This window comes from Bufo gargarizans, chromosome 6 (genome assembly GCF_014858855.1).
Source record: "Bufo gargarizans isolate SCDJY-AF-19 chromosome 6, ASM1485885v1, whole genome shotgun sequence".
Taxonomy (NCBI): Eukaryota; Metazoa; Chordata; class Amphibia; order Anura; family Bufonidae; genus Bufo; species Bufo gargarizans.
Window position 1 is genome coordinate 1,126,601 of NC_058085.1, and position 72,089 is coordinate 1,198,689.

General features: G+C 43.2%; 1 protein-coding gene across 1 annotated transcript; it reads left to right on the top strand.

Annotated features, from left to right (window-relative positions):
• Window positions 1–12,753: 12,753 nt before the first annotated feature.
• On the top strand, window positions 12,754–26,546 carry LOC122940344 (perlwapin-like). Its single transcript, XM_044296968.1, has 6 exons — window positions 12,754–12,847; window positions 18,147–18,335; window positions 19,684–19,869; window positions 21,518–21,655; window positions 24,839–24,976; window positions 26,198–26,546. The coding sequence occupies exons 1-6, from the start codon at window positions 12,754–12,756 to the stop codon at window positions 26,254–26,256; spliced, it is 804 nt and encodes a 267-aa protein (XP_044152903.1). The 3' UTR covers window positions 26,257–26,546.
• The last annotated feature ends 45,543 nt before the right edge of the window (window positions 26,547–72,089 follow it).

Genomic DNA, 72,089 nt, shown 5'->3' on the forward strand with positions numbered 1-72,089 from the left:
TGGACTCTTTCTGCGCTGATTCTCCTTTTACCTTTTGTGAGGACAAAGCCCAAGTATCCAACCTGCATTTTACACCATTGCATTTCCTTAAGTGTCACTTTGTGACCACATCCTGACAATCATTATAACAGTGATAAACCATCCTGAATGCTGGTCTCCGCAGACATGCTACACAGTAACAAATCATTGACATATTGCAGCAGCACAGAACCTTGGGGGGGAGGTACCATGGTTTTAACATTGCTTGGAGGACCATGCTGTACACTACAGGTGAATCAGCATATATCTGGGGCATTCCGCACCAGGTCAGTTGACGTCTGTCAAAGGAAAAAGCAAAAAGTAGTCTGGTTATCTTATCAACTGGGATAGAAAAGAAAGCATTTTTCAGATCTATCACACTGAACCAAACAGCGTCTGCTGGAATGGCAGATAATAATTGAGTGACATCAGGTACAACAGGGGCTATTAGGCACAATGATGTTGTTGATGGCCCTTAAATCCTGTACAAAGCTGGTAGTACCATCTGCCTTTGTCACTGGATTCACGGGCGTGCTGTAGAGTGAAATCACCTATTCCAGGATTCCCTTTTGTAGGAATTCTTCTATCATTGGCCTAAGTCCATCAAGTTTCTCTTTTGACAGCAGGTATTGTTTCTGATATACTGAGATGACACCTGGTTTCACAGTAGCTGTGTAAAGTGTGCAATCTATGAATCCTGTGTCATATTCATTTGAGGACCATAATGCAGGATTAATGTTATTAAGTTCTGGGTGGTCCTGTATGTTTGCAAGAATCAGTGGCCCGGTGTAGAGATTGGAATGAGACCTGATTCTGTGCTGATACCTGCAAGTCAAGCTTAATGAACAAATCTCTCCCCAACAGACTGACTGGGCAATCTAGTATAATGCTAAATACATGATCTGTGATGTATTCCCTGTCCATGGTCTCGAGTGGTAGTGAGTCAGTTTTGAAAGGTTTTGTCAAAACCCCATTAATTCACATAGAAGGCTCAGATTTTCCTTCCTCCCACTCTTAGGCATCTTAAATCCACCCCTTTTAGTCGGACGCTGTGGTCCTCCTTCTGTCTGTCATTAGTATGCCAGCTGTCCATAAGAACAGAGCTCTGATGTTAAGCACAACACTTAACATATAACACATAACTCCAAACATTGAAACAAACAGATCGGACAATACAGACATGAACACACAAAGGGCCCATAAAAAACTTTTCATTGACTTCAATAAATAAAAATGTACAGCTTGATCAAGGCTGTTGGCACCAATAAAAACCAAAAATTTCCAAGAAAAATAAAATAAAATTCTCAATGCGTATGTTATTCACATTTTCATGTACTCATTTTCACAAACAGCTCATAACCTCGCCCTTACACATAAAAACTGAATTGCACACACAGCTCTGCTAAAACATCTCAGTCTTCGTACATTTTCAACTTCACTTACAATTCAAAGACACACTCATTCATATTCCACTGAATCATGTATCTTTCAATCCAGTCACACAATTTCTTTGTTACATTCCAAAACTTGTAGCACAGACAAACACAGCTTTCCTGGAAACAGATATCCACACCACACCCAGAATTGCTAATGGTCTGTCACTATTGAGTTACTTTTTCCAATATCTTCTGGTCTTCACTCTGTGATTAATCAACTCTTATAAGAAGACAATATACATGTTATAATCATACAGTACAGTAATTTTGTTAAAACCCAAATTATCTTATATGCCATGTGGTTTTAGTTTAGTGTTGCACACATCATCACTTACTCTATATAATTCCCCTTCCCCCATTTCCTTTGCCTTGCGTCTCTTATCTCAAGAATGTTTCTTTGTTTAAGGCAGGAGAAGTAAATCTGTCCATCACTGAACGTTCTACTTAAATATTATCTGAATAAGGACTTAGAATGGGTGCAACCTTAGATTGATAGGATTGAACATGGGCACTTTCTTAACTAGTGGATTTGCAAACATCATTGGATCTAATCCAAAGCTGGAGCCCTGCCTGTAAGATCTATAGATAACACAGGTTAGTATCTTCACAGTCTGCAGATGCATTACCAATTACCATTACCAATTTTTACTAAGTGTTGTCCTACTGTCAGAAAGGGAGCGATTACTTGGACTCCCTCTTTTGATTCTTCCTGTTCTGTTTCATCTTTCAGTCTACTTGTACTGCGTGTATTATAACTAGTATGCAGTGTGCCAATAATTAAACCGCGCTCTATTATGTTTCCAAATATTGGCGTGGGGGGTCGGTATTTTTCTTCTAGTTTTAATGGTATAACCGCTGTTACAGCATCTTCCTCAATCTGAGTCAGAACAGGGTACAGAGGTGCCGTGGGGGTGGATTTATTATAAGGTGGAGGGGATTTCTGACTTCTCTTCTTTGTGCCTACCTCCTGTTCTATTTCATGTAAAGTCCTATAATTTTTGGGACTTTTTAGATTCTTATTCTTCTTGCTATTACCTGCGTCATACCAGTGGGGGGCTATTTCCAGCCACTGTTCTCCTCCCCTGGACATGTACTCCATGTCCCAGGAAGGATCAGCATCAAAATGCGGCCAGGCTGTTTTATCACCTATACATAGTCCTTTGACCATATCCATATGATAAATACTATTATCACCGTTCCTGGGGAATGGATCTGCAGCATCCATTACCTCAGTCCAGCCTGCTAGATTATCTACCCATGGGTTGATCAGGTAATAGTTTGTTGGACTAACACGAGCTACATAGTCTCTCCTGGTTCTGGTTTAGGGAATTTAGTTTTAGACCCTTGTCCTCCCATGTTAGTATTTATAGTTCAAAGAATAAGTGAGACATTCGCTGTCAGGACTGGCTGTACTGCACTGAAATAGCGCCGACAAGACCTGTCAACTGATCAGCTGATTTATATCTTAATGTCTCTCTATACTCTTTGGACCCCTATCGACTATTGCTGTTTCGGACCACCACTTGCGTTCATATTTTCCGGGTCAGCAGATCACAGATCCTAGCCGAAAAAATGGGGCGTATAACGATCCTCCACAACACAAACAATTTTACGCATTAACAGTAGTCAACCCAAAATACATCAATTTGACAATAACAGTGGGATATGACTGTACACTTACCACCCGGTCAGTATCTCACACCAACAGATAATCTTATCACTTCTAAAATACTTATACTATATATATATATATATATATATATATATATATATATATATATATGTTAATCCAAGCTTGTAATCTTCTGTTCCCTGAACAGTATTTCTTCATAGTGCACTTTATTTATCTCTAATGATATGGACTCCCGGAGTCTCTTATAATCAACTTTAGCTCCCTGAGCTTAATTGCTTGTGCCCCGGACACAGCAATCTACCGAAATCATAAATAGATGGTTCAACTTACTTGGATGAGATTTTGATTAGTGCCCCCAGGTCCAAGGAGGACAAAAATTTATGTCTTTCACTGTAGACCTGAGGATGAACCTTCCAATCCCGAAAACACGAGCCCCCAAGCTGTAGGGCAATATCTGGACCCCTTTACCTCATTGTGTCCCTGTCAATGATCTCGGTAGTAAGCGTAGTAAGCTTGGATTAAGTCTTGTACTGGTACCAGGATGGTGAATAAGAATGAAGACCAGACATGTGCCTTGTTCCAATTCACTCTGGCTTATTTGCAGGGGGGCAACAGTTGATATAGGAGGGGTTGAACTTTCTTTACATCCAATCATATGTTAGCATTTATCTCAACCTATAGTATGTATACACATGAGGTCTGCATTAACATAATAGATGACTCATAGTAACAGCATTTGACCAATCAGGTATGGACACATAGGCTACCATGCATTAGAGCTATGATGACCCTATAAGATGAAACTGTTCATGGACAAGTGCTTTTAGCCAGGGACGCTACATTTTAGTGACAGCACACTGGGTGAACATTGTGGAGGCCGGGAGCGATTCATACCCTGGGATGGCACAGGTGCTACTGACGCCAAGGATTATGGGCCCTACTTCTATCAGGGTTACCGCCACCACCTACGTTAGTGGCTGTAACCCTCTCTTCTCCTCCTCCATCTCTGAATTATTATCTTGCAGCATCAGTCAGACATCAATCAGTAGCTGGAAGCAGTGTAGCACTGCAGTGGGGAAACAGCAACAGGCTGTGCTGAAACTGATATGCTTAGGTGACAAACAGCACACTGCCACAGAGCTCTCGCCACTCAACCTAGAACCAGGCGTGGTTGTGTCTGATAATGGCCGTAACTTGGTGGCGGCTTTGGAGCTCGACAAGCTCACACACATACCATGCCTATCCCACAGGTTCAACCTAGCGGTTCAGCGGTTTCTCAAACCTACCCCAATTTGCCTGAGCTATTAGTGAAGGTGCACCGTGTTTGTGCCCATTTCCGAAAGTCATCAAAAGCTTTCACCGGTCTGGCGACACTGCAGCAGCCCTTGCAGTTGCCAGCTCACCGACTGTTGTGCGACGTGAGCACACGCTGGAACTCAACGTTGCACATGTTGGCCAGGTTTTGTGAGCAGCAGAGGGCAGTAGTGGAATACCAGCTCCAACATGGTCATCGCCTTTCCAGTCAGCTTCCGCTCTTCACAAGCGACGAGTGGGCATTGATGTCTGACCTCTGTGAGGTTTTACGCAACTTTAAAGAATCAACACAGATGCTGAGCGGCGATAACGCTATTAACAGCGTAACCATCCTATTTCTGTGTCTACTCAAATGCTCGCTGCTCACAATTAAGGCGGACGTTTTGCATGTGGATGAGGTGGAAATGGAAGAAAGTACACAGGGTAATAGCCAGACTACCCTCAGTTCGTCTTCTCAGTGTGAATTGGATAATGATGAGGAGGAGCAGGAGACAGTTGCCTCCGCTACAGAGGGTAGTACCCACCGAAGTTTTATTCCATCTGTTCAGAGTGGATGGGTAGAAGAGAATGAGGAGATTGAGAGTCATTCTCCTGATGAGGACAGTGAAGTCTTGTCTGTTGGGACTCTGGCACACATGGCTGACTTTATGTTAGGCTGCCTTTCCTGTAATCCTCGCATTGTACACATTTTGGCCAACATCAATTACTGGTTGTTCACCCTTCTCGACCCCCGCTACAAAGAGAACTTCTCATCTCTCATTCCTGTGGTGGAGAGGACGAGCAAAATGATGCAATACCAGAAGATCCTTGTGGAAAAATTGCTCCAAAAATTTCCATCTGACAACGCTGGCGGCAGGGTACGTAGTTCCTTGGCCAACCGAGGAGGGGAGACAAGGGGAACACACAGCAGTTCCAACAGAGGCAGGGCAACACTCGCCAAGGCCTGGGACAGTTTCATGACACCCCGCCAGCACCCTCAACCTAGTGTCATAAGGAGGGAAAATTTTTGGAAGATGGTGAAGGATTATGTTGCAGACCATGTTAGCGTTCTCAGTGATCCCTGTGTGCTTTACAACTATTAATTGTCCAAGCTGGACACGTAGCACGAACTGGCGCTCCACGCCTTCAAGGTGCTTGCCTGCCCCGCTGCCAACGTTTTGTCAGAGCATGTATTTAGTGCTGCTGGGGGCAAAATAACTGAACATAAAGGCACTCCAATTGTGGCTTTTCTGGTGTTATAAATACACTGTATTCCCATGCACCCCTTCCACCACTAAAAAGGATATATGGTTCAATCTCCCTTTTCTCATCCTCATTATATCAACATGCTTATTAGGCTGCCCTCGCTCCAAATGTTTTAGAGGGTCAGCTCAGCAGCGGGCCCTCACACAATGTTTTAGAGGGTCACCAGCAGGCCCTCACCCATAATGTTTTTGAGGCTCACCAGCAGGCCTTCAACCATAATGTTTTAGAGGGTCAGCTCAGCAGCAGACACTCACCCATAATTTTTTAGATGGTCAGCTCGGCAGCAGGCCCTTGCTCACAATTTTTTTTAGATGGTCAGCTCGGCAGCAGGCCCTTGCCCACAATTTTTTTTAGATGGTCAGCTCGGCAGCAGGTCCTTGCTCACAATTTTTTTTAGATGGTCAGCTCGGCAGCAGGCCCTTGCCCACAATTTTTTTTAGATGGTCAGCTCGGCAGCAGGCCCTTGCCCACAATTTTTCTTAGATGGTCAGCTCGGCAGCAGGCCCCCGCCCATAATGTTTTAGATGGTCAGCTCAGCAGCAGGCCCTCGCCCACAAATCTTTTTAGATGGTCAGCTCGGCAGCAGGCACTCACCCCTAATGTTTTAGATGGTTAGATCAGCAGCAGGCCCTCACCCCTAATGTTTAAGAGGGTCACTAGCAGGCCCTTGCTCCTAATGTTTTTGAGTGTCAACAGCAGTCCAGCAATCATAATTTTTCAAGGGTGTGTTGATGACCTCCTTTATGTGTAATAAAGGGTGTTTTGGAGTGCCGGTTCCTTGTAATTTTTGGCAGCCCTTTCCCTTAGTGCATAGGCTTTATGAGTGTAGGAGTCCCACTACCTGAAAAATTGTACCACAATGTAAATGAGGCCCTCCTTTATGTGATCTACAGGTTGTATCGGAGTGCCTCTTCCCTGTAATTTTTGGCAGCACTTGCACTTTATATACAAGTAAATATACAGGAAAGAATGTTTCCTAACAATTTTTCCTCTAAAATTGATTTTATCTTTGGTTTTGTGCGTATTATTGTCAGTCTGTAAAAGTGGCGTACTTCTCGGACAACTACGTTCCCAGCAGCGACCTGGGAGCCAAGATGCATCCAGACATCCTTCCCATGCTGTTCCCAAACCATTTCAGTGGTGTTTCCATCAATTTCTGTCCTTTTACTATGAACCAGACACACTCCCCTCTTCAGAGCAGGGGGTGCCTGGTTTAATGTTCAGGTTCTCCCATCCTGAGGTGTTCTACTCGAGCACCTGAGCACTTTGGTGCTCAATCAACACTAATCATTGACCAAGCTCCACTGGAAGTTTATACTTTATCAATCTCAGCTCTATTGAGTTTTTCAGGGTTTCTTTTTTCATTTTCCCCTAATGCATATAATGGATGTGAATACGATTCTCATAAACAATGAAATCATTCGTCTATTGTTCTCAGCAAGCAGATGTCATCATGCCATGTGGCATCCACACCCTGCTGAAACTGTGTCACCAATGTCATATGCATATAACCTATTGTTAGCTGGTTTGACGTAATACAGCATAAACCATCACATGGACTAATCCAGCCATATAAACAAAAGTAGGCACCTGATGCTACTTAATACAGTGCATTCTTTTCAGTGTTCCCATTGATGTATATATTTACATTTATATGAGCTGTAGTAGGCTTGCATGCCGAAATGTCACTGTTTTACTTGTTTGAGCTCTGAAATAAAGCTTTGAATGACACTTTACATTGGCAGTGCTTGGAGTTTGCTGCAATCATCTGATGTCTCTGAATACACTGTAGAATGGTGTTCAAAAGAGGACAGTCCTCAGACCCCTCATTTTGCTGATCAGCGGAGATGCTGGTATTCTTACCCCCAATAATCAAATATTCATGGCCTTTTCTAAGAAAAGGGGTTGTGTCATGAGGTCTACTTATTTCCTATCCACAGAATAGGGAAAAAGCATCTTTCAGCCGCGATTCAACCACCTGGCCCCCAATGATCCTGGGAACGGGGGCGCTGTACCCTTAAAGAGAATGCAGTAGCTGATCAAGCATGCAAAATGTCGCTCTATTCATCATTATGAGACTTTTTGAGATAGCTGGGCTCGGCTATTCACAGCAGAGCATAGTAGACCAGCTGCTGCAATCATTTTGGGGATACCATTCACCAATTAAAAAGAACACTAGGGGTCTCAGCAACCCCCCCCCCCCCTTCCCCCTAATCAATCAATTAGTTAAAAGGGTATTCCCATGTAAACATTTGAGGCATATCGCTAGGATATGCCTCAAATGTCAAATAGGTGTGTGGGCCATCTCTGGGACCAATTCCTGTTTCAAGAACAGGGTCTCTGAAATGAAGAGAGAGCAGCCACGCATGTGTGGCCACGCTCCATCCACTGCTATAAGAGTTCTGAAAACAGCAGACTGGTTGCTCGGCTATTTCCAGAAGTCCCATTGAGGTTGAAAGGACCAGTGGCTGCACTTGCATGGCTTGCTCTCCCATTTACTGTTATGGGACAGAGGGCGCTCATTCAGCTATTTTTGAAAGTCTCATAGCAGTGAATAGAGAGCACTATTCTCGAGATACGAGCAGGTCTCAGTGGTAGGACCCACACCTATCTGACATTTGAGGCATTTGCCCATGCTATGTCTCAAATGTTTTAATGGGAAAATCCTTTTAACCCCTATCAGGGGGATACTTTGTAGTAACCAGAATGCCCCTTTAAGCTACTGTACTTTTAGTGGTATTGTAAGTAGAGGAGTGTTAAAATTTTTAAAATGCCCAACACACAGATGAGCCATAATATAGAAATCACTAGCTCAGCTGGTTGCATCTCTACAGTCATATGTCGAAGGTCTGATGACTCAAAAACAGAAATGGAAGCCAAAATAATTACTTACCTGCTGTTGTTCACGCTACATATTACAGCAAGTAGCCACGTGTTTTATTGACATGCCATTGATTATCAGCATTCCTTAATAGAAGCTAATCATTCCATTTATCTTTTTGAAAAAAGCTCTCCCCCTACATTTTTTCTAGAAAGAGCTGATTAATACAACAACCTCCAGAAATGGGAATGGTTTGACAGTCAATTTCTTCATTTACCCTTTGTCTTGTGTCTCCTCTGAATAATAATCACAGTGTTTTCAATGGTATCGTTAGGAATGGATTAGTATATAATCCCTGAAGTGTGTGCCGGCGAAGAGTCACAATAGTGAGGGGCAGCCTGTCAATCATTAGTGGGTGAGGGAAACTCATAAATAACTGTGACACTTCTTAGGAAGTGTGTGGCTTCTCTGGCAGGTTGATGATAAGTTCCCTTTGAGGTTTTTTTTCCAGGGGAGTAGCAGGGAGGTGTGTTTACGGCATGCACATGCCCGAGACGCTAAGGGCTGGAGTGTACCAACAAACCTCTTTGCCTTGGCAAGGGTTAGGGCAAAAATTTGAACCTCTGCCCTGGATTAAGGAAAGCCTACCAACAGCTCAGTGTTTTCAAAAATGCCCAACACACAGATGAGCCATAATATAGAAACCACTTGCTCAGCTGGTTGTATCTCTACAGTCATATGTCGAAGGTGTGATGACTCAAAAACAGAAACGGAAGCCAAAATAATTACTTACCTGCTGTTGTTCACACTACATATTACAGCAAGTAGCCACGTGTTTTATTGACATGCCATTGATTATTAGCATTCCTTAATAGAAGCTAATCATTCCATTTATCTTTTTGAAAAAAGCTCTCCCCCTACATTTTTTCTAGAAAGAGCTGATTAATACAACAACCTCCAGAAATGGGAATGGTTTGACAGTCAATTTCTTCATTTACCCTTTGTCTTGTGTCTCCTCTGAATAATAATCACAGTGTTTTCAATGGTATCATTAGGAATGGATTAGTATATAATCCCTGAAGTGTGTGCCGGAGAAGAGTCACATAAATGAGGGGCAGCCTGTCAATCATTAGTGGGTGAGGGAAACTAACAAATAACGGTGAAGTGTGTGGCTTCTCTGGCAGGTTGATGATAAGTTCCCTTTGAGTTTTTTTTTTCAGGGGAGTAGCAGGGAGGGGGGTGTATATGGCATGCACATGCCCGAGACGCTCGAGTGTACCAACAAACCTCTTTGCCTTGGGAAGGGTTAGGGCAAAAATTTTAACCACTGCCCTGGATTAAGGAAAGCCTACCAACAGCTCTGGGGGTTCCTTGGGCATTCAAGAGGTTGAGCTACAAAATCAATGTATCCCCTATCCACAGAATAGGGATTAAGCATCTCATTTATGTACTAGACTATCTCCAGCAATCCTAGAGATAATGAGTGTAGTGGCAACACCCAGGCTCAACCTGTATTCACACAGGAGAATGACCATTTTTGTGATCATGGGAAGCCCAGCAGCTGGACCACTATCGATCAGATGCTTTTTTCCCTATTCTGTGGTAAGCGGGATAAGCTGATTTTGTTGCAAAACTTCTTGAATGTCCCAGAAATCCCTTGAGCAATTGCCAGGCTTTCCTTCATCTAGGGCAAAGGTTCAATTTTCTGCCCTGTATGTAAATACCCTAGCCAAGACAAAGTCGTTTGTTGGCACCCACCACTGGAGAGTGTGCACCCGGTAGCTCCCACAACTACTCACCTGGAAAACCGCCTTCAAACGGAACCTGTCAGCAATCTGCCAGAGAAGACCCAAACCCACATGAGACCACCCACTTATTGCAGAGCTTATAAAAGCCCCATTTGAGCCTGGGAAAGCCATGGAAATTAGGGATGTTCCTGCAAATTTGAGACTGTTGATAGTGCTTCAAGGGGTTGTCCAATGTCAGATAGGTGCAGGTCCCACTTTTCAGACCCACACCTATCTAGTAACATAGTAACATAGTACATAAGGCTGAAAAAAGACATCTGTCCATCCAGTTCGGCCTGTCATCCTGCAAGTTGATCCAGAGGAAGGCAAAAAAAAAAAAAAACCCTGTGAGGTAGAAGCCAATTTTCCCCACTTTAGAGGAATAAATAATTCCTTCCCGACTTCAATCAGGAAATCAGAATAACTCCCTGGATCAACGACCCCTCTCTAGAAGCTATAGCCTGTAATATTATTACACTCCAGAAATACATCCAGGCCCCTCTTGAATTCCTTTATTGTACTCACCATCACTACCTCCTCAGGCAGAGAGTTCCATAGTCTCACTGCTCTTACCGTAAAGAATCCTCTTCTATGTTTGTGTACAAACCTTCTTTCCTCCAGACACAGAGGATGTCCCCTCGTCACAGTCACAGTCCTGGGGATAAATAGATGATGGGAGAGATCTCTGTACTGACCCCTGATATATTTATACATAGTAATTAGATCTCCCCTCAGTCGTCTTTTTTCTAAAGTGAATAACCCTAATTTTGATAATCCTTCAGGGTACTGTAGTTGCCCCATTCCAGTTATTACTTTAGTTGCCCTCCTCTGGACCCTCTCCAGCTCTGCTATGTCTGCCTTGTTTTCAGGAGCCCAGAACTGTACACAGTACTCCATGTGTGGTCTGACTAGTGATTTGTAAAGTGGTAGGACTATGGTTCTTATCATGGGCATCTATGCCCCTTTTGATGCAACCCATTATCTTATTGGCCTTGGCAGCAGCTGCCTGACACTGGTTTTTGCAGCTTAGTTTGCTGTTTATTAAAATTCCTAGATCCTTTTCCATGTCAGTCTTAGGGTCCATTCACACGTCCGTTGTTTCTTTCCTGATCTGTTCCCTTTTTTGCAGAACAGATCTGGACCAGTTCTGTACCCATTCATTTTCAATAGGTCCTGAAAAAAATAGGACAGCACAATGTCCGATTTTTTTTCAGGACCCATTGAAAATGAATGGGTACAGAACTGGTCCAGATCTGTTCCGCAAAAAAACTGAACAGATCAGGAAAGAAACAACGGACGTGTGAATGGACCCTGAGTGTTTTACCATTTAGTATGTACGGGTGACTTGCATTATTCCTTCCCATGTGCATAACTTTACATTTGTCAGTGTTAAACCTCATCTGCCACTTATCTGCCCAAGCCTCCAATCTATCCAGATCCCTCTGTTGCAGCATACTGTCTTCAGTGTTAATTACTTTACACAGTTTAGTGTCATCTGCGAAAATTGATATCTCCAGAACAAGCCCTCAAAAGTGAAGTAGTGTGTCCTGCGCATGCGTGGCGTCCTCTCCATTCACTCCTATGGAAGTTCCAAAAATAACCTCAGGTATTTTCAGAAGTCATATAGAAGTGAATGGAGAGCACACCACGCATGCATGGCCATCTCTATGGGACTTCTGGAAATAGACAAGCAAGAGCTCTGCTATTTTCCTAACTCCCATTGAAGCGAATGGAAAGTGGCCGTGCTTGCGCAGCCCGCTCTCTTTTGCATTCGGAGGCCCATTCTCGAGAAAGATGCACCTATCTGAAATCTAAAATTGGTGGCATTACCCTAGCAATATGCCACACATGTCTGAGATGAGACACCCCTTTAATAACTTGCTGCAGCCTATGGGATCAACTGATTGTTGGGGTTGCTGGAGGTTAAAATATAGAGACTGTGCTCTGTAAAAATGTATTTTGATATTCTGCATGAGCGTAACAAGTAACATTAGGGTCCAATATTGAAAATTAGAATAGGGAATAGGCTTATGATTAATTTGGCCTCCACTAATTTGGCCTCCTTTCCTCCAGAGATCTGCAGCCATTTCCCACTATCGCTTTCCATAATACACAGTTATCATTAACTACATAAATCTATGCCCTGCCCCAATAGTCTCCGTATGATCCTATTCTTTACTTGCTATGAACTATAATAAAAATTCTATATTACTCATTGTCATCCTTACTCTACACGTTTCTAAGAGTTATGTACTCTACTGCCCTTGTATTATCCCAACTGACCCAAAATGCAAAGTAGATGAGTCACCCGCCTTTAAATTACTTAGTATAATTAGCTTTAGGCAGGGTGACTACAACAGCTTATTTAGTTTTCAGAAGGAATCTAAAATAGTTCCTAAGAGATCCATTCCTCACACCCCAACATGCCACCACCCCCACTGTAAAAATGGTAGGATATATAATGGTCTGACAATGCTGTACAAGAAAGCATTCTCCACCATGACGAAGATGGGACACACCTCCGTTCTTCTGTTCTTGCTGCTTTCTCTTTGTTCCTTGGTCATCAGTACGTCAGTAAAGAACCATGATTCCGGTAGGTTGCAGAGGAAAAGCCTTTAATAATTTGCTATGTTAATATTTATGATGGCTGCTGTGATTTTCAGTCATGCTTTAATGATATACACAATAGTTCAGGTTCTTCTATACCTAGGGTTGATTCAATGGATATGTAATCAGGTTCCCACAGAAGTTCATGGACCTTTACTGTATGTCCATGAGTCTCAGATTTTTTTTCTTGATGCTACATGGAGCCCCTACAGCTCTCTATTACTCAACCTCTATTACTCTACCTACAGAATATAAGCTGTCAGGGGTCAGAAAGCTGTAGGTAGAGTAGAAAAAGAAAATGACCTATATCACACGTTTTGCATATTTTTTTAAAGAATTTTTGACAATGGTATGTTTAATTTTTAATATCTATATTTAAACAAAAAACATAAAACTTTGCAGTTTTCACACTGGCCTATAAGCCAAATTATGGGCGCCACTTCTTGCTCTGTACAGATCACTTTACTGTAGTTATCAGTCATTCTAATCCTGCCTGTAATGATATTGTAGAAATAAAGCGATGAATCCAGCATCAAAGTTAGAAAATATTGCGGGTTCCTTTATTCGGTGTAGTACAGATCCATACAGTGACAGCATCACCTCAGTGTTCCATATGAACGTCTACGCGTTTCGAACAAACATGTTCTTAGTCGTGACCGATCAGAAATCCAACTGGCCGTGTCTATATAGGCTAGTCGCAACCTCTCCTCCCACCTCCAGGTGATAACTAGAAGGAGCTGATTGCAGCACACCCAAGGCACAGCCAATAGGAGTAACTGAAATTAACATTGGTGCAAATTTAACATCTATAAAAGCCAAGCCAGGAATAGCAAAATAGGCCAGTCTCCCAAAAATGTAGTGATAAGTGACACATTGGGAAAAAAAATTGTATATATGAATTCCTGAAAAAAAAACGCATGGTCTGAATAGCGGTTTACAATGTTAAAAACTGAAAAAATGCAAATCAAGCATGGCGAAGGTATCCTCATAGCTGCTAGTCTGGATGGAACAACACAACGGGAATATATATGTAGGCACACCAGGAATGGACCAGATCCTAGTAAAGATACATGAGTTCCTTTTTTAGGTTCAAGCCATTCGGATATCTTGTTTTTAATCGTAGAATCCAAATGGCTTCCCTTTGTATTAATCGCCTTTGGAAATCGCCCCCTCGAATAGAGGGAAAAACTCGCTCGATTCCAAAGGCAGAAAAAGTTCGTAAGCTCCTACCATGCATCGAAACAAAGTGCCCGGCAGCATTCGAAATATTGACATAAGAAGAATTAGTGACATAATTCAAAGGTTCCAGGATTCTGTTCTTCAACCTTCTTATGGTGCTTCCCACATAAAGAAGGCCACACTGAGTACATCTGATAACATAAATTACTCCAGTGGTATTGCAGTTTATATAAGATTTAATGGGGAAGGTTGAAATATGTTCTGAATCCTCGAAGATTTTGGTGGGCACAACATAGCCGCAAGTTTTCCAGGGATGACTGCCGCACCGTGTGAACCCGGTATATTTAAGCCAAGTATTAGTCTGGGTTCTTTTCGAAGCTGATTTAAATAATGAAGGGGACAGGGATGAAGCCAGCGTGGGAGACCATCTGGCTGCCACTCTGTAGCCATCCTGCAGTAAACCATGTAAAATATCGTCATCATATAGAATCAATATACATTCCGATACTACCCGTTTAACCTCCTGAAATTGATTACTGCAGAAAGTGGGTGGATTAATGCGATTTTTCACACCTGCTGTGTGTCCTTCCTTACCTGCCCTATCATCTCTCCCAAAAAGTAATATCTTGCGATTTTTCATCCTGTGTGCCTACATATATATTCCCATTGTGTTGTTCCATCTAGACTAACAGCTATGAGGATAGTTTCGCCATGCTTAATTTGCATTTTTTTCTGTTTTTAACATTGTAAACTACTATTCAGACCATGCAGTTTTTTCAGGAATTTATATATACATCTTTTTTTCTAATGTATCGCTTATCACTAATTTTTTTGGAGACTGGCCTATTTTGCTATTCCTGATTTAGACCCAGGAGCCTGAATAGTATACATTTTATGTGCACACACTTGGCTTTTATAGATGTTAAATTTGCACCAATGTTAATTTCAGTTACTCCTATTGGCTGTGCCTTGGGTGTGCTGCAATCAGCTCCTTCTAGTTATCACCTAGAGGTGGGAGGAGAGGTTGCGACTAGCCTATATAGACATGGCCAGTTTGATTTCTGATCGGTCACGACTAGGAACATGTTTGTTCGAAACGCGTAGACGTTCATTTGGAACACTGAGGTGATGCTGTCACTGTATGGATCTGTACTACACCGAATAAAGGAACCCACAATATTTTCTAACTTTGATGCTGAATTCATCGCTTTATTTCATGGTTATACCAAGGTCTCTGTGCATCAGGGAAGTCGATACAAGGGATAGAGGCAGCAGGTGAGCTGGACATTGTTTACAACAAGAGTTGTAATGATATCACCTCTGTGTATAGATAAGACAGGATCACAGTAGGTGATTGTCAAAGTTTATCTATTCTTTCCTTGTACAATGACCTCTGCACAGGTCACAGAAAATGCCTAGAAAACTCTCCCATAGAAGTCAGTGAGGTCTCCTCCTGACCATTGTGTCTATGGACCATGTGGCTGCCGTAAAGCAATGTTTGTAATGCTTTCTAAAAGCTTTGAAGAACAGGAAACAGAATAAAAAAAATAAAAAAGGATTAGAAAAAAAGAGATGTGTCACTACCTGGTTTTAACTGACATGTAACATTTTTGGTGACACATTTCCTTTAAGGCTGGAGGAGCCAAGTCTAGGCATACATTTTAACTGAATGGCCGTCCATGTAATGCATTGACGAAAAGGCTTTAGGGTTGTTCTTCCATAGTTCTGGGTCAATTAAGCAGAGTACTAAAATCTGAATTGTCTTTATGATAGACACACTGTATTCTCTCGCGATCTTCATGTATATTTTGTATATAGCTATGCAGACAATATTTTTGCTGGAATCAATGAAAGCTACATGCACCTATCCACAAGGTAAGGGGGTTTGACCATTGGGAACCCCATTGATCATGACAGCAGAGGTTGACGAGTTCTCTGTGTTAGGCCTCATGCACACGACCGTTGTGTGCATCCGTGGCCGTTGTGCCGTTTTCCGTTTTTTTTTCCGCTGACCCATTGACTTTCAATGGGTCCGTGGAAAAATTTGAAAATGCACCGTTTTGCAGCCGAGACCATGATCCGTGTATCCTGTCCGTCAAAAAAATATGACCTGTTCTATTTTTTTGACGGACAACGGTTCACGGACCCATTCAAGTCAATGGGTCCGTGAAAGAACACGGATGCACACAAGATTGGCATCCGTGTCCGTGATCCGTGGCCGTAGGTTACTTTCATACAGACGGATCCGAAGATCTTCGTGAAAACTCAGATCCGACAGTATATTCTAACACAGAGTCGTTCCCATAGTGATGGGGACGCTTCAGGTTAGAATATACTAAAAGAACTGTGTACATGACTGGCCCCTGCTGCCTGGCAGGTGCTGCCAGGCAGCAGGGGGCAGACCCCCCCTCCCCCACTGTAGTTAACACATTGGTGGCCAGTGCGGCCGTCCCCCCCCCCTCCCTCCCCTGTAGTTAACTCATTGGTAGCCAGTGCCCCCCCCCTTTCTCCCCTGTAGTTAACTCATTGGTGGCCAGTGGGCCCCCCCTCCCTCCCCTGTAGTTAACTCATTGGTGGCCAGTGGGCCCTCTCCCCTCCCTCCCCCTCCTAATTAAAATCTCCCCCCCTATCATTGGTGGCAGTGGAGCGTACCGATCGGAGTCCCAGTTTAATCGCTGGTGCTCTGATCGGTAACCATGGCAACCGGGACGCTACTGCAGTCCCGGTTGCCATGGTTACTTAGCAATTTGTAGAAGCATCATACTTACCTGCGAGCTGCAATGTCTGTGACCGGCCGGGAGCTCCTCCTACTGGTAAGTGACAGGTCTGTGCGGTGCATTGCCTAATGATCTGTCACTTACCAGTAGGAGGAGCTCCCGGCCGGACACAGACATCGCAGCTCGCAGGTAAGTATGATGCTTCTACAAATTGCTAAGTAACCATGGCAACCGGGACTGCAGTAGCGTCCCGGTTGCCATGGTTACCGATCGGAGCCCCAGCGATTAAACTGGGACTCCGATCGGTACTCTCCACTGCCACCAATGATAGGAGGAGATTTTAATTAGGAGGGGGAGGGAGGGGAGATGGCCCATTGGCCACCAAAGAGTTAACTACAGGGGAGGGAGGGGGGGCCCACTGACCACCAACGAGTTAACTACAGGGGAGGGAGGGGGGGCCCACTGGCCACCAATGAGTTAACTACAGGGGGGAGGGGGGGGCGGCCGCACTGGCCACCAATGAGTTAAAAACAGGGGGGGAAGGCTGGCCTCCTGCTGCCTGGCAGCACCTGCCAGGCAGCAGGGGGCAGTCATGTACACAGTTTTTTAGTATATTCTAACCTGAAGCGTCCCCATCACCATGGGAACGCCTCTGTGTTAGAATATACTGTCGGATCTGAGATTCACGATGTAACTCATATCCGACAGTATATTCTAACATAGAGGCGTTCCCATGGTGATGGGGACGCTTCAAGTTAAAATATACCATCGGATTGGAGAAAACTCTGAACCGATGGTATAAAAGGGACTCCTGACTTTACATTGAAAGTCAATGGGGACGGATCCATTTGCAATTGCACCATATTGTGTCAACGTCAAACGGATCCGCCCCTATTGACTTGCATTGTAATTCAGGATGGATCCGTTTGGCTCCGCACGGCCAGGCAGACACCAAAACAAAAAAAAATTCATGTCCGTGGATCCTCCAAAAATCAAGGAAGACCCACGGACGAAAAAACGGTCACGGATCACGGACCTACGGACCCCGTTTTTGCGGACCGTGAAAAAATACTGTCGTGTGCATGAGGCCTTAATGGAATGGTGGTGTGCATGCATGACCACTGCTTCATTCATTTCTATGGGACTTCCAAGTACGGGACATGGCTATTTCCATCAGTCCCATACAAGTGAATTAAGCAATGGTCATGCATGTGCACCCCCACACATAGGAGACTCCCACTGTGTTCAGATCCCTAGCGATCACACATTTATCACTTATCCAGTTGGAAAGTCCCTTTAACTCTACATGCCTAAGCACTAATATAACAATATATATTTCTGTATTTAGTAATGGCTAACATATGACATTTGTTCAATGATTTTCCACAGGGTTGTATAATAAGATCATCAATATGTATCCAGGCAATACAAAGCCTGGAAGTTGCCCACCTCAGAGGTATTATATCAAGAGCGAAAATGAGATATGTCACAAGCTCTGCATGAGGGACGATGGCTGCATAGGGGACATGAAGTGCTGCCCCGATAACTGCCACTATATGTGCAAACCTCCAGCAAAGGGTAAGTGTTCACTGCCATACCCAGCACATGGCATCACCATCACAAGGGTATCGTGTTGGTATCAGCTTCTTAATAAACCTTCTGAATGCATGAAACTATTTACAGTAATTACATTTTGCTGATATTTTTTCTTACCAATGGAGATATGCATTTAGAGGGGGCGTCCACTTTCCAGCCAGCTACACAGATGAGAGCATCAGTCATCAGACATATCATACCCAACTGTTGGGGGTTCATTTTTGGGACTGCTACAATTGTTTAACTTGTTGAGGGGTAAAGATGCAACAGTCATTTAGTAGTAATTCTATAGCTAAGGGCTTCTTAACATCTGTGCTGAAAGCTTCGTTTGTAGATCCCACCCCCCAAAAAGCTGAAAAAAGTACTTTTTCTTTGATAAAAAAAAAAAGAAGTGGACACCCAAACAGAAACTGAATGGACCACGTTATAGTCAATGGGGTCTGTTTGGCTCCATGTTATGTGCAGGACAATGGAAATACCAGCGGATCAGAACAAGATAAAAAATACAATGTTTTTGTAAAGTTACTCAACTTTCTATAGGTATATTCTTCTATAGGTAAGATGGTGTTTAAAGAGGTACAAAGAGGCGCAGCCTCAACGAGTTCAAGCTCAGCTCTGCTACATCATTATACATATGAAATGGGGACACATGTTTTCATAAGGCTTAGGCCTCATGCACACGACCGTTGTTGTGTTCCGTTCCACAAAATGGGGTTCCGTTGTTCCGTTTCCGTGTGTCTTCCTTTATTTTTGGAGAATCACCAGACATAAAGGAAAGTAAAAAAAAAGTCTAAGTCAAGTTTGCCATGCAAATGATAGGGAAAAAAACGGACACGGACGCACGCACGCGGATGACAATCTTGTGTGCCTCTGCGTTTTTTCACAGTCCCATTGACTTGAATGGGTCCGAGAACCGTTTTCCGTGAAAGAAATAGGACAGGTTATATTTTTTTGACGGACTGGAACCATGGATCACGGATGCGGATGACAAATGGTGCATTAGCCGAATTTTCAACGGACCCATTAAAAGTCAATGGGTCTGCAGAAAATCCCAAAAAACGGAACAACGGACACGGAATGAAACAACGGTCGTGTGCATGAGGCCTTAATGAAACTCAAAATATTTGAAGTGTGGAGGATATCTTTCCATCAACCCTTCCACGTGTCTCACACAATTGACCCCTGTTCTTATATCGTCACAAATGCAGGTGGAAGCTAATACCTAATCCTTCACTTATTCCAACTATGTTATATAGCCTGTTATATGTAATACACGTTCCGTCTAGAAAAATAATAATTACCTGGAATTTCCTCCTATGTCCTTCCACAGTTAAGCCAGGCACATGCCCATCCTTTGAAACTGCTTTTTCTTCTACTGTGAGATGTAATGACAACTGCACGTCTGATTCTGAATGTCCTGGAACCTTTAAGTGCTGCAAAAAGGCTTGTGGAAATACTTGTGTGCCTACTCTAGCGGACATGAGCAAACCAAGCATGGGGTCCACTCCCACAGCAAGTAAGTCCATCTTTATTGCAGGGATAGGACTGTGAATGATTTCATCGCTAGATTCTCTCTTCACTCAGTATATATACTGTATATTTATGTGTATGCGCCTATGGGCAATTAACTGATAATAGTTTTTTTCTAAGGCTTCGTTCACATCACCGTTCAGCCTTTCCGTTCTCCTGCTCTGTTTAGGAGCAAGAAAACGGAAAGGACGGATTCAGGACCTAACTGAGCCGAACGGAACCTAAGCACCCCATAGACTATAATGTTTCCGCTCAGAAGAAGATTTTTGAAGCGGAGACAAAAGTCCTGCATGCACTATTCCGCTCCAAAATCTTCTGAGTAGAAACCTAACGGACCCCATTATAGTCTACGGGGTCCTTCGGTTCCGTTGAGCTCAGTTATGTCTCAAATCCGTCTTTTCAGTTTTTCTGCTCCTAAACAGAGCAGGAGAACAGAAAGGCTGAACGGTGATGTGACAAGCCTAACTGGTATTTTAGTTGTTTGAATTATTGGATTTCAGCACATCCTCGTGAGCTTGTGCTTATACAATGTAGTCAATCAGAACAAAGACCTCAACCTCCATCAGCCTCATCCCAGATTCCCATCAGATCCCTCCAACCTCAGATCTGAGCCCCATCAGTCTCAAATTAGAACTCCATCAGCCTCGGATTAGACCCCAACCTCCATCAGCCTCAGATCAGACCCCCCAGCCTCCATCTGACCACCATCAGCTTCAGATCAGACCCCCATCAGCCTCAGTTTAGACCCCCATAAGCCTCAGATTATAACCCCATTAGACCTCAGATCAGACATTAAACCCTTAGATACTGGAGGTTTTTTCATTATTCTTCCTTGTCTTTCCGAAGTCATAACTTTTAAATTTTTCCATTCACATAGCCATATAATGGCTTCTTTTTGTCGAGACAAGTTGTACCTTCTAATGGAACCATTTAATATAGCATACAATGTACTGTAGTATGAAGTGGGAAAAGAAAATCCAGATGGGGTGGAATTGGAAAAAACGATTCTGCCTCAGCTTTACGGGTTTTGTCCCTAACGGTGTTCCTTATGCAAAAAAACTGACAGCTGCCTTTCATTCTCTGGGTCATATTCTGACCCCATAACTTTTTAGTCTATTAAACTGTGTGTGGGCTCATTTTTTGTGGGATGATCTTTAGTTTTTATTGATACCATTCTGGAGTGTGTGTGACTTTTTGATCACATTTTATCAAATTGTTATAGGTTATATTTTAATAGTATGGACGTTTTTGGACGCAGCGATGCCCATGATGTTTATATTCTAGGGAAAGGGGGGCAGTAGTTTCAGAGAGAGCAGAGCCTCTAGGAGTAATGGCAATGCTATTGCTGATATTACAGCTTAATATCCCAACCCGACCACTTGTGTAATTACCTAATTACCAACATCAAAAAGGATCTAAAATGTTGATCGTTCAGGTCAGTAGACCTATGTTGGGCCCATTTACTCAGCCCAGAAGTGTGCCAATGTTGCACTCATGTGAAACTAGCCTAATCTGTCCTGCAGGCCCCGTAAAATGTATCCAACTGTCGAAGTAAAAAATAAAATCTGAAATTAGCCTTTCTGCAAAATGTGAAGTGACTCGCTATATGAGAACTTTCTTTCTTACTTTTCTAGGAAGTGGCTTCTGTCCTCAAGAGGCTTTTTCTACTTGTCTCATAAAAGAACGGCAATTCTGTGATGAGGCATCATGCATCGATGGCTACAAATGCTGCCCCAAAATCTGCAGATCAGAATGTCAGAAACCTCTTCAAGGTAACATGTGATTACAGAATTAAGAAACATTTTAAAAATTCCTATAAACAAAATTGATGGACAATGGCAAACTTTGTAATCCAGTGTATACATTGTAGATCAAGTCCACTGACCGAAGGAAGAAACAGGAAAAACCCAGAATAACACATTAGCTTTAACCTGTTAGAAGCAGCAGAATGCAGACCATCATAACAACTACCAATACTAAATGCAGATCCATAACATAGACACTTAGTAAGCCTTCAAAACCACCATAATGCACTAATGAAAAAGATATATCATGGACTACAAGTGCCACTCCAGAATACATCTCTACAACCATATTAGATGTCTTCTGAACACAACATACCTACAATTATCTAGACCTTTCACCTCCCTTCACTCTTTTGAGCAGAGTTTTTAATAAGCCATTGAGTATATTGTAGATATACAGCCAGAAACAGGGGCATAACAAGTAGGCAGGGGGACCCATACCAAAATTACAAGGACCAACTTTAGCAAGTAAGAAAATGAAAAGTGTATTATTTTAGTCTCACAACTGCACAGGGATAATTCACAAAGTGATGAAACAATAGAGAGATAATGCACACAGTGATGTCACAATACAGGAATAATAAACATAGTGATGTCACAGCAAGGGCTCTTTCACACGAGCGTATGCCGTGTGGGTAATCCGCTGCGTGAAAGAGAGCCAAGCCCCGCTCCGGAGAGCAGAGACACCGAGCAGTAACATGACTGATAATACTCTGTGCCTCTCTGTGATCTTTTTACTATAAGATAAAGTTGTCACCGTGATTTTGTAGCAAAAAGGTCACAGAGAGACATGGAGCATTATCAATTATGTTAATGTTCCCTGTCTCTGCTGTCCGGAACGGGGCTTGGCTCTCTTTCACGCAGCGGATTACCTGCACGCATCCGCTTGTGTGAAAGAGCCCTAAAGGGACAATTAACACAGTGATGTCACAGCACAGGGACAATAAACACAGTGATGTCACAGTACAGAGACAATAAACACAGTGATGTCACAGCACAGGTATAATAAACACAGTGATGTCACAGTACAGGGATAATAAACACTGTGATGTCACAGTACAGGGATAATAAACACTGTGATGTCACAGTACAGAGACAATAAACACAGTGATGTCACAGTACAGGGATAATAAACACTGTGATGTCACAGTACAGGGATAATAAACACTGTGATGTCACAGTACAGAGACAATAAACACAGTGATGTCATAGTACAGGGATAATATACAGTGATGTCACAGTACAGGGATAATAAACACTGTGATGTCACAGTACAGGGATAATAAACACTGTGATGTCACAGTACAGAGACAATAAACACAGTGATGTCACAGTACAGGGATAATAAACACTGTGATGTCACAGTACAGGGATAATAAACACAGTGATGTCACAGTACAGAGACAATAAACACAGTGATGTCACAGCACAGGGACAATAAGCACAGTGATGTCACAGCACAGAGACAATAAACACAGTGATGTCACAGTACAGAGACAATAAACACAGTGATGTCACAGCACAGGGACAATAAACACAGTGATGTCACAGTACAGAGACAATAAACACAGTGATGTCACAGCACAGGGACAATAAACACAGTGATGTCACAGTACAGAGACAATAAACACAGTGATGTCACAGCACAGGGACAATAAACACAGTGATGTCACAGTACAAGGACAATAAACACAGTGATGTCACAGCACAGAGACAATAAACACAGTGATGTCACAGTACAAGGACAATAAACACAGTGATGTCACAGTACAGAGACAATAAACACAGTGATGTCACAGCACAGGGACAATAAACACAGTGATGTCACAGTACAAGGACAACACAGTGATGTCACAGCACAGAGACAATAAACACAGTGATGTCACAGTACAGAGACAATAAACACAGTGATGTCACAGGACAGGGACAATAAACACAGTGATGTCACAGCACAGAGACAATAAACACAGTGATGTCACAGTACAGAGACAATAAACACAGTGATGTCACAGCACAGGGACAATAAACACAGTGATGTCACAGTACAAGGACAATAAACACAGTGATGTCACAGCACAGAGACAATAAACACAGTGATGTCACAGTACAGAGACAATAAACACAGTGATGTCACAGGACAGGGACAATAAACACAGTGATGTCACAGCACAGGGACAATAAACACAGTGATGTCACAGTACAGAGACAATAAACACAGTGATGTCACAGTACAGAGACAATAAACACAGTGATGTCACAGCACAGGGACAATAAACACAGTGATGTCACAGTACAAGGACAATAAACACAGTGATGTCACAGCACAGAGACAATAAACACAGTTATGTCACAGTACAGAGACAATAAACACAGTGATGTCACAGTACAGAGACAATAAACACAGTGATGTCACAACACATAAATAATAAACACAGTGATGTCACAGCAAAGGACAAATAAACACAGTGATGTCACAGTACAGAGACAATAAACACAACGATGTCACAGTACAGGAATTATAAACAAAATGATGCCATAGGCCAGAAACAACGCACATATTGATGTCCAGTACAGGGATAATCCACACCACAGCTTAGCACATGAAATATGTCACTAAGTACAATGTAACATCGCTGTATAGGAAACAATTACATAATAATCACAGATGCAGGTACAATATACACAAATGGGATAATGCAAAAATGAATCATCCATAGTCATCACTCACTGCACCTTACCTCGGTGTAGAGATGGGCCCCTGCGTTGCTGCTACGCCTGCTACCCTGGTAGTTACACACATGAATGGGGTTGTTCTCCTACACAATTCATGCTCAGTGTTGTGAAGAACATTAGGGCTGTTATTCATGCAGCGCAGAAACCTGTTCCCATAAAAATAGGAATTGACTCTACATACACGGTGAGATGATTATCTTCCTATTATTTCATCACATGTCATAGCTTGTCCCGTAATGCAGAAAGTAGAAGTAGCTTTATGGAACATCAGGATGTCTAGGTCACACGACTAAAAATAGAGGCAATACATTAAATTGAAAGGGACTGTCTGAATGGCGCATAAATGAGGCTTAGCTTCGCCAATTAACTCTTACATTTTTTTTTTCACTAACTGGTTTGTTGTGTGTGTTTTTTTAGTAAGGGCAGGTGAATGTCCCGAAAGCACCCAGTGTCCTTCCCAAACTGTCGGCAAGGCCTGCTCATCTGACTACGATTGCCCAACGTTATTCAAGTGCTGCTCAACTTGTGGAAACACATGCGTCAAGGCATTGAATGGTAAGAAATACAATTATTATTTCATAAAAATGTAGCTGTTTCAGTCCAGGCAGGAGCGCAACAAGCTCTGTTGGTGACCAGGCAGCACCTATGATGGCCAGAGTCACACAGACCCTCATCCATACTAATCCCTAGTGTTTAGATTCCGCCCACATCTGGACTGCAGCCATGTTTTTATAGTTCTAGACAACCCCTTCTCGGCATGTAAGACAGAAGTAGGGTCTTTAAAGATGGCGCTCACTTGCGAGCACAGTGGGTGCCATAGCCTCTGGGTTTCTGCTGTTTTAAACAGCAGATCCCCGTGGCTAGTGTCTGTGATTGGCAATAACGCCGATTGCAGACATTTAACTCCACATCATGGCAAAAACACCAATTGCAGACATTTAACCCTTCAGAAGCCATAGTAAATTTTTACCACGACATCTGAGGCAGCTCCCGGGGCCTGTACAGCCATGTAAAAAAAATGTGTTTATGTTTTTTAATATTTTGTTAAGCTTTTCTCACTTTTGTTCAGAATTTTTGATCGATTGATCACTTAAATAATACACCTTCTGTATTGTAGTGTATTGCACCTTTCAGTTTCACACTGATAGGCAGCCTATTAGGCTCTGCCTCTGGCAAGGCTTAATAAGTTTCCATAAATGGCAGAAACGGAGGTCATTGTCCCCCTGTCTAACAGTTTAGATGCCATAGTCGTTATAGACCACAGCATCTAAGATGTTTAATTGCCAGGACTGGAGTACTGAAACCCCGGCTATTGCAGCAGGAGCCTGGCTATATGTGCCAGCTGTGCTCCTTCTACAGTGACAGTACTGGCAAGATCAACATCTGTATATCTGTCATGGAGCACAAACTGGTCTTCGCTCATGATAAATATATACTTAATGGACGATAAAGAGGTTAAGAAAAAATAATGGCAGAAAAAAGGTCAGACAAATTTACAAGGATCATGAATGACCGCAAGGTGACTTCACAGATTTTTCTTTCAAATGAGAGCATGCAGTTTATTTTAGGGTTACCCCTTTTTATGAAAAGAAGTAATTCTAATTCTAACTTTATATAAAGAGCTTTTCTACTTATATAATCCCTAATACAATTTTATATATGTGGCGCTTACATACCTACCTAATATATATAAGTCTAACATAATGACCAAATAGGTTAAACTAGAAATGATTGGACCAGGGAAGATTAATGTAAATCTCTTGTCTTTTATTTCAGTTCCTTCATTCCTACATACTGGCAATGGTTCAATAGTCATCATTGGAGGAAAAAAATGAAGAGCGGTACATTGCATTGTGCATATAGCTGTTTATTTATATACCAGGTGCAATCACCATACAACCTCCATGTGTTATGATATGACGATTGCTTGCGTGTTTTCCTCCGGGTAATGCCCTATAATGCTTGTGCCCTCTTTAGCATTTGCCATCACTTTGCCTAGTTTTAACGGTTTTTACATCATTTCTTTAAACCATAGGTTGCACCGCATTATTTTTTGTTCCTCTACATTTTGGTTGCTGCTTATTTTTTATATATGTTACTGTATATTTTTGCAAAAGAATGAATAAATATTACTACACCAACCATTTGTAATCTGTTTCATCCAGCTCAGTCGCATCCATACATTTGAACCCTTTCATTATGGGCACCATGTGATTCCAGTCTGACCACCAGTCCAGAGCTTGCTCTCCTGTGTAGGCAGAATCTCAGTCTTTCTTGTGTACAGCACTATAAGATGACATCGGTATCTATAAGACCCCTCTTGACAGCTCTTCCTGTACCCACCAAGCTCAGTCCTTCTTGTTTTTCTGTATGTCCCTCCATGTATAGAGTATTGGTGAAGATATAATTTCTGCCTTACCTTAGAGACCAGGAGACTAGTGATATAGTAGGTGAGATTTTACAATATTGGGTACAGGGTTATAAAACTCTGCTGACTCACACTGCCTATCTGAGTGTGCTGTGTGCAGAATCACCGGTGTATTTCTATGAGATGCTGCTTCACACTGCTCTCCCCTGCCTCCTGCTCGTAAGAGCAACCAGAGAAACAAACAGGTGTCAGAATGCCGCCTTTATTATGTTATGGCTTTACACAGTGGCGTACCTGCAACGTAGGGAGACCATGCGACTGCTATGGGGCCTGGGGGAAGGGGGGCCCTGTACTGAACGTCTTCTTTTCCCATGTGAAAACACAGCATTTTCAAGCAGCTGCCACTAGGGGGATTTCAATGCAAAGAGATGATTACAGCTTCCATGGCAATGGCATAAATTCCTTTGCACTGAGCTCCCCCTAGTGGTGGCTGCAGGCAGCCAGCTTTGTAATAAAAGGGAAGCAGGAGATTTATCAATGTATTTTGCCAGATTTCTAGTGTAAATACATAGAGAAATATGGTGTTTATAATGAGCGCCATAATCTTGAAACACTTGTTCCACTTTTTCTGACATAAAGTGTAAAATCTGGGGCATTGTACTTTGTGTTCTATCATGACTGGGAGTGACTGATGCATGCATATGCTAAAACTGCGCAGGACAGTGGGGCCTATACTAAGTTTTGCTATGGGGCCCTATGATATCTGTGCATGCCCCTGGCTTTGTACCAAAGTTGTCATTTTTTTTCTTGAAACTGGACAACCCTTTTAAGTTTTCCTTCGTAACTAAAGGGAGTTAAAAGTACAGTTGACCTATGTAAGATGAAGAGAAGGAAATAGTTGTATTAGGTGTTGGTGGCTCCTTCCCCACTTTCCACTTCAGTTTCTGATACAGTCCAGTGCTATTTTGTCAGTACAGGTGAAGCATAGCCAATTCTAGGTGAAAGCAAATACTACATAAAAAGGTGAATAAAATGCAAATGAAAATATACCACTAAAAAGGACTGCTGAGTACAATGCTCAGATATCTCCATCATTCCCAGAGAAGTGAATGGATGCACCATGTTGTTTATGGGGAAACCTCAGCATGCCCACTATGAGTAGAAAATATATTGTCCAATATTAGATCGACCATTCTGTAGATTGCCCACAGCTGTTATGAGTTTTATTCAGCACTGACACAGACATGTCAGCTCAGCAGGAGAACTGAACGGTGCTTCTGACATCCCGCTGCATCCACCCCGGCAGTAGGAGTAGTCTGCAGCATCCTAATAACTGCATGAATTATTCAAGTCAGTTCACAATCTTCCAAGAAAGAAAAAATAGCCATCAGTAATGTAAACTGTTTAAAATCTTTCTTTCTCAAATTTTTATCTGCAAGAGGAAATATAGCACCTACTTAAAGGAACAGGTCCTATTAAAGAGGGTTTGTTTGACTAAAGGTACATTTACACAGCCCGATTTTTCTATGAACATTCGTTCCCGATAATCTGCCCGTCTAAAGGTGCAGCCGATCACCAGATTAACTTATGCTTGTTCATAGAAACATAGAAACATAGAATGTGTCGGCAGATAAGAACCATTTGGCCCATCTAGTCTGCCCAATATATCTGAATCCTATGAATAGTCCCTGGCCCTATCTTATATGAAGGATAGCCTTATGCCTATCCCATGCATGCTTAAACTCCTTCACTGTATTTGCCGCTACCACTCCTGCAGGAAGGCTATTCCATGCATCCACTACTCTCTCAGTAAAGTAATACTTCCTTATATTACTTTTAAACCTTTGCCCCTCTAATTTAAAACTGTGTCCTCTTGTGGTAGTTTTTCTTCTTTTAAATATGGCTCTCCTCCTTTACCGAGTTGATTCCCTTTATGTATTTAAAAGTTTCTATCATATCCCCTCGGTCTCTTCTTTCTTCCAAGCTATACATATTAAGGTCTTTTAACCTTTCCTGGTAAGTTTTATCCTGCAATCCATGGACCAGTTTAGTAGCTCTTCTCTGAACTCTCTCTAGAGTATCTATATCCTTCTGGAGATATGGCCTCCAGTACTGCGCACAATACTCCAAGTGAGGTCTCACCAGTGATCTGTACAGCGGCATAAGCACTTCACTCTTTCTACTGCTTATACCTCTCCCTATACATCCAAGCATTCTGCTGGCATTTCGTGCTGCTTTATTACATTGTCTTCCCACCTTTAAGTCTTCTGAAATAATTACTCCTAAATCCCTTTCCTCAGATACTGAGGTCAGGACTGTGTCAAATATTCTATATTCTGCCCTTGGGTTTTTACGCCCCAGGTGCATTATCTTGCACTTATCCACATTAAATTTCAGTTGCCAGAGTTCTGACCATTCTTCTAGTTTTCCTAAATCCTTTTCCATTTGGCGTTTCCCTCCAGGAACATCAACCCTGTTACATATCTTTGTGTCATCAGCAAAAAGACAAACCTTACCATCGAGGCCTTTTGCAATATCACTTATGAAGATATTAAACAAAATTGGTCCCAGTACAGATCCCTGTGGAATCCCACTGGTAACATGACCTTGTTTTGAATGTTCTCCATTGACTACAACCCTCTGTTGTCTGTCACTCAGCCACTGCCTAATCCACTCAACAATATGGGAGTCCATGCTCAATGACTGCAGTTTATTGATAAGTCTTCTATGTGGGACAGTGTCAAAAGCCTTACTAAAATCTAGATATGCGATGTCTACTGCACCTCCACCGTCTATTATTTTAGTCACCCAGTCAAAAAAATCTATAAGATTTGTTTGACATGATCTCCCTGAAGTAAACCCATGCTGTTTTTCATCTTGCAATCCATGGGATTTTAGATGTTCCACAATCCTATCCTTTAATAGGGTTTCCATTAATTTGCCTACTATTGATGTCAGACTCACTGGTCTATAGTTGCTCGATTCCTCCTTACTACCTTTCTTGTGAATGGGCACGACATTTGCCAATTTCCAATCTTCCGGGACGACTCCTGTTACTAATGATTGGTTAAATAAATCTGTTAACGGTTTTGCCAGCTCACCACTAAGCTCTTTTAATAATTTTGGGTGTATCTCATCAGGCCCCTGTGACTTATTTGTCTTCACTTTAGACAGCAAACTTAGAACATCTTCCTCTGTAAAGACACATGCATCAAACGATTTAATAGTCATCCTTTCTAGTGGAGGTCCTTCTCCTTCTTTTTCTTTTGTAAAAACTGAACAGAAGTATTCATTAAGGCAGTCGGCTAGCCCTTTATTCTCTTCTACATACCTTCCGTCCTTTATTTTTAATTTAGTTATTCCTTGTTTTAATTTCCTTTTTTCATTTATATATCTGAAGAATGTCTTATCCCCTTTTTTCATAGACTGAGCTAGTTTTTCTTCTGCCTGAGCTTTAGAAGTTCTTATAACTTGCTTGGCCTCTTTCTGCCTAATCTTGTAGATTTCCTTATCTTCATTGCTCTGGTTTTTTTTATAATTACAAAATGCTAGCTTTTTATTTTTAATGATTTGGGCCACTTCTGCTGAGTACCACAGTGGTCTCTTCCTTTTTTTGCTTTTACTGACAAGTCTAATGCAATTTTCTGTTGCCTTCAATAATGCACCTTTTAAGTAGTTCCATTTCTCCTGGACTCCATGTAATCCGTTCCAGTCTGATAAGGACTCATTTATGACTAATTTCATTTTTGAAAAGTCTGTTTTTCTAAAATCTAAAACTTTTGTTTTTGTGTGGTGGGACTCTTTCACAGTTCTTATATTAAACCACACTGACTGGTGATCACTAGATCCCAAGGTTTCGCCTACAATGACATCATATACCGAATCCCCATTTGTGAATATCAAATCCAAAATGGCCTCCCTCCGTGTTGGCTCCTCAACCATTTGTTGTAGGGATAACCCCAGTAGGGAATTTAGAATATCTGTACTCCTGGTAGAACTTGCTATTTTGGTTTTCCAGTTTATATCTGGAAGATTGAAATCTCCCATAATGATAACTTCTCCTTTCATTGTCATTTTAGCTATTTCTTCAACTAGTAGATCATCTAGTTCTTTAACTTGATCAGGTGGTCTATATATCACACCTACACGAGTTACTGCATGATTAGCAAACTGCAACGTAACCCAAACTGACTCTATGTTGGCCTCACCAACTTGTATTAGGTTAGATTTAATGCTATCTTTCACATACAGGGCCACTCCTCCTCCTTTCTTGCCTTCTCTGTCTCTTCTGTATAAAGAGTACTCTGGTATAGTTATGTCCCAGTCATTTCTTTCATTAAACCATGTCTCCGTAACAGCCACTAAATCTACATTCTCAGATGCCATTATTGACCCAAGTTCATTGATTTTTTTACCTAAACTGCGAGCATTTGTAGAGAGGACTCGGAGCTTATCATTTCTTACCCTCTGTGCTTCTGACCTGTTCTGGCATTGTTTCGGGGGGCAATTGGACTCTTTTATTTTCACTCTTTTGCCCCCCCTTCCTAGTTTAAATACTCTTTCGCAAATTCTTGGAGTTGTTCACTAAGTACATTTCATAGGGTGAAATGATCAGAGGTGCGGACACCGCGTTGCTCCTCAGATAGTGTAACTGTGCCTTTAGATATTTAGATATTTATGATCTATCCTAAGGATAGGTCATCGACATCAGATCTTCGGGGGTCGGACACTTGGCATCTCCACCGATCAGCTGTTTCAGGCAGTAGATGGAGCTAGAAGCAGAAGGCCTGTGTAGTGCCCGGGTACTGCAGCTTAGCTCTCTTTAAAGTTAATGGAAGATGACCTACAGTGTACCACCGCTAGAAACTACACAGTGGACGAGCCTTCTGCTTCTGACTCTGTCCACTGTATAGTTTCAGGTACAGGCGACTGGCCGAAACAACAGATTGGTGGCGATGCTAACCCTCAACAATCTGATATTGATGACCTATCCTGTGTATAGATCTTCAATATCCAAGTCCCACAAAACCCCCTTTAGCTACATTAATGCATGGATAGTACAGCTGACCCTGAGCTCAGTCATTTTTATCTCTATACTCATCCCAGCCATGTAATGCATATAGAGGATTCCTCCGAGAGTCCTCTTCATTATGTGTGCACGCTCAGGAGTCCAGGAGCTGAGCAGATTGATATATAGTTTTGGGGAGAAGATTCAGTATAACTTTATAAATGTATTTATTAAAATCCCTGCTGCTTCGATGCTTAGGAGTCCAGTGGGTGGTCCTATCAGTGACTTTGCATACAGAGATAGAAGTCAGTTACTGAGTAGGACTACCCATTGGACTCTTAATCATATAAACAGAGAGTGTTCAATAAATAAAATACAAGTTATACTAAATCTCTTTTGGCTATAGATCCCTCTTAATGACACTTGATCATCCTTAATGACAAAGTGAAGGCAGAATTTTAGAAATGTTTGCAAATTTATTAGCCCTTTGACAACCTCGTCATACACGTATGGGGGAAGTCATCACTTTACAGATGGTGTTTGCGAGCACAGCAGGCACCATAGCCTCTGGTTGAAACAGCAGAGGCCCGGGCAAATGTCTCTGATCGGCCATAAGGCCAATTGCAGACATTTAACCCCTCAGATATCATGGTCAAATGTGACCACAGCATCTGCGCAGTAAAGATGCGGGAGCCGCATACTTCTATTGCCATAACAGCCTATTGCAGTGATAGCCCAGAGCCTGCTTGAGGCTCCAATGCCTGGTATATTCCAATATAGGCCTGCAGGTAGCCTCACTGTATTGGAATATAGTGAATGCTGTGTTCTGTGATGGATAAATATCCATCACAGAATACAATTGGCAATCTAATGATTCCTAGTTATAGTCACCTAGGGTGACTGAAAAAAGTAAAACAAAAAAAGAAAAAAATTTAAAATATAAAAATTTGATTAACCGTTCAAATCACCCCCTTTCCCCAAAATTAAAATGAAAATAAACAATTAAAAAAAACATCATAGGCATTTCTTTGTCCAAAAACGCCTGTACTATTAAAATATAAAAATATTCATCCCATATAGCAAATGGAGTAAAGGAAAATAAAAATTTTAAATGGTCAATTTGCTTTTTGCTTCCCCTAAAAATTTCATAATAAATGATATCTCTGAAAACTACAGATCATCCTGCAAAAAATGAGACCACAAACAGCTCCAGCTCCAGAAAAGTTATAGGGGTTAGAATATGGCAATATGGCAGTTTTTTTTCCAGTATGACAACAGAAAAAATATACAAACGTGATATCCTAATTGAACTGACCTGAATAATTGATAGAACATCACATTTGGATTTTTGTTCTAGCTCCCCACTACATCATAAGCAATATGAACTGGTGTCATTAGAAAGTACAACTTGTCCCGCAAAAAACATGTGAATGGTACAATAAAAAAGTTATGGCTCTGGGAAGACAGGAAGTAAAAAATCTAAAAATTGTCAGGTCCTCTAGGGGTTAAAAAGGAAAAAATTTAAATTTTGCAAGGACATAAGTATTCAGACCCTTTGCTATGACAATTGAAATTTAGCACTGGGGGCCTCCAATTTCTTGTTCATCTTTGAGATGTTTGTACACCTTGACTTGAGGCCATCTGTAGTAAATTAGGTTTATTGGACATGGTTTGCAAAGACACAGCCCTGTCTGTATAAGGTCTCACAGACAAGATTATGTGGAGGCACAGATCTGGAGAAGGGGACAAAAATATTCTGCTGTACTGAAAGTTCCCAATAGCACAGTGGCCTCCGTAATTCTTAAATGTAAGTCATTTGGAACAACCAGTACTCTTCCTAGAGGTAGCCACCCCCCTAAACTAAGTAATCGGGGGAGAAGAGCCTGAGAGAGGTGACCAAGAACCCAATGGTCACTCTGATCCTGTGTGCAGATGGGAGAAACCTCCAGAAGGTCAACCGTCACTGCAGCACACCATTAATCCGAGCTTTATGGCAGAGTAGCCATGAAGAAGCCTCCCCTCAGTAAGGGTCTATTCACTTGACCGTATTTCAGGGTCCGCATCCGTTCCTCAATTTTGCGGAATGGGTGCATGTCCTATTCTTGTCCATAATCATGGACAAGAAAAGGCAATTCTATCATAGGCTGGCCACATACATTCCGCAAAATGTGTAACGCACACAGCTGGTACCCGTGTTTTGAGGATCTGCAATTTGCGGACCCTAAAACACACATAAAATCCTGTCTGGAGTTTTCAAAAAAGCACCCAAAGGACTTTCAGGCTATGAGAGACACGATTCTCTGGACTGATGAAACCAATATTTAACTTTATGGCCTCAATTCTAAGCAGCATGTCTGGAGGGAACCAGGCACTGCTCATCACCTAGCCAATACCATCCCTACACTGAAGCATGGTGGTGGCAGCTTCATGCTGTGGTGGTGTTATTCAGCACTGGGATAGTGAGACTGGTCAGGATTGAAGGAAACCTGAATGGAGCAAAGTACAGAGATCTTCTGAAAGGAAACCTGATCCAGAGTGCTCTGGAGCTCAGACTGGGCCAAAGGTTCCTCTCCAATAAGATAATGATTCTAAGCACACAGCCAAGACAACACAGGAGTGGCTTAGGGACAACTATGTATATGTCCTTGAGTGGCCCGGCCCGGCCCAGCCAGAGTCCACACAATCGAACATCTCTGAAGAGACCTGAAAATGTCTGGTCACCGACAGTCCCCATATGACCTGACAGAGGATCTGCAGAGAAGAATGGCAGAAAAGCCTTGTGGCATCATACCAGACTAGGGGCTGGAATCTCTGCCAAAGGGACTTCAACTACCGTATTTTTCACCCCATAAGACGCAATTTTGCCCCTGCATCTTATGGGGCGAATGCTGACAGTTTAACATCGCTGGCTGCGATGTATGCAAGAGCGGGGAGGGACTGGGAGGAGGAGCTGGGGGCCGGCAATTGCGGCGGGGCATTGCAGTCACTGTACTATAACCCCTCTGCTCCAGTGCTGCACAAATATAAAATGTCTTATTCAATTAAAAGTGATTACACATGCCCCCTCACTCCTATTAGTACCATACATCCTAACAGCTTCAGTAGAATGCCGGCAGGCAGGCCGGGCGGCAGCGTAATTCCCTGATGTCACGTGCCTGCGCCGCCTACTTTATGAATGAAGCAGGCGGTGATGGCAGGTGACGTCAGTGAGTGACGCGCCGGCCGTCCGGCCTGCCTGCCGGCATTCTACTGAAGCTGTTAGGATGTACAGTACTAATAGGAGTGAGGGGGCATGTGTAATCACTTTTAATTGAATAAGACATTTTATATTTGTGCAGCACTGGAGCGGCAGGGGGGGGGGTCTGTGGATAACATCCGTGGATGGCACAGTTAAGGGGTGGGGGTCTGTGGATGGCACTGTTATGGGCTGGGGAGGTCTGTGGATGGCACTGTTATGGGGTGGGGGGTCTGTGGATGGCACATATATAACAATGCCATCCACAGATCCCCCTGTAACCGTGTCAGCCACAGATCTCCCCTGTAACAGTGCCAGCCACAGATCCCCCCCATAACAGTGTCCGTCATCCACAGATCCCCCCATAACAGTGTCCGTCATCCACAGATCCCCCTGTAACAGTGTCCGTCATCCACAGATCCCCCTGTAACAGTGTCCGTCATCCACAGATCCCCCTGTAACAGTGTCCGTCATCCACAGATCCCCCTGTAACAGTGTCCATCATCCACAGATCCCCCCATAACACTGTCCGTCATCCACAGACCCCCCCATAACACTGTCCGTCATTCACAGATCCCCCCCATAACAGTGTCCGTCATCCGCAGATCCCCCCATAACAGTGTCCGTCATCCACAGACCCCCCCATAACAGTGTCCGTCATTCACAGATCCCCCCATAACAGTGTCCGTCACCCACAGATCCCCCATAACAGTGTCCGTCATCCACAGACCCCCCCATAACAGTGTCCGTCATCCACAGATCCCCCCCATAACAGTGTCCGTCATCCACAGATCCCCCCCCATAACAGTGTCCGTCATCCACAGATCCCCCCCCATAACAGTGTCCGTCATGCACAGATCTCACCCATAACAGTGTCCGTCATCCACAGATCCACCCATAACAGTGTCCGTCATCCACAGATCCCCAGTAATAGTGCCATCCACAGACCACCATTAGTTCCAAACCCACCAAAAGCACACCTTTTGGTTAAAAATATTTTTTTCTTATTTTCCTCCCCAAAAACCTAGGTGCGTCTTATGGGCTGGTGCGTCTTTATAGGGCGAAAAATACGGTAAGTACTGAGTAAAAGGTCTTAATACTTATGCAATACAATGCAATATTTTAGTTTTTCCTTTTCAATAAATCAAAGATTTTGAACATTCTGTGTTCACTTTCTCATTATGGGGTACTGAGCTCAGAATGATGGGGAAACATTTTATTATTTTAGCACAAGGCCGCAACAGAACTAAATGTGAAAAAAAAAAAAGACTTTATGAATGCATTGTATAACGTTGTGAAAATTATTCCATTGGGCACTAGAGGGCACTGCTCAGCTATAGTACCTAGTAACAACTTTAGTATAAACCAGTGAAGCACATATACTGTACTAAATTGCCTGATATGCTGTCAGCTAAATTTCTCTCTTTACAAGCAGGATCAGCCTACATCTATAACCTTAAAGGGGTATTTCTATCTTGGACATTGTGGGGCATATTGCTAGGATATCCCCAAATGTCTGATAGTTGCGGGTCCTCCCACTCCCATAGGAATGAATGTGGGGGGGCGAAAATGCACGGTGCACCCTCTGGCACTTTGCGGGGCTCCGTTCTAAGTCTAGGTGTGTGTCTCAGAGGTGGGACCCCCACCGATCAGACATTGGGGGCAGATCCTAATATCCAAAATGGGAATACTCCTTTAGCTCACTAGCATTATATGGCACTAGCATTATATAGCCACTAAGTATGTCCTGCTCTAATCTGCCATATTTGAATAGTACCTGTTTTTTAAAGATGGTTGTCCAACACCATATTTTTTAAGGGACACTTCCATCAGAAAGGGCTATATTTTAAACTCAGTGTTAATGGAAAACATTTCTGTCTGTTTTTTATTTTCTTTTTTGGCAATACTATGCCATTGAAAATTGAATTGCCCCCCTATGACAGCTCTATTGTAACCAACATGTCCACAGAGCATTGCACTTCTCATGGTCATGTGTGATGCACTAATTCCTTGTGGCCACAGTGAATGGTCTGACTGAGGAAATCAAGCAAGGATGTCTGCTATGCTAAAAGTCCAAATAAAGGAGGAAGTTAAGGAACCTGGATAGGAAATAGAATACATGGAGTGACTTCATAAAATTATATCCAGAAAACCATTTGTTTTTTGTGAAAAATATTACATAGAATATTCACATATAGGCTGTTAATACATGATAAAATGATGGTAGTATCCCTTTAAATAGCTTACAACGTGAATAATGGATATCTGGCATTCCTTGGAAAATTGCTTTAATTATCTGGTGAACAAAGAAATCAACATAAATAATATTTACATAAATGATTAAAAAACGTAGGGGGACATTTATTAATACCAGAGTTTTTCACGCTGGTCTCAAAGAGGCTCTGTCAGCATGATCAACCCTATTAAACCAAACATACTGCCTGGTAGGGCTCATCATGCTGATTAAAACAATACCTTTCTTTTGTCCGTGTAACAGTGGCTGCTGTGCACCGCTGTTCCCCTGCTTACCGCCGCGGTCCCGGGCGCCGTGTTCAGCAGTGATCTGCCGCCAGTGCTTCCAATTCACCACTGCAGTCCAGGGCTCTTTCTGAGTAGGTACTTTTGTTCTGGGATCCGCTCCACAGTTTCCTCTCAGCCCTGGCCACAGCATGCTTGCTGCTTGTTCCCTGCAGCACTTCTTTAAGGGCCCACGCGTCACTTTCTGTGCTTTATGGGTTAGGTCATGTGACCTCGCTGACCAATCCTAGCCCTCCTGCACATATATAAGTGGCTCAGCCCCCTTCCCAGATGCCTTAGTGTAAAGGTACTTGTGTCTTGCTAAGGTTACTGAATTCTGCTTGTGTTCCTGGACTCTGCTACCTGTTTGATCCCTGCCTGCTTGCCTTGACTCTCCTGTTGCCGACTCGGATTGACTGACCTGTACCTGTGCCACCTGCCCTGACCTATTGCCTCTTTGATTTCGCCTCTGCCTCATCCTTCGGTCTGCAATGTTGCTCATGGTTACAACTCAGCCTGCTGACAACTCCTGTACCTCTGGTACCTTGGTCAGGTACCTCCTGGTCCGCCTGGACCAGCTGCCTAGTGTGCCAATCCTCCTCAAGAGGTAATGACCCGTAGTTCCCCTTGGGAAAAGTCTATCCCAGAGATGGGCAAACTCGGCCCTCCAGCTGTTGTAAAACTACAAATCCCATCATTCCCAGTCTGCCTACAGCTATCAGCCTACAGCAGGGCATGATGGGATTTGTAGTTTTAAAACAGCTGGAGGGCTGAGTTTGCCCATCCATGGTCTGTCCTCACCATCAGGGGTACTGTGAAGATCGAGGGGTTCACTTAGAAAACGCCCTTAGAGGAGGTAGGACACATGGCACAGTGGGTTCACACCAGCTGGTTCGTGACAGTCTGTATGCTAAACAGCTGCAGAGATTTAAATGCGTCATATGCAAATGAGCAAGTTGAAGCACCAGGAGGCGGGGTTGAATCCTTTGAGCACCACTTTGTAACCCCCACTTTCTCTCCTTAATTGACAGGACTAGACATCAGCATGCTGAGGGCAGAGCTGTGTCCTAGCATCTACAGATTTTATACACTATGTACTATAGCTTCACCACAGTAAGTGTATATTAATATACATTTTATTGACAAGTACAATATATGATTATAAAGACACCAGTAATAGGCGTTAGCTTAAAAGCATTGAAAAATCATCCATCCATATGTGTTAGGCCTCATGCACACGACCGTTTTTCGGGTCCGCATCCGAGCCGCTGTTTTTGCGGCTTGGGTGCGGACCCATTCACTTCAATGGGGCCACAAAAGATGCGGACAGCACCCAAAAATGACCCCATTCTATAAACTACACCCCTCAAGGTATTCAAAACTGATTTTACAAACATTTTTAACCCTTTTGGTGTTCCACAAGAAATAATGGAAAATAGAGATACAATTTCAAAATTTCACTTTTTTGGCAGATTTTCCATTTTAATATTTTTTTTCCAGTTACAAAGCAAGGGTTAACAGCCAAACCAAACTCAAAATTTATGGCCATGATTCTGTAGTTTACAGAAACACCCCTTATGTGGTTGTAAACCGCTGTACGGGCACACTGCAGGACGCAGAAGGAAAGGAATGCCATACGGTTTTTGGGAGGCAGATTTTGCTGGACTAGTTTTTTTTTTACACCATGTCACATTTAAAGCCCCCCGATGCACCCCTAGAGTAGAAAATCCATAAAAGTGACCCCATCTAAGAAACTACACCCCTCAAGGTATTCAAAACTGATTTTACAAACGTTGTTACCCTTTAGGTGTTCCACAAGAATTCATGGAAAATAGAGATACAATTTCTAAATTTCACTTTTTTGGCAGATTTTCCATTTTAATATTTTTTTTTACTTTTACAAAGCAAGGGTTAACAGCCAAACAAAACTCAATATTTATAGCCCTGACTCTGTCGTTTTCAGAAACACCCCATATGTGGTTGTAAACCGCTGTACGGGCACACTGCAGGACGCAGAAGGAAAGGAATGCCATACGGTTTTTGGAAGGCAGATTTTGCTGGACTGTTTTTTTTGACACCATGTCCCATTTGAAGCCCCCCTGATGCCCCCTAGTGTAGAAACGCCAAAAAAATGGCCCCATTTTAGAAACTACGGGATAGGGTGGCAGTATTGTTGGTACTAGTTTAGGGTACATATGATTTTTGGTTGCTCTATATTACACTTTTTGTGAGGCAAGATAACAAGAAATAGCTGTTTTGGCACCGCTTTTATTTTTTGTTATTTACAACATTCATCTGACAGGTTAGATCATGTGATATTTTTATAGACCAGGTTGTCACGGATGCGGCAATACCTAATAAGTATACTTTTTTTTATTTATATAAGTTTTACACAATGATTTCTTTTTAAAAAAAAAACAAAAACATGTTTTAGTGTTTCCATAGTCTGAGAGCCATATTTTTTTCAGTTTTTGGGCGATTACCTTGGGTAGGGTATGATTTTTGCGGGATGAGATGACGGTTTTATTGGCACTATTTTGGGGTGCGTGTGACTTTTTGATCGCTTACACTTTTTGTGATGTAGGGTGACAAAAAATTGTTTATTTAGCACAGTTTTTATTTTAAATATTTTACAGTGTTCATCTAAGGGGTTAGGTCATGTGATATTTTTATAGAGCCGGTCGATACAGACGCAGTGATACCTAATATGTATACTTTTTTTTATTTATGTAAGTTTTACACAATAATATCATTTTTGAAACCCCCCAAAAAATCATGTTTTAGTGTCTCCACTATTCTGGGAGCCATAGTTTTTTCAGTTTTTGGGCGATTATCTTAGGTAGGGTCTCATTTTTTGCGGGATGAGATGATGATTTGATTGGCACTAATTTGGGGTGCATATGACTTTTTGATCGCTTGCTATTACACTTTTTGTGATGTAAGGTGACAAAAAATGGTTTATTTAGCACAGTTTTTTTTTTTTTTTTACGGTGTTCATCTAAGGGGTTAGGTCATGTGATATTTTATAGAGCCGGTCTATACGAACATGGCGATACCAAATATGTATACTTTTTTTTATTTATGTAAGTTTTACACAATAACAGCTTTTTTAAAACAATTATGTTTAAGTGTCTCTATATTCTGAGCCATAGTTTTTTTATTTTTTGGGCGATTGTCTCAGGTAGGGGCTAATTTTTTGCGGGATGAGGTGACGGTTAGATTGGTACTATTTTGGTGGACAAACGCCTTTTTGATCGCTTGCTGTTGTACTTTTTGTGATGTAAGGTGACAAAAAAATTGTTTATTTAGCACAGCTTTTATTTTTTACGGTGTTCATCTGAGAGGTTAGGTCATGTGTTATGTTTATAGAGCCGGTCGATACGGACGTGGCGATACCTAATATGTATACCTTTTTTTTCCCCTATTTTTTACCAATTTTTTTTTAACTTTATTTGGGGAAAATTACGTTTTTGTTTATTTTTACTTGAAACTTTAAATTTTTGGGGGGAAAACTTTTTTTTCAACTTTTTTTTCACTTTATTTATTGTCGCACTTTGGGACTTGAACTTTTGTGGGTCTAATCCTTTACAATGCATTCCAATACTTCTGTATTGGAATGCATTGGCTGTATGAGTAATACTGTGTGTATTACAGCCGCCGCAACATTGAAAAGCCGCAAACCGCAGGTATGGCATGGTCAAGCATCAGGGGTGCTGTTTGGCCACTGGGTCCCGCCACCGGCCGGGATGGCGCCACAGCGCTGGTGGTCGCCGTGTAGCACCGTGCCAATTTTAGGTTAGGATCATAGAGGCGGCCTTGGCGTGGTGGGTGGTCTTATGGCCTTTTGATCAAGATGCACACAAATGCCTCATTTAGCATGTAGCTTGGAGGTGGTACACATGCGCTATTTAGTGCTGTCTCCTGCAGGAACGCAGGGATGAGATCATAGCATTAGCAGTGGATGTGCGATTCATTTCTTTCTTTTCTCTCCTTATATAATACTTGGTCTCTTCTAACCCTATCGCGCACTTTTTTGGGTTAGTGGTTAAGCCAGCCTTCCTAAGGGAGTTCACTACCGCCTGTACTTTAGGTAGATGACTTTCCCAGTCGGTGCTGTGGATAACAATATCGTACAGAAAGTGTAGCAATGATGTGGATGGAGTACAATGTCCATTAGCCTTTGAAAGGGTAATACTGTGTACTGATACAGCCCCTCTGGTGTGATGAAAGCTGTTTTTTCCTTGGCAGCCTCCGTCAAGGGTACCTGCCAGTACCTTTTGGTGAGGTCCAACTCATCCACTCGGGGCATGGGATATGCGTCAAACTTGGAAACCTTATCAAGTTTGCGAAGTCGTTACAGAATCGTAATGTCCCGTCTGGCTTGGGTATTAAGACTATAGAACTGGCCCATTCCCTTTTTGACTCCTCAATGACACCTAGCTGTAACATCAGCTGCACTTCTTCCAAGATGGCTTGTAACCGCGACTCAGGTATCCAGTATGGTTTCAACCGGATTCTGGCCTGAGGCTCAGTGACAATGTCATGTTGCAGCCTCCTGAGTCTGTTTTGAAGAAAGGTTGTCAGCAATCTTTACTGTGGCAATTGCTTCTCTGGCATCAGGCCGCGGGACTGGAAACTTGTCCGTACTGGTCTCCCTATCTTTCCATGGTTTCAACAAGTTTACATGGTACACCTGCTTCGGCTTTCTCCGCCTAGGCTGGAGTACCTTGTAGGTTACCTCCCCAACTTTTTCGAGCACTTCGTAGGGACCCTGCCACCTAGCCAGGAACTTACTGTCCACCATCGGCACCAGAACCAAAACCCGATCTCCCGGGTTGAAATTCCAAACCTGAGCCTGGCGATTATAGACCCTACTCTGGGCTCACTGGGCTGCTTCCATGTGTTCCCTTCCCAGCAGCAACTCTGTCTCCATTCGCTCTTGCATTTGAGTGACATACTCAATCACATTGTAAGGCCTCATGCACACGACCGTTGTGTGCATCCGTGGCCGTTGTGCCGTTTTCAGTTTTTTTTCACGGACCCATTGACTTTCAATGGGTCCGTGGAAAAATCGGAAAATGCACCGTTTGGCAGCCGCATCCGTGATCCGTGTTTCCTGGCCGCGAAAAAAATATGACCTGTCCTATTTTTTTCACGGCCAACGGTTCACGGACCCATTCAAGTCAATGGGTCCGTGAAAAATCACGGATGCACACAAGATTGTCATCCGTGTCCGTGATCCGTGTCTGTTTTTTCCTATCATTTCAATGGCAAACTTGACTTAGATTTTTTTTTTCATTTTTCATGTCTGTGGATCCTCCAAAAATCAAGGAAGACCCACGGACGAAAAAACGGTCACGGATCACGGACCTACGGACCTCGTTTTTGCGGACCTTAAAAAAAACGGTCATGTGCATGAGGCCTTATGCGGTGTGAGTTGTTGTTCCCACGCCACTTTGGCTATGTCCAACAACCCTTGCGGATGTCGGCCATACAGCAGTTCAAAGGGCGAGAACCCTGTAGAAGCCTGGGGCACCTCTCGCACTGGGAACATGAGATAGGGCAGTAGCAGATCCCAATCCCCTCCATCTTTAGACACCACCCGCTTTAACATGTTTTTCAAGGTTTGATTATACCTTTCTATCAGGCCGTCCGTTTGTGGGTGATAGACGGACATCCGCAACTGTTTGATCTGTAGTAGTTTACTGAGTTCCCTTATGACTTTAGACATAAAAGGGGTCCCACCCACAACTACTACCACATTTTCCCAGGATAGAGATAGAGTCGGGTCCTGGTGCTGAGCTTTACCAAAGTTATCTCCGGAGACATTGAGATCTGCCAACTCCAGAACCGGCGGCAAGTCCTCCACATCCCCCACCATCACACTTAGCAGGGTTTTCTCCTCCTCTTCCACCAAAGTGGCGGTCACCCCTACCGCTGGCCCTTCGGTCTCAGGTTCCCAGGGTTCTGGTCTGCCCCTGAGCCAGGCCACTCTGCTAGGGTTATCCCTGTCTCATGTGTATTGGTGACTATCGCCTCAGGCCACAGTGATGGGAAACCAGGGAAGTCTCTCCCAATTATTAGTTCATAATGTAACTTTGTGGCGATTGCCACCTCATGAGTCCACCTGCCGGCCACCGTGGATAGAGTCACCAGGGCGGTGGAATATTTCTTTAAGTCTCCATGGATGCACACACCGACTTTTCGGCCAGTATATTCGGCAGGCTGCACCAGGGCAGCTCTTACCAGCGACACGATGTTCCCTGAGTCCAGCAGTGTCACCACCAGGGTATCTCCCACTTGTACATGGCACAGATGACTATTGTCTATTGTCTCGGGGGTACCAGTGGCACACAGCCTCCTGGCATACATTTAAGGGCGGTAGCCAAAGTTAGTGTCCATGGGTTCCCCCGATGGGGACAGTCGGCCCTTATGTGACCAGGCTCTTGACACCGTCAACAGACCATTGGAACTGGGTCTGTAGGGAGTATATCCCGAGCGGTAGCTTCTCCCTCCCGGCCACCTTTTTGAACACCACCAAATAGGTCTCAACGTCGTCTGCAGGGGTCATTTAGGGGATCGCCGCACGGACAGCTTTCCGGGCATCGTGGATGTCCTGAGACGCTCCTGCCGCTTGTAACGCCATCACATGCTGTAATAGCAGCTGGTTGGTTTCCTGCTGCTGCTTGTTACAGCCATACTAACCAGCTGAACTGTCAGACTGCAATAATTACATTTCAGGGGAAAAAACGGCTCTTACCTAAACGAGGCCAGGAACCTCTGTGAAACATACCGCCCATCAATGACGACCCCTTGTTCCTTCCTACAGGTGGTAAATGCCGAAGATTGGTAGGTACCAGCATTCTTGTGACGGTTCTCCAATATCTTGTTCATGAATAAGAAAAAAATGTTCCATCATCTCTGGTCTTTTCTGAAAGTAGCGTGTCAGTAAATAGAAGTGTTTAAAGGACTGATCCCTGTTGCTGGGAAGATGGCTTCTCTGTGTTTTGAAAGGCAGTGGTGCAACCCAGGTGTTCGTTTTATCCTTGAGAAATCCTTGCTCCTTTATGTTTAGGAAGGCCTTATCTTCAATAGAGGGAGCTATCTTGTGGTTTTCCTTTGTCCTCTGTAACACCGTGCACCCCATGTGGTCTTGGTCTCCACCACAAGAATGATTCTCGATTTCTGTAAAGTCAGGATATAGCACACTTGCCGGCTTCTCTTTAAAAAGGAATCTGTTAGGACAAGGCTGAAAGAGGGATGTACGTCCGTTTTCCAAGGTATTCGTGTAAAGAGAATTCACGGTGGTTGGCTTGTGAACATTTCCTAGGCAGACATCACCTATAATGACCCACCCCAGGTCAAGCTTCTGAGCATATGGAGAACTGTGAGGACCGTTTATTTGTTTTCTCACCTTCTGGACTCTTATTATATGTTTTCCAAGTAGAAGTACTAATTGGGCCTCTGGGTCGAGTGCAGGTATGAGATGCGCTATGGGTTTCAGATGTCCATGATGTAATGCTGCCTCAGGTGTAGGAATTTCTTCTCTGTTGTTTGGCATCCGATTGCATTCGATCAAGGTAGGTAGAGGCAGGGATGGTTCACCATTTATGGATTTTGCCTTTTTTTCACTCACACCTGTGCAAGTTTTAAGTGAATACGAAGAGAGGTGTCCTTTAATAATAAAGATATCAAAGAAAGCCCAGTTAGCAAGAGATCTATTACTTTGATCATCAAGGATGGCATACAACCTTACCGCTTTCTCTTTATGACCAATGGGGTAAACTGTAACAAGACAAATCTTGTAGCAGGATTTATTACTAAGACCTTCTCCACAGACTTGAGTGCACTGGGGTGTCACTTCAGGAGGTAGTGGGTCCCTCTCCTCCCCACCGTGCTCTACAGCCTGATTTGAGGGTGTGAGAGTCCATGGAGCTGGCCCAGGGTGTAAAGCTGTATGGTGCTCTTCACTGTTACATTCCAAGCATTTGATGTTCGCTGTACAGTCTTTTGCAAGGTGAGAGGTTGATGCACAACACCTGTAGCAAATGTGGTTTGCCTTGAGGGAGGTTTTGCGGTCACTGAGAAGTTTTTCTCTAAATCCTCTGCATTTCAGCAATCAGTGTGGTTTCTTATGTAGATTACATTCTCTGCATGGGTCTTTTGTTGAGATCTTAGTCTCTGCAGTACTGTAGGTTTTGTTTATGGGGTCTTATAAAGATACACTGGTTTTGTGTACTGCAACAGGTGTACCTTTCATGTTATGAAGTGGGACAGGTCTACCTGATTTGGGGTAAGTGGTGTCAAACATCGAGAAGTCAAAGCTGGGATCATGGCTAGTCTTTGCTTGCTGGTGCACAAAGTCCGCAAAGAATGAGAATGGAGGAAATGGGACATTGTGCTGTTGCTTGTAACTGGAGCCTTGAGCAATCCACATCTCTTGCAGGTCATAAGGTAGTTGGGGTTTACACCACGCGCAGTATCTAAGAATGCCAGACCTTGTAAGTCTCCTTCAGCTTTGGCAACTTGGAGCTCTGTCATAAGATCACTCAGTTCTCTCAGCTTCTGGAAACCTTTGTTTTGGATCTTGGGGAAATCCTCAATTCTTTTGAAGAGTGCGTTCTCTATCACTTCTGGTGAGCCGTAACACTCCTCAAGCCTCAGACTCAAGTCTCTCCCATATCATGTTTAACTCTGTGTTTGGGTAGTTAATATTAATGGCTCTAATCCGCTTTGCATGCTCTGCTGACTCATTTCCTATCCATTTGACAAGAAGATCAACTTCTTCACATGCAGACAGATCTAGGTCTCTGTTTGTATTTCTGAATGATGATCGCCATGACCTATAGCTTTCAGGTCTGTCAAACTTCGAGAGCCCCTTGGTTATTAACTCACGTCGGGCAAAGAATTTTAGAAAATCTGACATACCTGGATCTCTGTTTGATGGATTGTTGCTGTAATAGCCGCCATCTACTTGTTCTTTCCTAAATTATTTGACTATACTGCCATCTGTAGGTTTGAATGCAGGTTGCATTGAGGGTTGAGGCCCCATGAAACTATTGTCTCGTTCAATGCAGGGTTTTTGGTTATCTGAGTTCACTTGCATGACAGGAGTCTACTGGGGCTCTTTAGCAAAGGTTGACGCTGCTCTTGGACCCGAATTTAGGTCGTTATCCGACTCAGCATGCTGCATGACGTAATCTGAAATGCGTTGCGAGTTATTGTGATGATCAGGTTCAGGCCCAATTATGTTGCTGAGTCTATCGCTTGTGGAGTTTGCTGCTTCTTCTAAAGCCTCTGCCTCTACAGCAGCTTCCTTTTCTATAGTTAGCTTTTCCAGTGTTGCCTGTTGTTCAGCTAGGGCTGCTTCCATACAAGCTTTCTCTATTTCCATACGAGCTTTCTCTATTTTTAATTGTCTTTTTTGTTCGGCAATTGTTGCACGGATTTTGGCAGCTTCAGCTTTTGCGTGGGCAATAGCGACCGTGGAGCTTCTCACTGATCTCTTTGAGCTTCTGGAGCTAACTGACCTTGTCTCGAACAGTTCGGATTCTATTGTCAACATAACGACATTGTGATGCCCATACAAACACAGACATATATGAAGTAGATAAACGTCCATAAAGGTATACAGATATAAACCATGAGCACGCTATCCTATCTCAATGACAGGCATGGTTCCTAGCTGCTAACTGTAAGCTGCTATAAAAAAGCAGGAAAATACATGCAAAACACAATATGCATACAGATGCAAACCATATTGTTATATAACTGTGAAAAACATACCAGCGATGCTAACGTAGGCTTAGATGTAGAGGATGGATCAGATGCTACCAGGCCGTGTGGTAACTTCTGGAAAAGATGGCTGTGACTGAGGAAATGGCTGCTATGTGCAGGGCTGATGATGTCACTAGAGTTCATAGGCTACAAGCTATGGAAACTGAAGTGGGTCACATTTCTAATGTGAAGAGCTGCAGTGTATGTAAACGGCCACTAGATGGTGCAGTTACACAATGAGCAGAGAATTATGCATTATAAAGCATACTAACTATGCATAAATGAACAATAACAAACTGCTGAAGGCATGACAAATACTGATGCAAAATCCTAAGGCCTCTTTCAGATGGTCAGTATTTTCCATCAGTATTTGTAAGCCGAAAGCAGTAGTGGGTCCAAAACACAGAAGAGATTAACATATTTCTATTACATTTTATCTCTGTTTTAGACCCACTCCTGGTTTTGGCTTACATTCACTGATCAAATACTGACTACTCAAAATATAGGCTTAGTTTTTCTTGTTTTCTGTTCTTCTGAGAAGAACAGAAAAATAAACAGTGATGTGAACACAGCCTTACTGCTGACACTCTCTACGCTCTGTCATTGGGCCACTATTGTCACTGGTACTGCCACCCTCCCCACTCTGTAATGGGGCCACTATTGTCACTGGTACTGCTACTGCTGCTATCCTCCCCACTGTGTCATAGGGCCACTATTGTCACTGTTACTGCCACTCCCCCCACTCTGTCATAGGGCCACTATTGTCACTGTTACTGCCACTCTCCCCACTCTGTAATGGGGCCACTATTGTCACTGGTACTGCTACTGCTGCCATCCTCCTCACTGTGTCATAGGGCCACTATTGTCACTGTTACTGCCACTCTCCCCACTTTGTCATAGGGCCACTATTGTCACTGTTACTGCCACTCTCCCCACTCTGTCATGGGGCCACTATTGTCACTGGTACTGCCACTCTCCCCACTCTGTCATGGGGCCACTATTGTCACTGGTACTGCCACTCTCCCCACTCTGTCATGGGGCCACTATTGTCACTGGTACTGCCACTCTCCCCACTCTGTCATGGAGCCACTATTGTCACTGGTACTGCCACTCTCCCCACTCTTTAATGAGGCCACTATTGTCACTGGTACTGCTACTGCTGCCATCCTCCCCACTGTGTCATGGGGCCACTATTGTCACCGTTACTGCCACTGCTGCTGCTGCAACCCTCCCCACTCTGTCATGGGGCCATTACTTGAATCTTAGGGCACTGCAGGGTTAAGTCCACGGTGATAAATTAAACCTGATGGTAACGTTGACCTGTAATACTGATGCACAGTAAATCTACAGCTAACAGAAGGGATTAAATAGCATGTGTATAGTCTGCCACAACATGCATTAAAAGAAAAAAAAATTCTCCACAACTTTATTGACGCTGCCTTCATTTATTTATTTTGTTCCACCATGGAGCCATTGCACTGCAGGGGTGCGCATTTTTTTTTTTAGCTTTACTGAAGGGTGCTGCATGCTTTTTGTTTTGTTTCAATCTTGGTGCACTGCACAGTGATGCAGATGGCAATAAATTACACCTGTAATACTGACGGCACAGTAACTACAGAACAAATTAACTATGACTTTGGGTGCACTAGAACGTAATGCACACGGTAATACACTGCAGTTTAACTTCCATGAATGTGATTAGGCAGAGTGGCCTGGGTATACCTGATTTTTCGCGAAATCTGACTAATTAAATCAAAACAAATCAAATTTCTTGTAGAAATTTAGCGAATCAGCCAAATCGAATTTTTCTAAACTTTGTTCATCTCTAGTGCTAGCAATTCATCCAGAGGAAAAAGTAAAGGGGTTATGCCATGATTGATGTAACAAAAATGAAAATCTGACATCATACACTACATGACAATCTCTTCCTACCAAAGCCAGAACCAGTCCTGTGCTCCACATGGACCCAGAGATCACTATTCTTTGCTCCAATTGTTCTGCTAGATTTATATCAATAAACACCCTTAATAAATGAGTACAATGAATCCCATATCATCTTAAAATTTATATAGTCTTTATTAGAAAATCAGAATGAACATGATTACATCACTTATAACAATATTTTGTAAAAGTTGTACCAAGCCATAAAAGTGAAAGTAACTAATAACTACAGAGCCGGTTTATATAATGTGACTATTCTCATAGAAAGGGATCATCTGGGTCTAAACACTGCACAATGGTGGACTCTATTGTGAATTGTATCTGGGGTGCACTAGAAACTGTGTACTAGTAGCAAACACCCATCTAACTATGTAAAGGAGACTAACACCTGGGCAGTGGGCAAAATGCTAATTGGTGGAGCTGTAATCTGAAGCTACTAACCGTGAGATGAAATGTAAAACCAGTCAAGAGGGGTCAAAGAATAGGGCTCTGGATCTCCCCGACGTACGTTTCGCCGTTCCTCAGGATATATATGCGTCCTATAGGATAAAATAACATAGTAAACACATCTTATATATACTTCTTTATATTATATTTGTCCACAATGTATATTCACTATGTGTTTAGTCACTTAATTAATTATAGCTGGCCTAATGCCCGCAATTGTATTCATATTAAATTTGCACTATAGCACTTTATTCATTTTTATACTGTTATCTATTCATGTATAATTGATTACTTTTGATGTTCAATCATCTTTCACTTTTATGGCTTGGTACAACTTTTACAAAATATTGTTATAAGTTATGTAATCATGTTCATTCTGATTTTCTAATAAAGACTATATAAATTTTAAGATGATATGGGATTCATTGTACTCATTTATTAAGGGTGTTTATTGATATTTCTGAGTACCCCAGTAACAGCATAGTTACTACTTTTCTGACCGTCTAGGTATTTTTCATTTCTAGATTTATATCAAGTTGCAGCTCAGGGGGTGTCTCCTTTCTCCGCGAGGCAATTCCTTTCTGTTGCAGCTCTTTCCCTGTAACTGTGATATAGCTGGTGACAGTTGAAGATATAAGACAAATGGTGCTATACAGATATAATTTATTGAATAGCTAATTGGCCATGCTAAATTTTTTAATTACATGAAATTATAAAAGTATTCAGATCCAGGTGCTGGTTTGAAAAAGGTAAAATATTTTTAGTGAGACAACCCATTTAACCAAGCAATATCACTTGAATTTACTAGAAGCTAAAAGTGTATTCCAAGAATATATCAACTTCTGTCAGAAATCTGGAAATTTAGTCAAATAAGGAAGTGCAATTGAACGTAAGATTATACGAACAGAAACAGATAAAAGAGAGAAACCAAGGTGTCTATCTTGTCAGTGTATTTATAGAAAGGCTTGACCTCCTGATGGAGTGCTCCAAACAGTGGGCTGATTAGCTGTTATTCCTGGGGTGGAGACTGCTGGCACCTGACAAGCAGCAACATGGTCATGTTGGGTCATTCAGAAGATCAGAAGTCTAGGCGCCACTATAATGTATCAAGGACAGTTGGTCAGGGAGGCTTCTAGCAAGTGGTTACTAGTGTTGATCACGAATATTCGAATTTCGAATTTTTATCGCGAATATAGGTACTTCGAAAATTCGCGAATATTTTGAATATAGTTATATATTCGTAATTTCGATTGTTTTTCGATTTTTTTCCTTTTTTTCGATTTTTTTTCTTTTTATTTTTATCAGTACACATGATCCCTTCCTGCTTCTAGCTTGTGGGCCAAAAAGAAGGCTGCAATATACTTGACTTTAGGAGTAGTAGTGTTTGCAAATTTTGCTCTATATTAATTTTTTCGAATATTTACTATATTGCTATATATTCTTGTTTTAGAATATTACGAATATTCTAAAAAACTAAGTTATAGCAATATAGCGAATATTCCCAAAAATCGAATATAGAGCAATTTAGCTAATATAGTGCTATAATCTTCTTTATCTAATAGTTGTAAATTGAAAAATTTGTGAATATTCTACAAAATATTTGCGGAATATCGCGAATTCGAATATGACCCCTGCCGCTCATCACCAGTGGTTACCAAAATGGAAGCCACTGGTACTAAATAGCAGCCCTACCAAGGTAACTACAGCTGACTTAAAAAAAAAAAATGTTTTGCCTTAATTCAAGAGTAATCTCATCATTCACTATGATTACAGAGCCTACAGATTTTCAGAACAGTCTTACAAGGTAGGCAGTGGAGGTCACCTTTGACTGTCTTTAGACACCTGGGCGAGCCCAGCTTTACTAGCAGACACACCAGACCTTTTGGTCTGTCTAAGGCCCCATGCACACGGCCGTGTTTCACAGCCGTGTGCGGGCCGTGGAACCGCGGCCTGGATCCCTCCTGAGAGCAGGAGCGCACGGCGTCACTGGTTGCTATGACGCCGTGCGCTCTCTGCTGCCGGCACAGTACAGTAATACACTGGTATAGATACACTGGTTTTGTCTACTTAAAAAAACATTTTAGTAAACTCTATTAGGGGATTCTGAGTTAATAGAGGGCGCTCCTCTTTTCAGAATATTCATCTCCTGGTCAATGAAAGGCTAAAAACAGTGTCTCTTGCAGTAGAGGTCCTTTGTGTGACATAGACTCGTTCACTTAAATGAGAATGGTGTAATGTTTGTTTTCCCCTGTGGGGGTGCTGTAGGGAAACTGAACGCTTACTGATAGGTTTTCCCACAGGATTTCTACCAAGGGGACACAGTTGATTCCAAGTATGGATTGTCCAAAGTGGAGAACCCCTTTAAAGAGGGCATGTTTGCAGGATCAAATCGTATCAAACCAGGCATAGTGCCTGATTTTGCTGATCAAAAAGATATCTAGATGGTGAAAATCTGCCTCACCCTTCCAATGTAAACAAAAGTTTTCTTCCATATGTAAAATAGGGCTTTGGTGCACTGAGGGATAGGGCGAGCCCCTTGGTACACCTCAACTTCTTCATTTTCCACAGCCCCTCTCCCCACAACTGAAAAGACCTGGCATTAGTATCTTCTCACCTAGCCCGATAGTAGCGTGCCTGCGCTGTTCTTCACAATTTGGGCGCACGAGCAGTAGTACATCTACTTTCACAGAACAGATGCTTGTGGAACATGTACTGAAATTGGGTTAGCAGGCGTGCTACTTCAGAGCAAGACCAGAGGATGCTAATGACTGACCCTATCAGTCATGGGGAGGGGGGTGTAAAAACGCAAAAAGCTGAGGTGCACATAGGGTCTAGGGCCCATACCTTGGTGCACTGAAGCCATAATTTACACATAGAAGAAAACAACTCTATTTTCACTGGAACAGGTATCATTTCAATCAGCAAGAGCAACCCTAACGGCGGCATGCCTGATTTAATAGAATTAATCCTCTTTTAAATGCATTTCAGTGCATGACTTTCCTTCCCTTTCTTGGAAAGCCGTATAAGTGTCTAAGTTATAAATGAACAAAGCACCAAGGTATTTTAATATTCCCATATTACTCATGTAATATGCACACCTGTTGATGTGGGGTGTGGTCACAGAATGAAGTCACATGAATAATTAAATGACTGGTAGCAGTTCTGGCCTTGAGTTACCTGATTCCATAATCAGACATACGTATTGAGTGTACTGGCAGCGACTGATCAGCTTATAGTCAATATACAAGACCAGTTATGCTGGTTGTCTCGCCAGGCCCCATGTACTGTACAAGCTGATGTAGCTGATGTGATAGTGTACGGAGCTGCGGTGTTCTGAATCCATGCACTGCATACTTCTGAAACCTGAGGCTGTCACTACAGCTTATCAAGGGGGTTCGGCTGTAAGACCCCCACGATCTCAGATTGATGGATAATTGATCAATGTGATGGTCCTGGAGAACCCATTTCATGTAGGAACATCTACTTGAAAGTTCTTCAGAGCATCCCATACAGACATGGACAAAATTGTTGGTACCCTTTGGTCAATGAAAGAAAAAGTCACAATGGTCACAGAAATAACTTTAATCTGACAAAAGTAATAATAAATTAAAATTCTATAAATGTTAACCAATGAAAGTCAGACATTGTTTTTCAACCATGCTTCAACAGAATTATGTAAAAAAATAAACTCATGAAACAGGCATGGACAAAAATGATGGTACCCCTAACTTAATATTTTGTTGCGCAACCTTTTGAGGCAATCACTGCAATCAAACGCTTCCTGTAACTGTCAATGAGACATCTGCACCTCTCAGCAGGTATTTTGGCCCACTCCTCATGAGCAAACTGCTCCAGTTGTGTCCGGTTTGAAGGGTGCCTTTTCCAGACTGCATGTTTCAGCTCCTTCCAAAGATGCTCAATAGGATTGAGGTCAGGGCTCATAGAAGGCCACTTTAGAATAGTCCAATTTTTTCCTCTTAGCCATTCTTGGGTGTTTTTAGCGGTGTGTTTTGGGTCATTGTCCTGTTGCAAGACCCATGACCTGCGACTGAGACCAAGCTTTCTGACACTGGCTAGTACATTTCTCTCTAGAATTCCTTGATAGTCTTGAGATTTCATTGTACCCTGCACAGATTCAAGACACCCTGTGCCAGACGCAGCAAAGCAGCCCCAGAACATAACAGAGCCTCCTCCATGTTTCACAGTAGGGACAGTGTTCTTTTCTTGATATGCTTCATTTTTTCGTCTGTGAACATACAGCTGATGTGCCTTGGCAAAAACTTCGATTTTTGTCTCATCTGTCCACAGGACATTCTCCCAGAAGCTTTGTGGCTTGTCAACATGTAGTTTGGCATATTCCAGTCTTGCTTTTTTATGATTCGTTTTCAACAATGGTGTCCTCCTTGGTCGTCTCCCATGTAGTCCACTTTGGCTCAAACAACGACGGATGGTGCGATCTGACACTGATGTTCCTTGAGCATGAAGTTCACCTTGAATCTCTTTAGAAGTCTTTCTAGGCTCTTTTGTTACCATTCGGATTATCCGTCTCTTAGATTTGTCATCAATTTTCCTCCTGCGGCCACGTCCAGGGAGGTTGGCTACAGTCCCATGGATCTTAAACTTATGAATAATATGTGCAACTGTACTCACAGGAACATCTAGTTGCTTGGAGATGGTCTTATAGCCTTTACCTTTAACATGCTTGTCTATAATTTTCTTTCTGATCTCTTGAGACAGCTCTTTCCTTTGCTTCCTCTGGTCCATGTCGAGTGTGGTACACACCATATCACCAAACAACACAGTGATTACCTGGAGCCATATATATAGGCCCAATGGCTGATTACAAGGTTGTAGACACCTGTGATGCTAATTAGTGGACACACCTTGAATTAACATGTCCCTTTGGTCACATTATGTTCTGTGTTTTCTAGGGGTACCATCATTTTTGTCCATGCCTGTTTCATGAGTTTATTTTTTTACATAATTCTGTTGAAGCATGGTTGAAAAACAATGTCTGACTTTCATTGGTTAACATTTATAGAATTTTAATTTATTATTACTTTTGTCAGATTAAAGTTATTTCTGTGACCATTGTGACTTTTTCTTTCATTGACCAAAGGGTACCAACAATTTTGTCCACGTCTGTATATAATCATACCATACTCCCATGAAGATTTGGGGGTAAAAAAAATGTTTTACTTCTCCAGAAACAGCAGCACTCTAATCTACAGGTTGTCAAGATCCAGAAGGATTTATCAAAATTTGTGTAAGGGAAAATTGGCTTAGTTGCCCATAGCAACCAATCAGATCCCATATTTCATTTTTCAGAGCTCCTTTTGATAAATCTAACCTATAATTTTAGATGTAGCGTATTTTAACACTAGAAATTATATTTAAAAGTCGGGGGTCGTCTTATACACCGGTTATACTCAGATCCGATAGTATATTCTAACCCCCAGGCATTCCCACGGTGACGGGGACGCTTGCCTGGGGGTTCGAATATACAGGGCCGCGCCGCTCACAGGAGTATACATTTATAAACTGTAATCCGTAACTTTAACTTTATATCAGCGCTCATCTCTTTACTACCTTAATCTCAGCTCCGGTAACAAGCAGTGCGGGCGGCGCTCACTCACTGATGTCACGCGCCTGCTCCTTCCACTAGGCGGCACAGGCATGCGACGTCAGTGAGTGAGCGCTGTCGCCCGCACTGCCTGTTACCGGAGCTGAGTGTAAGGTAGTAAAGAGATTAGCACTGATTTAAAGTTACTTCAGAATACGGATTACAGTTTATAAATGTATACTCCTGTGAGCGGCAGGGAGGGGAATCTGTGGATGACACTGTTATAGGGAGGGGGATCTGTGGATGACACTGTCATGGGGTGGATCTGTGGATGACACATATAGCATAAGATGCTATATAGTGTCATCCATAGATCCCCCATAGCAGTGTCATCCACTGATCCCCCTCCCCATAGCAGTGTCATCCACAGATTCCCCTCCCGATAACAGTGCCATCCACTGATTCCCCTACCCATAACAGTGCCATCCACTGATCCCCCTCCCCCAATAACAGTGCCATCCACAGATCCCCTCCATAACAGTGCCATCCACAGATCCCCCATGACAAAGGACCCACCATCTTTTCCCAGCCCCTAGTAGTTCCTATGTGGGAAACTGGGAATGTGAAAAGAAAAAGATAGGTTACAATGGCAGCCAGGACACTACTGAACCCTGGCTGCCATGGTCAGTTCCCTGGACTGGAGAAGATCGTCTTGGAGACAGGGAGGGCTGGGCAGGCAGGGGTAGTCTTATACAGCAAGTATAGCCCAAACCCTATATTTTAAATGGAAAAGTTGGGTGTCATTTTATGCACCCAGTCATCTTATACGCCGGTAAATACGGTAACTCACATTCTGGAGGAAATTTTTAAATTTGTGGTTCAGAGGTTTCATTTAGGATTATTCCTTTATCATAAAAAGATAGATGTCTAACCCCCCCCCCCCCCCCCCCCCCCCCCCCCCCCCCCCCCCACCTCTATTCAAGTTTGGCTTCTCCATTTTTACGTAGATGGCCTCCTTCACGCCTCGTTTGTACCAATCGGCCTCCTTATCCAAAACACGTACTTGACTGTCTTCAAAGGTGTGACCTGTTCCTTTTAGATGTAAGTACACAGCTGAATCTATTGTCTGCCACATACAATGCTGTCTTGACACCTTTTTCTGAGAAGTCTTTATCACCTACTGACTCCAATTAAGATAATGGAATCAACACCTTTGACCCAATGCTGGGTATAATTACCAGATGTGGATTCAGTTACATATTTATTCCCAGAATTTTTGTACAATCACTCAGAATTGAGAAAGCTCGTTGGAAGAAGGAGTGAAACGTTTTCAAGAAATCTACAGTACGTCCAGTTGCCTTGAATTATTCTTTACAGATATATACCATGACCTGGATAAATGAGAACCTTCACAGACTAATAGAACAGCAGCCAGTTTATTTCCCATAGTGATATCCGCTACTGTGTCCACCGTTACTGGTTAAAGCAACGTCCGGAGTCAGTACAAGTTGGTAAACTACTAAATGGTAAACCTGTATAGGTTTAGGAAAGTATGTGTGTATATAGTGACTTGCCTGTAATGGGATGACTTTCGGACTCCTTCCTAATCTTCCTGGTGCTTGTACTGTAGGATAGCTGTAACAGTTCACTCTTCAGGTTTCTTCTACAAGCGCGCGCGGTCCCGGCCTGTGACTCGTGCGCGCGAGGGAAACCCTGGCTGGTGATCCACGAAGACGCTGCTTCCGTGTGACGTCACACTAGGGATGGATGCCTTCTCCTTGAACCTTGACTAACTATGCCACTCTTCCAGGTTCCAAGCTATTGGCAAGGTTGATGCGGAAATTTAAGGTTTTCCGTTTGCTTGTAGTTCCCGTTTTGTCCTACCTGCCAGGGTGGCGCTAGAGAGCAAGAACATTCTTTGTGAGATTTTTGTAGATAGTGGAGCAGCTGTCTCAACTTGATAATCAATTTGCTATAACACATGGTTTCCAGGTATGCACTTTGGGAAAGGACATACCTGTTTTTGCTATTGATTCTGCTCCACTTTCTAAAAAATCGTTAAAAGGCATAGTTCACAATATCCGTTTGATTGTGAGTGATACTCATGTTGAGGATGTGTCATGTATCTTTTCTCTCAGAATTTTCGGATGTCTTCTCTGAGAGTGGAGTTCAGGATTTGCCCCCGCACAGGGAGTACGATTGCCCTGTTAATCTCATCCCAGGCGCCAAGCTGCCTAAATCTCGTTTATACAATCTCTCCCAACCTGAAAGGGTCGCTAAGCGTGCTTATATCTCTGAGAGCCTGAGAAAGGGACACATACGACCCTCAAAGTCACCTGTTGCCACTGTTTTTTTCTTTGCTAAGAAAAAAGATGGTTCTTTAAGACCATGTCTGGATTCAAGGAGCTGAACAGTATCACAATTCGTGACCCTTATCCGCTTCCTCTGATCCCGGACCTGTTTAACCAGATTTTGGGGCTAAAGTTTTTTCCAAGTTGGATTTAAGAGGGGCATACAACCTGGTCAGGGTCAGAGAAGGAGACGAATGGAAGACGGCCTTCAATACCCCTGAGGGCCATTTTGAGAATTTGGTTATGCCTTTGGTTTGAATGCTCCAGCCGTCTTCCAGCATTTTGTGAACAGCATTTTTTATAATTTAATGGGGAAATTTGTACTAGTATATCTAGATGACATTTTGATTTTTTCTCCTGATTTCAAAACTCATCAGGACCACCTACGTCAGGTCTTGCTTATTCTACAGGAGAATAAATTGTATGCTAAACTGGAAAATGTGTGTTTGCGGTTCCAGAAATTCAATTTCTGGGGTTTCTTCTCTCCGCTTCTGGTTTTCGCATGGACCCCGAGAAGGTCCACGCTGTGCTTGAGTGGGAGCTTCCTGAGAATCAGAAGGTGCTGATGCGCTTTTTGGGTTTTGCCAATTATTACAAGAAGTTCATTTTGAATTATTCCTCTGTTGTTAAACCACTCACTGATATGACTAGAAAGGGGGTAGATTTTTCCTCCTGGTCGGTAGAGGCGCGTAAGGTCTTTTCTGGGATCAAGGAGAGTTTTGCTTCCGCTCCCATCTTGGTACAACCTGATGTCTCTCTACCCTTCATAGTTGAGGTTGACGCTTCTGAGGTGGGTGTGGGGGCGGTCTTGTTTCAGGGTCCCTCTCCTGCCAAATGGCGACCGTGTGCCGTTTTCTCGAAGAAACTCTCCTCCGCAGAGAGAAATTACGATGTGGGAGATAGGGAGTTGTTGGCCATCAAGTTAGCTTTTGAGGAATGGCGCCATTGGCTAGAGGGAGCCAGACACCCTATTACCGTGTTTACCGACCATAAGAATCTGGCCTACTTGGAGTCAGCCAAGCGTCTGAACCCGAGACAGGCCAGGTGGTCTTTGTTCTTTTCAAGGTTTAATTTTGTTGTCACGTTCCGCCCTGGGGTTAAGAATGTGAAGGCGGATGCCTTGTCACGTTGTTTTTCGGGAGGGGGGAACTTTGAAGACCCGGGTCCCATTTTGGCTGAATGGGTGGTTGTGTCTGCTCTTTATCCTGAATTGGAGGCACAGGTTCTGGCTGCCCAGGCAGAGGCTCCTGATCTTTGTCCTCCTGGGAGGTTGTTTGTGCCTCTCGCTTTGCGACACAAGGTTTTTAAGGAGCACCACGATACTGTCCTTGCTGGGCACCCGGGGGGTAGAGCCATAGTGGATCTCATTGCTCGGAGATTCTGGTGGCCGGCTCTTCGTAAGTCGGTTGAGGGTTTTGTGGCAGCCTGCGAGACCTGCGCTCGTGCCAAAATCCCTCATTCACGGCCATCGGGTCCTCTCCTTCCCTTACCCATTCCTTCCCGTCCTTGGACACATCTGTCCATGGATTTCATCACAGACCTGCCTCGTTCCTCGGGGAAGACTGTGATTCTGGTGGTGGACCGTTTTAGCAAAATGGCGCATTTTGTTCCTTTTCCTGGCTTGCCCAATGCTAAAACACTGGCTCAGGCATTTATTGATTACATTGTCAAACTGCATGGTATCTCTTCAGACATAGTCTCTGATAGGGGCACGCAGTTTATTTCCATATTCTGGAAGGCCTTCTGTTCTCGCTTGGGGGTTCGGTTGTCATTCGGTTCTGTTGTCATTCTCTTCTGCTTTCCACTCGCAGTCGAATGGCCAGACAGAGCGCGTCAATCAGAATCTGGAGACATATCTGCGTTGTTTTGTGGCAGAGAATCAGGAGGATTGGTGTTTTTTTCTCTCCCTTGCTGAGTTTGCTTTAAATAACCGTCGTCAGGAGTCCTCTGATAAGTCACCATTTTTTGCTGCATATGGGTTTCATCCGCAGTTTGGGACATTCTCTGGCGAGGGGGCTTCTGGTTTACCTGATGAGGAGAGATTCTCCTCGTCTTTGTCATCTATTTGGCAAAAGATTCAGGATAATCTAAAGAGCATGAGTGAGAGATATAAGCGTGTGGCGGATAAGAGACGTGTGCCTGGTCCGGACCTGAATGTTGGTGATCTGGTATGGTTGTCTACTAAGAATATCAAATTGAAGGTTCCCTCCTGGAAGTTGGGTCCTAAGTTTATTGGGCCTTACAAAATCTTGTCAGTCATCAATCCTGTTGCCTACCGTCTTGATCTTCCTCAGACTTGGAAGATCCATAATGTTTTTCACAAGTCCCTATTAAAACCTTATGTCCAACCCACTGTACCCTCCTCTTTTCCTCCTCCTCCGATTGTGGTTGATGGTAATCTTGAATTTCAGGTCTCTAGGATTGTGGACTCTCGTATTGTCCGCGGTTCTCTTCAGTACCTCGTTCATTGGGAGGGTTATGGTCCTGAGGAGAGGATGTGGGTTCCAGTGGCGGACATTAAGGCCACTCGTCTTCTCAAGGCATTCCATAGGTTCCATCCTGAGAAGGTGGGCTCTGAGTGTCCGGAGTCCACTCGTAGAGGGAGGGGTACTGTCACCACCAGATCTTTGAGAAGTTCTGATAGACGTTCTTCAGTACCTCCTGCATGATCTTCTTTTGTTTTGACATCTCTCCTCCCTCTCCCAGCTGTCATCTATTAGCAGTGATTGCCTCCCTATATATCTCCTCCCCATACTGCCTCACTTTGCGGTTTATACATCTTCCTGGACTGTGCTGATGCTAGAAGCTGCTACTGCTGCATCCTCAAGATAAGTCTGTTCCTTTATTTCTGTTTTCCTGTGGTCTTGATCCTAGGTGACCCTGACTCCCTCCGCATTTAGTGTAGGGAGCCGGTGGTGGTGTCCCCTCACTATTATAGGGTGTTCAGGTGTCATACAGTCGAGGAACGAGGGTATGCAATTATCTACCATAGAGATTTTTGCATAGGCTGAGCAGTAAGGGAGAGTGCTAGGGCTGTTACAGGGCTTACCCTCTTGTTCCTTAGTTTTGGATCAAGTCAGTCGGATCTTCATTTGTGTCTTCTAGTTTTCTGCAACACTATCCGTGACAGTAACACAGGATCAAGAGTCAAATTCAAGCCAAGGTCGAGTTCACAAAGTCACACATGCAGGCAAACGCTAGTGAGGTTGAAAGACCAATCACATGCAACCTGTCACCTAAGTCCAGCCCAAACCATCTGAGTGGCGATTACTCACGATTGGCGTTCAGTTCACACATCATCTAGGAGTTGTGCACGACCGGGTCCTCCCCGCCCCCTGCACTCCATGGAGATGAGGACGCTGCCACCTCCTCGCTTTAGCAAAGAGATGGGTTGGCAGCGGCACAGGAAGGAGGAAGCACGTTGCTGGCTTCCTGTTACAGTACCCCCCCCCCCCCCTTCCACGAGGAGCCACAGGACCCACAATCACTGGAGCGTGTTTTTCTGGGTGAGTTAGATGGAATTTTCTCACCAACCTCTCTGCATGCATCCTACTAGCCGGCACCCAATACCTCTCCTCAGGACCAAAACCACTCCAATGGACCAAATATTGAAGAGAATTCCGGACCTTTCTAACATCAACAATCATAGAAATATTTTTTTTTGATTATTGTGACGCTCAGAAGGACCAGAAGGTGAAACTATCTCGATTATATGCTAAACTCCGAATGGCACTGGCTACTGTAACACCTTTTAAGGCCCCAGGTAAATGGGAGCAAGAGTTGAATTGCCCCTCTTTACAGTGGCCTAATATCTACAGGAATGTGAGAAAGGCGTCAGTATCCAGTGCTCATAGATTGATCCAATTTAAGATCCTTCATAGACTGTATTATACGCCCAAAACCCAAGGAAAGTTCCCCCAAAATAGGGATCGGGACTGTTGTTGCCCTAAATGTGGTTACGTGAATGCTGACTTTGTACATATGCTTTGGAGTTGTAGTAAAATAAGGAAATATTGGGAAGAGGTTTTCTTTGCTTTACTAAAGGAATCCTCTATGAACTATAATCCGGGGATCCTGATAGTGATCTTTGGAGACTATACTTCGGAAACGGAAGTTCCCCATCAGGTTAGGCGGATTTGGATGAGGGGATTGATGGTAGCGAAAGCTATAGTGGTCAGGTATTGGGGCTCTGCTTCCCAGCCCTCGTCTAAGGAGTGGGGTTCATACCTTCAACAAATTAAAATTTACGAGGATAGTGAAAGGAATCGGAGAGTTGCACGCAGAGCCACATAGAAATATCTAATGTATGTGTGGTATGTTGTATTTTACTGAATTGAGGGGAACAGTAGCCAATGGGGGGGGAGGTTATTTATGATTCGTATATTCTAAACATAGATGCGATGGATATGATGTTTATTGGTATAATTTTTATACTAGTGTGATTGATATTGGTCTATGTATTACATTTATGTTTTTGTAAAACAAAATAAAGATTAATAAAGTAAAAAAACACAATCATAGAAATCTCAAATTCTGGTTGACCGGCAACCTCCACTGGTGACAGAGATTCCTGTGTAGGGGATACAGGTGACACATACTTTTTGAGTAAAGATTTGTGAGACACATTATAAATACGAAAAAGTGTCAGGCAATCGTAATTTAAAAGACACAGGGTTAACTAGTTGGTGTCGTTTCTGAAGAAACCACAGGATGTTGGCTTGAAATCTGATTGGCTGTTTGTGGCTCCACCCACTTTTTAAAATTTGAACCCAAGTCACCCAATGACTGACTGTGCCAAATTTGGGGACCCTGCCATTAACAGTCAAAGAGTAGCAGTAATTAAAATTTTCCCATATAAAATGAATAGCTGAAATGTGATTCGGGTTCGGGGTCAAGTTCGGGTCCCAAACCCCAACTTTTTTAAAAGTTCGTCCGAACCTGCCGAACCCGAACATCCAGGTGTCCGCTCAACTCAATTTGTAACCCCAAAACTGTAGGAGGAGTAGCGTATAGAAAAAGGGGGGGCGGAGAAGACAAATAAAACTGAATAATAAGCTGAAACAATCAAATAACAGTATGTTGGCTTTTTCAAGCCAACATAATAATGTCAATAATCTCATATGGTCCAATAAACCGTGAAGCAAACTTATTGGAAGGTACCTTCAAGGACAAATTCTTGGTGGATAACCAAACTTTATCACCTAACCCAAAATCTACTCCTCGAGAGCGCTTTTTTTATCCGCATTTGTTTTTTTAAAATCTCAAACTGTGCACAGTTCTTTAGCTACCAGATCAGCTTCCGGAATTTGTGAGGAAGACGGCGAAAACGAGCTAATCCGCGGATGAGAACACCTGGTTGTTAATGGTGAATTCAGCCAGGGGTAGATGTTTCACCCACAGCTGTTGTCTGAGCATAGCACGTCAGATACTGCTCCAGAGACTGGTTTAAACGTTCAGTTTGATAGTTGGTTTATGGATGAAAGGCAAAAGAAAAAGACAAAAAGATGTTACATTTACAGTCAGGTCCATAAATATTGGGACATCAACACAATTCTAAAATGTTTGGCTCTATACACCACCACAATGAAAATGAAACAAAACAAACAAGATGTGCTTTAACTGCAGACTGTCAGCTTTAATTTGAGGGTATTTACATCCAAATCAGGTGAACGGTGAAGGAATTACAACAATTTGCATATGTGCCTCCCACTTGTTAAGGGACCAAAAGTAATGGGACAATTGGCTTCTCAGCTGTTCCATGGCCAGGTGTGTTATTCCCTCATTATCCCAATTACAATGAGCAGATAAAAGATCCAGAGTTTATTTCAAGTGTGCTATTTGCATTTGGAATCTGTTGCTGACAACTCTCAAGATGAGATCCAAAGAGCTGTCAATATCAGTGAAGCAAGCCACCATTAGGCTGAAAAAGAAAACATCAGAGAGATAGCAAAAACATTAGGTGTGGCAAAAACAACTGTTTGGAACATTCTTAAAAAGAAGGAACGCAACGGTGAGCTCAGCAACACCAAAAGACCCGGAAGACCACAGAAAACAACTGTGGTGGATGACCAAAGAATTCTTTCCCTGGTGAAGAAAACACCCTTCACAACAGTTGGCCAGATCAAGAACACTCTCCAGGAGGTAGGTGTATGTGTGTGTCAACAATCAAGAGAAGACTTCACCAAATCGTCCAGGTGTTTCACAAGGATTTGTCGTCCATTTATGGTAGCACTGAGACCGAATTGAAACAGCCATCTCAAGGGGTGCTTCCTAGCTCTCAATTCCGCCGTCAGCAGGCGCAGGGCCCTGCGCTTAGCCAGGGTTCTAGCAGCTAAGTCCTGAAATAGTAGGATCTTGCTGTTGTCAAGCAGCTCATCAGGAGAAACCGACTCTGGGATTCCTCTCAGCCGCACATTCTTCCGCCGACCCCGATTTTCCTGGTCTTCAAGATACAGGTAAGCATTGTTGACCTGCGAGCGAGCACTTGCATCTGTGATTGCATGCCTTTGCTGTGCTGGATAATTGAAGCTTGCGACTCTTCTAAGGCCTCCACTCTGTGCCCCATGTATGTCACCTCTGATTTTACGTCAGCCAATTCTTTCATGACTGGCGAAAGGGCTTGTGCCAGTGTATGTTTTAGACACAGTAGCAGTAGTTCCCCAATAGACAGGCAGTTAAGAGCTAGATTACGAGGTGTACCATTATGCACTGTAATGCCTCCCCAGCTCGCAACATGTGTGGGAAACGTCTTTCACCCATTATACCCCTTCCGCTACTGCCACATATACTCTAATTCACTTAAACGGTCCAGGGTTTGGAGATCTGTTCATAATCTCAGATTAGGCGACCTAGTTAGAATCCTTTCGAACTCTGACTATTATTCTGCCCTTACTGGAAACCTTGCCGTTGCAATAAATATGATCCAGAAATGGGACTTTGAAAGCACATGTGCCAAATTTTCAAGGTCTTCGCACCTTCCCCTTCCAGATCCTACTAGAGAATTGTGTCCTTCTCCCTTCCATTCCCCCAAAGCACCTTTCTTTAATATATAGACAATTACTAGCTGGGAGAGACCAGCAGACCCCAGCTTATTTGAGGGAATCGGAAAGAGAACTAAATATAACAATTGATGATCCAGATAAGGCATTTATACTTTCTCATTCCCATGGATTCTCTAGGTGTGTGAGGGTCCAAGAGAATTAGGTCAAGATACTTACTAGATGGTATCGAACACCTGAATTTCTTCACAAAATTAACTTAATTCCTTCCAATAAATGTTGGAGGTGCACTATTGGAATAGGTAACATCTCACCCATCTGGTGGACTAGCCCTGCCCTGAGACATTTCTGGCATGAAGTTGAAACTACTATTAACAGAATGTGTTCTTGATTCATTCCTAATAGAGCCCTTTCTAGAGAAATATGTAGTGGGAGAGGTTGTGGCCTGGACAGGGCCAGCCATCTTTCCAGGTGGATAGCCTGAAGATACATAGATAAGTCCGGGAGGGAAATGCCACCCTGTTTTCTACGCCTGGTTAGAAGTATCGAAAAAGAGAGTCTGGCGCTTTTATCTGCCCAGAGAAATCTACCCATAAGTGTTTTAAGTTTATTCAGAAATTTTTTTAGGACAGGGATGGGAAGAGACCTGAATGTATACATAATCTGAGGAAGGGTATATGTCATCAAAACATTTTTTCTCCCCAACCAAGAGAGGTTAGGCATCGAGGGTTTAGAAAGAAAGGTTTTTATTTTATTTAATAAGGGGATATAATTAAGTCTGAAGAGGAGAGCTGGATTAGCCGGCACCATAATCCCTAAATATTTTATAGCCTCAGAGGGCCATTTAAAGGGGGGTCGAGGCTTCTAAACGTCTCTTTTTGGCAGGGTCCAATGAGACTCCTAAGGCTTCAGACTTCCCCATATTTATTTTAAAATTAGAGACACTTCCAAATTTCTCAAAAATCTCCAGGACATGAGGCATAGCTTCTTCTGGGTTCGATAGCATCAGTAGAAGGTCGTCGGCAAACACCGCCATCTTATGATGTACGCCATCAATTCTTAATCCTTTAATGTTGGGGGATTGTCTAAATTTCAAGAGAAGTATCTCTAAAGTCAAAACGAACAGGGCGGGGGAAAGGGGCATCCCTGTCTAGTTCCATTGCTAATCTGAAAGGAGCTTGACAGAGTTCCATTAACCAATACTTTGGCCGCGGGGGCTGAGTACAGCGAAAATATTGCATCAATGATTTGTAAAGGAAAGCCAAATGCAACTAAGCAGGATTTCATGAAAAGCCAATTAACTCTGTCAAACGCCTTTTCAGCATCTGTCCCTAAGAGTAAAAATGGGGACCTTCTTTCTTTAGCTAAAAATATGGAATGCAGTACTCTACTGATATTGTGTCTACCCTCCCGCCCCGGCACAAAACCCACCTGCTCTTCCCCTATTAGGTCTGGGAGCAGTTTTGATATGCGCTGGCTCAAAAGCTTCGCCCACCACTTCAGGTCCGTATTAAGGAGAGAAATGGGTCGATAGCTGCTGCATTCTTACAGATCCTTCCCTTCTTTATGCAAAATAGTGATATGCGCCAACTGGGCCTGGGGAGTGAGGGAAGAACCCAACATCAGAGAGTTGCACATATTGGTGAAGTGTGGCAGCAATACCTCTTTGAACTTTTTAGAATAGGCAATCGGGAACCCGTCAGGACCCGGGCTTTTACCAGAAGGGATAGTATGAAGTGTTGTTTCTATCTCCTGGATTGTGAAAGGTGTTAAGAGGCTAGCTTTCCCTGCTGCAGAGATAGTAGGTATTTTGATGGAATGGAGAAAAGAGTCGATGTGATCCTGCATATTGGGGGAGGGGGGGGAGAAATCCCAGGGGCGTCCGTTTGTTACTCTAGGTTGTAAAGAGAAGTGTAGAATTTGCAGAATTCTTCAACTATGGCAGGGGTCGTGGTCAGTCTATAACCATTTTTTGTCTTTACCGCACTAATAAAGGTCTTATTTCTCTGGGCCTTCAAAAGAGATGACATTAGTTTAGATCCCTTCTCCCCATGTGAGTAATACTTAAACCTTAACGCTTGCAGGGTTCTGGCCGACTTAACATTGAGCGTATCCTTCAATTGAGAACGTAAGAGACTCAAAGTATTTTGAGCATCATCTGTCATAATGGATTTGTGCCGTTTTTCTAATGCGGAGATTTGTAGCAGGAGTTGTTCTATTTTTTTTGCTCTTTGTTTTTTCACCCTGGTACCCAGGCTAATTAACTCCCCTCTAACAACTGTTTTATGAGCTTCCCACACAATGGTTGTCGGGTATATCATTAACCTTGAAATACTCTAATATTATATCTCTTATCATGTCTCTATTAACTACATCTTCTATAAGCGTGGTATTAAGCATCCACGACCAAGCTTTAGGTGGTATGTCCTGGAGCCTTAAACATATACTTACTGGGGCATGGTCCGACACAGTTATAGAGCCTATCGATGCGCTAGCGACAGACGTTAGAGTAGTATTAGAAAGAAAGAAATAGTCCAACCTTTGATAGGATCTATGGACTTGGGAGAAATAGGTGTAATCCTTATCACTCGGGTGGAGTATCCTCCAGACGTCAGAGATTCCCAAATCAGCTAGACTAATTTGGATCCTACGTATCTGTTTCAGAGAAATGGAGGCATGTTTGGAAGTGGAATCTTTAGAAGGGTCCAATGCCAGGTTAATATCTCCCCCCAAAATGAGGGTCCCTTCAGTAAATGACTTAAGAACCTCCAAAGTCTGGACCATCCACGTTACCTGCTTGGTGTTAGGAGCGTACAAGTTAGCAAGAGTGACAATAGAATTCAGAATTCTATCTTTGATGAACAGAAATCTTCCTTCGGTATCCACCTTTTTATCTAGCACCACCAAAGGAATATTGCTGTTGATCCCTATTGAGACCCCTCTAGCTGCAGTCGTGCAGTCGTGTATGTAGCATGATGCCAACTATTAAAGTGCTTATTTACCATATTGGGTATGTGTAAATGTCTGAAGTGCGTTTCTTGCAGAGACGCAATGTCAGCTTTCTCCTTTCTGAGCATGTGATATACCTGGCTGTGTTTTTATGGTGCATTCATCCCGTTCACATTCAATGTCACAGCTGTGACTTTAGCCATATGAGAGTTGTTTGAGGTAAACAGAAAGCATTGCTATCCATTCCTGAACTGACTTAAAAATTTACAATAAAAAAAGATGAACAAAAACCAAAATCAGACCTCCATAAAGGATGAGGTATGTCAGAAACATATAGCTGTAGAGAACAAAGGTAACATACAAGGGGATGTATGTTGGGGGAGGTAACTTAATGGTGAGAGCCAAGGTCACACTCAGAGCACCACAACCTCGGCTTGAGCAGAGTTAAACCTGCCTAATACTAAGGGAGCCTATGAGGGGAATAATACCATTATATAGTTATACCTGTAGGTCTGTATCTGGGCTCACTGTCGCTTGTTTGGATTGTGTAAGCAGTAACTTAGTCGTCCACATGAACAAATGATGTGAAAAACATTAACAAAGAACTGTGCATACAGCCACATCCTATGATAGCGCAGCTTTCTATGACCCAGGTTGATGTAATTCTAGACATAGGTATAAGCATACTAACAGTAGACAACCATGATATCAAGTCCCTTCACTCGGCCCTGAAAAGTAAAGGGTTAGACATTGTTATGAGAGTCTCACGTGAAGGACCTCAGTCCGCTGGATCAGCTCTCTTCTTGGGGGATTTGAACTTTCCCACTCGGGAAGGAACGGTTAACTTGGGAATGGCGGGGTGGGAGAACAACAGCAGCAGTGTGTTCCTTAAAACTTGGCAACCTTGGCTTATGCACATGGATGAGAGATATGATCAGGCCAAGGGTTAGTCCACATGATGTACCCTTTCCACAAATATGGTGTTGTGGATATTGCATTTCCCAATTGTTCACATTTCTCATACCAAAGAGGTTGACGGTTTATATGTGACAGGTCTATGATCGAATGCTTGATATCCTGACTGACATGTATTTTTCCCCCTATGTTCTTATTGTTTAATGTTTCCAATGTCTGTTTTCTAATTTTGCTTTAAGCCATGTGGAACGGGACCATCGGGAGGATTTGGGCCTCTTAGCCAAATTTCCATCCAGGGCCTATGATTACAGTAGCATGATTGGAAGAGTTAGTAGACTCTAGCATATAGTCTTGGCCACGGGCATCCCCTACCTGCGGCTGGGGGTTCACCGAGGCCCTCCAGTTGGTCTTATGTCCACCTCGATTGATTGTCAGAGTTGAGCCTAATTGATGATTATACTGTCACGGCTGTTTAAGGGTAACCAGAGCATACACAGTAAGAAGAGCTACTGACCGGACCCCAAACTAGGGAAGAGAAAGGGTGACCCCTGTCAGACCCTCAACACTCTCCCTATGCTGCTAAAGCACATGCCCGGATCCAAATGGTGGAACGAGGCATGCCCGCGTACCTTAGACTGATGAGCCCTGTAACCCCTACAATAGTGGAAGGGGCACGGCCACCGATGCCCTGCTCAGAATATGGAGGGAACCGGGGCCACCTCAGATCCAGTCAGGAAATCACCAGGAACACAACAAAGTCTGCACACTTAGCTGATGGAGCTGCAACCGCAGAGAAGACGGATCCAAGGGCCGCTGGCAATATCCAGAGTGCTTGCAGCAGCAGAACACAGGTCCAGAGAACTAGTAACTAAAGAAGTGAAGATACTCAAGGCAGAGCTACAACTGAAAAGAGAAATATAATCCACGCCCTGCAATAGGAGGAGGGGTGATTTAAAGGCAGAGAAATCAAACGCAGGAGAGACAGCTGGGAGTAAAGACCTCATCACAGGGGCGGAGAAACAGAACAGTGAGAACACCTCCAAACTCTAAGTGACATCATCACAGGGGTGGAGACACAGAGCTGTGAGAAAGTCTCAAAGCTCTGGTAGTGACAGTACCCCCCCCCCTCTACGGGTGGACTCCGGACACCCAGGACCCACCTTCCCAGGATGAGCCCTATGAAATGCCCTGATAAGGCGAGTGGCTTTAATGTCCGACATCGGAACCCACATCCTCTCCTCAGGACCATAACCCTTCCAATGAACGAGGTACTAAAGAGAACCGCGGACAATGCGAGAGTCCACAATTCTGGAAACCTCAAACTCCAGATTGCCATCAACCAAAATCGGAGGAGGAGGCAAAGAGGAGGGTACCATGGGCTGGACATATGGTTTTAAGAGAGATCTGTGAAATACATTATGTATCTTCCAAACCCGTGGAAGATCAAGGCGGAAGGCAACAGGATTGATGACTGACAAAATTTTATAAGGCCCAATAAACTTGGGACCCAATTTCCAGGAGGGAACCTTTAGTTTAATATTTCTTGTAGACAACCACACCAGATCACCCACATTCAGGTCCGGACCAGGCACACGTCTCTTATCAGCCACACCCTTATACTTCTCACTCATCTTTCTGAGATTACTCTGAATCTTTTGCCAAATGGTAGACAAAGACGGGGAAAATCTCTCCTCCTCAGGTAAACCAGAAAGAGCCCCTCCCGAGAATGTCCCAAACTGCGGATGGAACCCATATGCACCAAAAAATGGTGCCTTATCAGAAGATTCCTGACGACGGTTGTTCAAAGCAAACTCAGCAAGAGGGAGAAATGAACACCAATCCTCCTGGTTTTCTGCCACGAAACAGCGCAAATATGTCTCCAGATTCTGATTGAGGCGCTCAGTCTGACCATTCGACTGCGGGTGAAAAGCAGAAGAGAAGGACAGCCGAACCCCCAGGCGAGAACAGAAAGCCTTCCAGAACCTGGACACAAACTGCATGCCTCTATCGGAAACAATCTCAGAGGGAATGCCGTGCAATTTAACAATATAATCGACAAAAGCTTGCGCCAACGTTTTAGCATTGGGTAAACCAGGGAAAGGAACGAAATGAGCCATCTTGCTAAAACGGTCCACGACCACCAGGATCACCGACTTCCCCGAGGAACGAGGAAGATCCGTGATAAAGTCCATGGACAGGTGTGTCCAAGGACGGGAAGGTATGGGTAACGGGAGAAGGGAACCTGAAGGTCGTGAACGAGGGACCTTAGCGCGAGCGCACGTCTCACAAGCCGCCACAAAACCCTCCACAGACTTACGAAGAGCCGGCCACCAAAATCTCCGAGCAATGAGATCTACCGTGGCTCTACTCCCGGGGTGACCAGCAAGAACCGTATCATGATTTTCCTTAAAGAGTTTGTGACGTAGCTCAGGAGGCACGAACAACTTCCCGGAGGGACAACGGGCAGGTGCCTCAGACTGGGCAGCCTGGACCTCGGCCTCCAAATCGGAATATAGAGCAGAAACAACTACCCCCTCCGCCAAAATGGGACCCGGGTCCTCAGAGTTTCCTCCTCCTGGAAAACAGCGAGAGAGAGCATCAGCCTTCACATTCTTGATCCCAGGGCGGAAAGTAACAACAAAATTGAATCTGGAGAAGAACAGAGACCATCTGGCCTGTCTCGGATTCATACGCCTGGCCGACTCCAAGTACGCCAGATTCTTATGGTCGGTAAAAACGGTGATAGGGTGCCTGGCCCCCTCCAACCAATGGCGCCATTCCTCGAAAGCCAACTTGATGGCCAACAACTCCCTATCTCCCACATCATAGTTTCTCTCTGCCGGGGAGAGTTTTCTAGAGAAAAAGGCACAAGGTCGCCATTTGGCAGGAGAGGGGCCCTGGGACAAAACTGCACCCACACCCACCTCGGAAGCATCCACCTCAACAATAAAAGGTAAGGAAACATCGGGATGCACCAAGATGGGAGCAGACGCAAAACTCTCTTTAATCTTAGAAAAGGCTGCAAGCGCCTCCTCCGACCAAGAGGAAAAATCCATCCCCTTTTTTGTCATGTCAGTAAGGGGTTTGACAATAGAGGAATAATTCAAAATGAACTTTCTGTAGTAGTTAGCAAAACCCAGAAAGCGCATCAATGCCTTCTGATTTTCAGGAAGCTCCCACTCCAGCACAGCACAGACCTTCTCCGGATCCATGCGAAAACCAGAAGCAGAGAGGAGAAAACCCAGAAATTGAATCTCCGATACCATAAAAAGACATTTCTCCAGCTTGGCATACAGTTTATTTTCCCGCAGTAGCTGCAGGACCTGAAAAAGATGATCCTGATGGGTCTGAACATCAGGGGAAAAAATCTAAATATCATCAAGATACACCAATACAAATTTCCCCATTAAATGATAGAAAATACTATTAACAAAATGCTAAAAGACGGCCGGAGCATTCATCAGGCCGAAATGCATAACGAGATTCTCGAAATGCCCGTTAGGGGTATTAAAGGCCGTTTTCCATTCATCCCCCTCTCTGACCCTGACCAGGTTGTACGCGCCTCTCAGATCCAATTTGGAAAACACCTTGGCCCCAAC

Bases quoted from the DNA above. Each gene is read 5' to 3' on its own strand.
- LOC122940344 (XM_044296968.1), top strand. From the start codon at position 12,754: ATGACGAAGATGGGACACACCTCCGTTCTTCTGTTCTTGCTGCTTTCT. The intron at 18,336-19,683 runs GTAAGTGTTCAC...GTCCTTCCACAG, and splicing joins GTGCAAACCTCCAGCAAAGG to TTAAGCCAGGCACATGCCCA. The intron at 24,977-26,197 runs GTAAGAAATACA...CTTTTATTTCAG, and splicing joins ATGCGTCAAGGCATTGAATG to TTCCTTCATTCCTACATACT.